General features: G+C 37.0%; 1 protein-coding gene across 2 annotated transcripts; it reads left to right on the forward strand.

The window, feature by feature from the left end:
* Positions 1 to 34,066: 34,066 nt before the first annotated feature.
* On the forward strand, positions 34,067 to 59,722 carry P4HB (prolyl 4-hydroxylase subunit beta). 2 transcript variants are annotated; one of them, XM_051995356.1, is made up of 11 exons: positions 34,067 to 34,431; positions 36,257 to 36,463; positions 36,956 to 37,089; positions 37,326 to 37,463; positions 47,188 to 47,292; positions 48,521 to 48,646; positions 52,715 to 52,915; positions 53,629 to 53,749; positions 53,888 to 54,069; positions 54,667 to 54,753; positions 55,238 to 55,618. In XM_051995356.1, exons 1-11 carry the CDS (start codon positions 34,281 to 34,283, stop codon positions 55,325 to 55,327), a joined length of 1,542 nt encoding a protein of 513 aa, XP_051851316.1. In that variant the 5' UTR covers positions 34,067 to 34,280; the 3' UTR covers positions 55,328 to 55,618. The 2 variants fall into 2 exon arrangements, with proteins under 2 accessions (XP_051851316.1, XP_051851317.1); XM_051995357.1 differs by lacking the exon at positions 55,238 to 55,618 and adding an exon at positions 58,548 to 59,722 and having other exon boundaries at positions 34,071 to 34,431.
* Positions 59,723 to 61,922: the final 2,200 nt, after the last annotated feature.

Below are 61,922 nucleotides of genomic sequence, written 5' to 3' on the forward strand. Positions count from 1 at the left end.
TTAGGGTTTCAGTCAGTGACACAAGTTTCCTCAGTATAGGGAAAAGACAATTCCACTTCCACATCAACAAGCTGGAGTGGCTCTAAGACTAAGAGAGACATCAGAAAATAAGAGCCTGGGCCTTTGTAAAGTCCAGACCAGCCCCCTGGAGGCTCAGGATCAGCCAGAGCAAGATAAGTAAAAGTCCTTGGTCTTTAGGGGGAGAAGTTAAAGAAGCAGGCAAACTGCCAGGAGTTTTGCCAAAGATCTTTTCTTGATTCTGGAATCCAGAATCTCACCTTTCTCCTCCTGCAGACAAGTGACTCTGGCCTCTGTCACCTCACCCTCTTATCCTTGCCTATGATTATCTTAACTCCAAACATTGAGCCAGCACTAATGGTGAGAAGGGCAGTTTATCCAAACATATCCTAATAGAGTCATTGTCTTATATTGAATAGGTAATAGTCTTAAGTGCTCAGTTGTCTGATTCAAGTACATCTTTCTCAGAGTTTCAGCCTTTAACAGGCCTTCCTGGGTATCCCACACTAATTATTTTCCCTTTTGCTATTCTATTCGTGTCTTGGAGCAATAAATCTCAACCCGAATTATTTTGGAGTCCTTCCTGAGCCAGGCCCATAAAGCGGGGCATGTAGCTCAATCCAACTCTGACCTTTCCAGGCCCTACCACCATGCTCCAAGTCACAGTCTGGTTGGCTACCCAGCTGTCCCAGAACAATCTGGTGGGAGATAGAGGAGTCTCCTTCAACTGCTGCTTGTTGTCAATCAAGGTTATCAGCTTTCTTTTGTTGCACAGAAAGTACAGGAATATAGCTGCTCCATGCTCCACTCTTTATCTCATTGAACAGCTGTGAGCTAAAAAGGAAAAGTGGGTCTCTAGGTTGGGGGAATTAGAAATCTCCTTTCAGCATGTGACAAAGACCACATCTTAGCCTGGGCCTCAAGGAAACTGAAACTGTCTGGGGTTGGCACAGTGCCCATCCTTCAGTCAGCTTCATGATATTGGTAGAAAGCTAATGTGTACAAAAACTGCTGATCGTAATGGGGATCAAGTGAAACAAGGTGATGGTCATTATGGGAAGACATGTAAGTAATTACTATATGAAGGAATTGAATTAGAGGATCACTAAGACTCTAGTTTTAACATCTTATATTGCTTTTTAAGACTGACATAATTAGTAATTCCTGTGCCCTGTGTGTTTCACTTCCCATTTCAATTAAAGGCAGATAATATATAGAGAGTGCACACAGAAGTGAGGTGTAGAAATATGAATTGCAGGTCAGAGAACTTGGGCCCAACACCTTTATCTGCTTTAAATGCAGATACTGGGACAGAATTATATGTTTAAAAAATCTTGGTACTTTTGTTCAAATAAACACAAGCACATAATTATATGCAAGATTTAAAGAACAAATGCAAAATAATCAAATAGGTAGTTGACTGGAAATATCAAGGAAGGGTTCATGGAGCAAAATAGTACTTGGGTTGTACTTTGAAGGAAGAGGGATTCTCCTGAGACAGGTATAACGAATGCATTTTGGCCAGTAAAAAGCTAAACTCTGAATCCTAAATCCCATGGGGTAGGTGTGGGTGGGTGGATAATGTCCAATGAAGCTAGAAAGAGTTTAGGACCCAATTGTGAAGGGCTAAAAAGGAAATGATGTAGTCAAATCTTAAGGAAAATCGAGAGCAGTGTGTTGGATAGATTAGAGTTAGGAAACTCTTGAAAGGTACTTTTGACAGAAATAGGAAGCACAATGTTTCTGGGCTCCAGTTTCTTTTAAGAGCAATGGGTCGAGGCACCATGGTGGCCCAGTGGATTAGAATTCAGCTTCTTGAATTGTTCTGAATACCATGTGGAGTTTTGTAATTGAATGTGGGGATTGTGAAGTTGATTTATCAGTAAATATTGGATTGTATATTTTATATACCTGGGATCACATAAACATTTGGGGGGGAGGGAAGGGGTCTCAAGTTGAAAGAAAAAAGGATTTGGATCAGATCTCAAAAGATCTATGATGATCCTATACTGCATATCTTTAATTTGATCACAACCACCCTGAAAAATAGTCAATAAGCATTAAGTGGCTACTATGAGCCAGGTACTGTTCTAAGCAAGCACTGGAGATAACAAAGGTAAAATTGCTTGTCTTCAGGGAGCTTCCAGACTAATGGAGATAATATGCAAGCTGTATCTATGCATGTGTATGTATACACACTGAGCATAGTTTGGAGAAAGGAGGAGCTGCCATCCCTGTTTTGTAGAGGAGATCCAGAGAAGTTGACTTGCCCATGGTCACAGCTATTAAATGTTTGAAGCAACAAGCTCAGGCCTTCTCAATGGCCAAAGCTTTCTTCTATGCGTGGCCATTTTGCCTATCTAACCACAGGTGAATGAATACCTTTCCCAGGTACCTCTCACCTGACCGAATAAAAGCAACTAGTTTTCAAGATTCAGTGCATTATAGAACACTATGCAAAAAAACCAAAATACCAATACATCATATCCTAGTGTAAAGTTTTACATGTCCCAAAAGTCTTAGTGCACCTTTTAATGCTTGAATAACTTAAAATTGTGTTTTTTAAAATAGCATCAACATAGTATGCTGGACAAAAATAATGTTTGGACATGTATACATATTTTGTATTTAACTTATACTTTAACATATTTGACATGTATTGGTCAACCTGCCATCTGTAGGAGGAAGGGGAGGGGGAAGGAGGGGAAAAATTGGAACAAAAGGTTTGTCAATAACTTCTAAATAAAAAGCTATTAAAAAAACAAACATAGTATGCTGGAAGACCCATGATAGAGGAATGATAAATTTAATTTGGGGAAGGTTTCTTAAAAGTGATGAGTTCTGAGATGTGTTTTAAAGGAAAATGAGCATTTTTTGAGGAAGATGTTTTGAGTAAAAAGGAATGATTGTAAAACCAGAGAAATGAACAAGTCAAAATTTAAGAAATGGAAAAGATCCACATTTTACAGACAGGGAAACTGATACCCAGAGAGGTCAAGTGACTTGCCAGACACAGGAAGCATATCAGTTTGTGTGGAACACGGGATCTTTGTTCAGGAGTAATAAATAACCTGGGGGAGAGGGGAAAAGGGAGGAGGAGGGAGCAGTTGGTAGAGGTTCTTGAAGTCCAGACTGCTAAAAAGTTTGGGTTTGACAAATAATAAGGGTCACACTGGAGATTCTGGATTAGACAAGTGATGGTATGAAAGTGCTACCTAAAGACAACTATTCTAAATATTCCAAGTATAAAATGACTGCATCTTGGATTAATATGATCAAAACCCCCATTTCTATAGCCCTTAAGGGTTGGAAAGTGCTTTCCTTACCACACCCCTAAGAAACTGGTAGTACAAATTTCACATTTCTACAAGGATTGCTTATGAATCTGGGTGGGGAATTGCAAACCTCATGTTCAAATCCAGTCTCCAACACTTATTAGCTGTGTGACTCTGGGCAAGTCACTTAATCCTATTACTTCAATTTTTACATTTACAAAATTCCAGTATCTTTGCCTTGAAAACCCCAAATGGGGTCATGAAGAGTTGAACTTGATTAACCAACAACAGTGGCATGAGTTGAAATGTACTGGGCCCGAGAAGGAAACCTACAGTCCCTGGTTATCCTAAAATTTTGTGACCTAAATTTTTGATCATCTACAATGGAACTGTTGTTGCCATTCACTATGAGTACTAGAGGAATTCATCCCATTTTCCAAAAGACCATTTTCCATGACCCCTCCAGCTAAAAGTAATCTCCCTAGATTTTGTTAGAACATTTTGTATGGGTCTTTTCTTTGCCCCATTCTCTTGTATTGATTTGAAAACAATTATTCATCAAAAGAGAAATTAGTTCCCTTCCCTTCCAAACTGAGGAGGCTCAGTTCTATATTCAATTAGACATATATTTATTCTGGGACTTCAAAAAGGTGGCAGAGTCAATCCATAAGTCTCTCTGTCTTGGTTTCTCTCTTTATATACACATATATAGTGCCTACTATATGTATGTCTGCTAGGTATTGGGGATACAAAAAAAGGCAAAAACATAGTCCAGGTTTTTTATCTCTTTCTCTGGCTCTGACTCCACATGAAATAAAACTACTAGAAAATCTCTAAAACAAAGCTTAGGTATAGGTCATGTCTCTGGGCTCCCCAGTATTAGCTAACAAACTAACTCCTAAAAAAGGTATGAAATGTACAAGGTAGATATCAGTAAAAAGACAACCCCAGAAAATACTTGAAAGACTTCGAGCATGCATTAACATACATAGATGCACATAGTTCAAATAGCATATTCATTATGCTGACAAGGAAGTGGGACAATAGCAGAACTATGCATTCACATTCACCTTGGACCCAAATTGCCTGAGCACATTGTAGGGCCCAGGACTCCTGCCAAACTTCTCTTTCTTGCAATGGTGCTCTTCCCCAAAAATCCTTGTGAAAATTACCTCCATGTGGATTCTCAGCACCTGCCTCATGAATTCTAGAAACTCTTCAACTTACAAACTACTTGCCAAGACTGGAAATATTCTTTACAATCAATAGTTTTGATCAGTGCTTAGGGAAAAAAAAGGCAGTAGAGACCCAGACTCGGGCAAATAAGTTCCACATTGTTATTGCGTACATTGCCACTAGGGGGTAGAATGATTAGAAAGTACCCTCTTCCTGATCTTGGAGACTAAGAGACAGCAATTGTAGCAACCCCAGGAGAGAAGAGCCTGAAAAGTGTGTTTTCAGAACTCTTTTTGTCTGCTGATGTTCACTCCTAGGGACATATACTTTATAGGAACGCCAGAGTAATGTTCAGTACTATGGAGTTGCCCCAGTCTAGCAAATTAGATACTTCCTTGATCACACCTGTTCTATGGTCTCATTGGATCTAATTGTATTTTTCTTATGTCTTCCCCCTTTTCTTCTCTAACCTGGATATGATCACCTTTTTGCTGGACTGTTGCAAAAGCCTAATAGGATTTCCTGGCCTCTAGTCAATCCACATAGTTGGGAAATGAGTAGCTTTAAAAAGCACAGATCTAATCGGGCTACTCTCTTGCTGATGCTTCAGTTACTCACTAGTATCTCAACATTAAAACGAAAACTCTTGTTAGGCATTCAAAAGCCCCTTCACAACCTAGCTCCCAATTTTTCCATATGGATAGGTGCAGGAGGCAGTGCTGTAGCATGAATAGAGTGCTGGGATGATTTCAGAAAGGCCTGGAGAGACTTACATGAACTGATGTTAAGTGAAGTAAATAGGACCAAGAAAACAGCAATGAGATTATGTGCTAATCAATTCTGATGGATGTGACTTTTCAACAATGAGGTGATTCAGGCCAATTCCAATAGATTTGTGATGGAGAGAGCCATCTGCATCCAGAAAGAGGACTATGGGACTGAATGTGGATTATAACATAGTTTTTTCACCTTTTTTTTGGTTGTTGTTATTTGCTTGCTTTTTGGGTTTTTTTTCCTCACATTTTTTCTTTTTGATCTAGTTTTTCTTGTGCAGAATGATTAATGTGGAAATTTGTATGGAATTGTATATGTTTAACAAAATGGATTACTTACAGTCTAGAGGAGAGAGTAGGAGAAAAGAGGAAGAAAACTTTGGCACAAGATTTTTTCAAGGGTGAATGTTGAAGACTATTTGCATGTATTTTGAAAATAAAAGGCTTTAATTAAAACATTAAAAGCTATTATTTAAAAAAAAAAGTGAATACAGTGCAGAATGTAGAGTCAGGAAGATCTCACATTCTAGCTGTGTGATCTTGGGTAAGTGACTTTCAGTTTCCTCATCTATAAAAATGGCCATTAAAATGATATCTACCTCAGTGAGTTGTTGTGAAGATCAAATGAGAATGTATGCAAAATGCTTTGTAAATTTTAAAGTGCTTTGTAGAAGTTAGATCTTATTTTTCTAGACTGATTTCAAAATGTCACTTGACTCAAGTTCTAGGCAAAGTGCTATTCTATGTCTATGACCTACTGAAGCAGGTTGTGGTCCCTTTAAGAAACTGTATTTCCTATTGATCTGTGATCCCCTTCAGATTCTTAGCTCCTCTTGGGGAAGGCATATGCCCCTAAATAAATTATCTTTCCAGGATGTAGAGCCTTTGATTCAATTAGAAATCCTGGTCAAAAAGCACCCCTTTGAAGCACTGTTAATTCCAATAGGAGATCCGGGCTATCCCAACACCTACTGGGTCTGACCTGCTCCAGCTGTCCCAATCACCCACTAAGATCCAATATAACAGCTTCCTTCAACGAAGGTCTTTTGCAGATGGACACAAATAGCTCACTCAGTTGCTAGGACTTTCTGTTCACTGAGAATTGCATTCTCTCAGTGCAAAACTCCATTTTCCAATAGATCTGCCACTATAGAAGTCAGTCTCTTGGTAAAATGATTTCTATCCAACTAATAATTCGGGAATGAGTGAATTTTTTCACTCTTAAAACCTGCGACCAATTTAAAGGTGATTCTTAACAATTCTCTTATAGCCACTAAGATCTAAACCACCAGGACTCTAGACCACTCAAACCATATCACTATCACCTATCTCTGTCCCTATGCCTGGATTATTCTCCTTCCTCACTACTCAGTCTAGAATCAGTAGTTAATAACTCCTTCCAATATTCAGCTCAAGTGCCATGATAATGGACTTATTAATTTTCTGATCCCTCAATTTTTAATGTCAAATGCCCCACTTAAAAGGACTTGGTATATATTTTATATTTACTTATCTGTATACACATTGTTTAGAGTGTAATCTTCTTGAGGGCAGGGACTTTGCTCTTTGTATTCTCAGCACCTAGCACAGTTCCTGGCTCACAATAGGCACTTGCTAAATAATTGTCGAATTGAATCACCTATAAGGCACTGTGCTGGAAACTGAGGGGATGTGGATGACATTGCTATAGACACAGTGTCTACCCCTAACAGCATACTTTAAGATCTAGTAAAATGTTCCTTAAGAGCAGAGACTATGTATGCATCCTTTTTGCAACCCTAATACCACCAGCCAAAGTCATTCCTTTTTATTTATTTATTTTTATTGAAACTTTTTATTTTCAAAAATATGCATGGATAATTTATCAACATTGACCCTTGATAAACCTTGTGTTCCAAATTTTCCCCTCCTCCTCCAAATCCCTTCCCCTAGATGGCAAGTAATCCAATATATGTTAAATATATTAAAATATACAAAGACATATTCCTTTTTTTTTTTTAATAGCCTTTTATTTACAGATTAAATGTATGGGTAACTTTACAGTATTGATAATTGCCAAACCTCTTGTTCCAATTTTTCCCCTCCTTCCCCTCACTCCCTCCCCCAGATGGCAGGATGACCAGTAGATGTTAAATATATTAAAATATAAATTAGATACACAATAAGTATACATGACCAAACTGTTATTTTGCTGTACAAAAAGAATGGGATTCTGAAATATTGTACAATTAGCCTGTGAAGGAACTCAAAAATGCAGGTGTGTAAAAATATAGGGATTGGAAATTCAATGTAATGGTTCTTAGTCATCTCCCAGAGTTCTTTCGCTGGCATAGCTGGTTCAGTTCATTACTGCTCCATTGGAACTGATTTGGTTCATGTCATTGCTGAGTATAGCCAGGTCCATCAGAATTGGTCGTCATATAGTATCAAAGACATATTCCTAAAGCACAGGTCTGACCCTGCTGCTTCCCAGCTTAGGACCCAATGAAAACTCTTCTGTTAAGCATCTGAAGCCTTTCATAACCCTGCTCCAATCTACTTTCCAGCTGCCTTATATATTATTCCCCTTCCCACTCTATAAGATATAGCCGGATTGATCCTCTTTCAGTTCTCCAGATATGGACTTTTTTAAAGAAGCTGTGCAAACACATATATACAAACATACACACAAAATAATTCAGGGGCAATTTGGAGACAGTAGATGCTATTATCTCTATTCTACTGAATGACCTACAGGTCAGGTACCATATCAGACACTGAGGATACAAGGACCAAAATCAAATATAATCAATCCTTATCAGTCATGGATTCTTCATTTGTGAATTTGCTTACTTGCTAAAATTTGGAACCCCCCCAAATCAATACTTGTAGCACTTTTGCAGTCATTTTTAAGCATGCTCAGAGAAGTAAAAAAATTTGAGTCACCAGACACCTGTTTCCAGCTAAGGTGAACTAGGCAATGCTCTTTTTGTTTCAGCTTTCATACTATAAACAAATGTCCTTTTTGCATTCTATTTAGTGCTATGATTTTTCATATTTTTGCCTTTTTTTTTTTTTTTTTAGTGAATCTGCTAGTTAAAATTGACCACAAAGTGAAGTGCTATCTAGTGATATACCTTCTTCCAGATATGAATAAGAATGGCTATGAGTTCAATGTTAATGAATTAATAGTATAGTACATCTAGGAAAAGGTAGTGGAAATTTGCTGACCTATATGAAATAACTCCAGGCAGGACTAAAGTAAGTGTTGTAACTAACTGGAGACTTGCAGGAATTTAATACTATATTTCTTCTAGGATAGTGCTTCAGATTTTGGCAATTCAGTGTTCACAGTGATTTTTCAGAAAATAACTATAGCAGGGACAGTGGCACGGTTGATAGAGCACCAGCCCTAAAGTCAGGAAGATCTCAGATATTTACTTACTTAACCCTTTTCACTTAACCCTGATCGCCTCCAAAAGAAAGAAAGAAGAAAAAGAAAATAATTACAGCAAATGAGAATTGATTATACACTCATGCATGTGTCTACATACATACATAAACACACATTTATATACACAGATACAAAGATAAAAATGAATCATATATTCTCAATGCTATAAATGATCAATTAACTAATTAGTGGAAATTTTCCAAAGCAGCTTTAGTAGTAACTAGGTTATTTGTTTTCATATATGGTGGGCACTGGTGCTTCTGTTCCCAACTTCATCTTTTCCATTACTAGTTAATTCACTCTCTAGTTCATTAGTAAATGTCTTGTATGTATTAGGTACATAAGCGGTAGCCTGATAATGGTAAGATAATTCTTCCCCCATTGGATTTGGAAGGTCAAGGTTCAAATCCTGACACTACTATATTGTGACTTTAGGCTATGGTCATTTTCTTTCTCTGGGTTTCATCTGTGAAATGAGAGGGTTGTTCTAGATCAGAATTAGCAATTAGGTTTCAAGTAGCTGCAAAACTCCCAAATGTAGCTCCAATAAGACTGAAACATCACTGGGAAAATAAAAATGAAATCCAATGCAGATAATATTAATTTGTGGTTTTCTTAGATTCTGTTTCTATTTGACACCAGTGTTCTAGATAATCTTTACATCTTTGATCCTAAATATTTAATGAATTAAATAGAGGTATAGAATTGTCATCTCTAAATATCCTATCACTCCCAGTGCCTAGCACAATCTAGTACGCGGTAGATGCTTAATAAATGTGTCTTCTTATACTGTATTATTTGAGGAAAACTGTCATGTGCAGGGTGTTCCATTGGCTTTAGTACAAATGCCAAGTGACCTACTGAAAAAATCCCTACTACTAGCATTGCAAACCTAAGTCAAATCAACTAAACAGGTGGGGCCTTGGCATAGTCATATATTAACTGATATCAGGATGACTAAGACTCATAATGATCTTTAACCTTTCTTTTTTTTTGTGGCAGTGTTAACTCTTTCTTCGACATATCCCAGGGACTGGCATGATTAGTAGTTGTTTATTAACTGTGAAGAGGGAAATCGAAAGGAATGTTAGGAATCTAGGGAACATCAGGACCACCCATTTTTTTGCTGTTCCTAGCTTGCAGATGCAGGCATTCCTGTGGAAATCTGGAACATTTGTTGGGTATACTTTTTTGCATCGATGATTTTGTTAAAACACATAATTTTCACTCAGTTTCCAGGGCAAGCCCTCCCCTACATACTTTTTTTTTTTTAGAAGCTGGAGTGTATTTCCTCCTCTTCTCTGTCCCTTAGGAACCCTGATTTAGAACCAGGGGACTTAGATTCAAAATGTCTCAATTTCCTAGCCATGTCACTCTGAACAAGTCACTTATTGAGCTTCAGTTTCCTCATCTGTAAAATGATGAGGCTAGATAACCTCTAAGATCCATCTCTATCCCTACATCAATGATCTTATGAATTGTAAAACATCTTTCTGGACCTCTTTCATCAGTTATAAAATGAAGGGAATTGTATTTAGGGACTAAGGTTGTTTTAATCTTTACAATCTATACACCCAAATCACCAACTGCTTCCAAATGCTAGCAACAACAGACAGATATTTTTATGTGGTGGTGGTGCTTTAAGTTCTGCAAATTGCCTTCCATAATTTATCTCATTTGATGATATGAGGTAAGTACTATATTATTACCCTTTTTTTTTTCAAATAGATAAAGAAATTGCTGCTCAGAAAGGTGAAATGAATTGTCCCCAGTCATTCAGCTAATAAACGCTGGAGGCAGCATTGGCAGCCAAGCCTCTGCTGACTCTTTTTTTTTTTTTTAATTTAAATTTTATTTTATTTAATAATAACTTTGTATTGACAGAATCCATGCCAGGATAATTTTTTTTTACAACATTATCCCTTGCATTCGCTTATGTTTCGTTTTTTCCCCTCCCTCTCTCCACCCCCCCCCCAAGATGGCAAGCAGTCCTATATATGTTAAATATGTTGCAGTATATCCTAGATACAATACATATTTCTCTGCTGACTCTTGATACTGTCTTCCCTTTGTTTGTGATAAGTTTGGCTACCCCTAACTACTCTGTGGTCCTGGGAACCCCTTCCCCAATGAGAAAATCCTCCTATAGCTAAAGTTTTCTTTTTAACTCAATAATTATTTCTTACTTAGGAAAAATTCTTTCCTAAAATCATCTCTTAATGATTGTGAAGAATACTAAATACTTTGGCTACTACTGCCAGTTGTGAAACCTTCAGTATTTTGTGTGGTTTAGATGGTTTAGAACAGTGGTTAAATTTTATGCTGACAATTTGGAACTATGCTCAAAAAGTTATCAAACTTTGATCCAGCAGTGTTACTATTGGGCTTATATCCCAAAGAGATCTTAAAGAAGGGAAAGGGACCTGTATGTGCAAGAATGTTTGTGGCAGCCCTCTTTGTAGTGGCCAGAAACTGGAAACTGAGTAGATGCCCATCAATTGGAGAATAGCTGAATAAACTGTGTTATATGAATATTATGGAATATTATTGTTCTGTAAGAAATGGCCAACAGGATGCTTTCAGAGAGGCCTGGAGAGACTTACACGAACTGATGCTGAGTGAAATGAGCAGGACCAGGAGATCAGTATATACTTCTACAACAATACTATATGATGATCAATTCTGAATGGCCATCTTCAGCAATGAGATGAACCAAATCAGTTCCAATGGAGCAGTAATGAACTGAACCAGCTACACCCAGTGAAAGAACTCTGGGAGATGACTAAGAACCATTACATTGAATTTCCAATCCCTATATTTTTACACACCTGCATGTTTGATTTCCTTCACAGGCTAATTGTACACTATTTCAGAGTCCAATTCTTTTTGTACAGCAAAATAACAGTTTGGACATGTATACTTATTTTGTATTTAATTTATACTTTAATATATTTAACATGTATTGGTCATCCTGCCATCTAGGGGAGTGGGCAGGGGGAAGGAGGAGAAAAATTGGAACAAAAGGTTTGGCAGTTGTCAATGCTGTAAAATTACCCATGCATATAACTTGTAAATAAAAAGTTATTAAAAATTTAAAAAAAAATTTTTTTTACCAAAAAAAAAAATTGTGCTGATGCAGAAGGCAGGAAAATTGCTCCATTAAAAACCAGATTTTAAAATATATATATATTTGTCATTGTCTTCTAGCTCCTTCCTCTGAACCTGATAACTACCTTCTTAGAGCCCCATAGAAATCCTGTTTCTGTTAACTAACTGCTTATTTTCTGGGTGAGTCCCTCCTAGGAATTTATCCATAGTTTGGAGAAGTACATGTGATGCCCTCATCACCTCTCAGGCCTGAGCAAACAATCACCTGCTAGAACCTGCCACTCAATTAGGTCACCCTAGAGATCTGACTTGCTAACTATATATCAATCAACAAACATTTATTAAGTTCTTACTATGTGCCAGGCACTGTGATAATAAGTGCCAAGAAACAAAGAAAGATAAAAAAGTGATTATTGTAACTCAACAATTTTCATTCTACCCAAGGACAATATGTATTATAAAGCAGCAAATAGTTAGATTTGAAGTCTGAAAGATCTTCATTCAAATTCATTCCAAATCCCAAGTATTATTAGCAGAGTGACTCCAGTAAGTCACTTAATTTCAGCCTCAGTTTCCTTCTTTGTAAAATGAGAGCTGTTGTAAGAATCAAATGGGATAATGAGTAAAATATATTGTAGGGATTGAAGCAAAATGCTAACAATTTATATAATATAGAAAAAGGTGCGAACTAGTAGGTGGGAGGTATGGTTACAGAAAGTACTAGAAACTTGGTGGAGAGGGAACTTAATCAGAAAGGCCTCCTGCAGGTAATGGCATTTGAACTGGGTCTTGAATGATCTAGCCTTTCTTCATAAACTTACCGTTCAGAGATCAGGGAAAGGGTTGGTGCCGAAATAAGGAAGTGGTGGCAGGTGACAAAGCTAAATATGTTTGGTAGCAGTTTTTTAGGATCTGAGGAAACCGGTGGGCTTGGGGGTTAGGACGGGATCTTTTATCCAGGTAATCTCAGAAGATCTGTTTGCACATGGGAATGAACATTTGCTCTGTATCGTGATCAAACAGCTTTGTCCTATCAGCTTTTGGAAAACATGAAAAGAAATTATGCAGCTCCCAATTCTGCCATCTGCTGCCTCTGTGAGCCTGGGCAAGTCATTTCACTTAAAAGCCTAGGCCTCAGTTCCCTGAGCTGTAAGATAAGAAGATGATCCTCTGGGGTCCTTTCCTATCTTTATGATCCTATATCCTTTCTCAGAGAAAGCAAGGAGCATAGACAACTTGGAGAATTCCTGAAGAGGATCAGTCAGTTAATCTGCAATCATTTATTAACCTTCTACTATGGGCCTGGAAAACAAAAAGAGTCCCTGTTCTCAAGAAGCCCACATTCCATTAGAGGAGATAGCATACATAAATAAATATATACAAAATATATACAAAATGAATACAATGTAATTTTCAAAGGGAAAGTATTAGGACCTGGGAGGAGAGAAAGCCTGATAAAGAATGGCTGTACTAGAGCATGTGAAGAAGAGTAATGTATAATAACATGATTGGAAAGACTGATTAATGCCAGGGAGGGATTTAACCAGAGCTGTTTATATTTGACAAAAAAAAAAATGAAAGAAAATGTCTTTATGAATAGATTAAAACAGAAGGAGAAATTATTTTTAAGAAGCATACTAGATAAGTGTTTGAATGAAAAGGTCTATTTCCCTCTAGCTCTAAAATTCTACTATGAAATATTCAGAATTTAAGAATGATGTACCAGAAGCAGCGAGGTGGCACAGTGATTAGAGCACCAGCCCTGAAGTCGGGAGGACCTGAGTTCAAATCTGGTCTCAGACACTTAACACTTCCTAGCAGTGTGACCCTGGGCAAGTCACTTAACCCCAGTTGCCTCAGGGAAAAAAAAAAAAAAGGATGAACCAGTCTTGAATCTTTGAAAATATAGGACAAACAACATGATGAACAGTGACAAAAGATTTGAAAAATGTTACATTACAATGAATGCTGTGTATTAGGTGTTTCAGAATTCACTGTTATATGTATATTTTAAATGGACTTAACCAGCTTTAGTGTGTAGTGGATAAATAAGCAAACTGAGTAGATGGTTACAGTTCCAGACAAGGAGAACTGATTTTTGTACAACTGTTAAACCTGTTCTGGCGTTAGTTACTATGAATTAAATAGAGGGCAAAATCATCAAAATTTGTCAGATTATTCACTTGAATAAAGAAACAAATAATGAAAATACAATCATTTTTAAGGCTACCTAAGTATTCTTACATCTTTTCTATCTACCTGTCAAATTAGAGATTCTTAATATTTCTAAATTTAAACTGTAGCTCAATAAAATCTAAAAATGTGAATCTTTTGATTTAGCATTTGGCCCGGAATTATGAACTGAACTAATACTTTGTTGTATTGTTGATACAATTTTTTATACCACCCCCTTTCCCAATTCTTTTCGAATTCATGCCTCTTCACCAAATAGAATCTAGGTTTCTTGTTTTATTAAGAAGTTCTATTAAGATTTGTGTTAGTGTAATCCCTTCAATAAGTTATAGCAGTATATCCCTTAAATATAGACAATATTACATTTTATTAGATTTAGATTTTCTCACAATAGTATATATATATGTATATATGTGTATATATACATATACATACTCTTAAGATCATAAATTACCTTTAAAATCAGAGTTGTTACATTTCAAATGTTATTTACACACAAACATTTTAAATTGGTGGTACAAAGTTTTTTTAATAGTTTTTAAAGACATATTTACATGGGAAGTTATCTAAAGAATACTCATTATTCCTGCTTTCATCAATTTCTTCTTCTGCAAAATTAGCTTTGAAGAGCCTGACTTTCAAAGGACTCAACTTTAAAGAGTTCATTAAAAAATATATAGACAGCTAGATGATGCAGCTGCAGTGGATGAAGTTCTGGGCCTGTAATCAGGAAGACTCATCTTTCTGAGTTCAAATCCAGTCCAGATATTTCCCAGCTGTGTAACATTGTGGAAGTCACTTAATCCTGTTTGCCTTAGTTTCTTCATCTGTAGAATGGGCTGGAGAAGGAAATAGCAAACTACTGCAGTATCTTTGCCAAGAAACAGGGTCAATGAGGAATTGAAATAACTGGAAAAAACAAAACAAAACTGAATAACAATACAATAGCTGTCTATATTGGATTTTAGAAGCAAATAGAAGCCACTGTAGTTTATTTACTAGGAGAGTAATGGTTAGACCTTGTAGCTGTGTGAAGGACAGAGTGAAGAAAGAGGAGGTAGGGAGACCAATTAGTATACTGTTGCAGTGGTTCTGGTGAGAAGTGATGGTCATGCAAGTAAAGAGAAATTAGATATGAGATGTTTTGTAGAGACTGAGATAGTAAGATTTAGCAACTAAATGTAGAAGGAGGCAAAATAAAGTAACAAGAGCAAAGCAGAGTACTGAAAGGATGGTGGTACCTGTGACAGCACTAGGAAGTTTAGAAAAAGGATGAGTTTGGGGAAAAGATGAGCTCATTTTTGTGCACGTTGAGTTTGCAATAATTAGAGAATTGTCCAGTTTGAAATATCTAAGAGACAGTTTTTGATGTGAGATTGGAGCTCAGAGGAAAGACTAGGTATGAACATGGAACTAACAAGTCATCTATATAGAAATGATAATTAAGTCATGGAAACTAATGAGATCACCAAGTAAGAGAGTCTATATAGAAAAGAGGGCTGAAGATGGACTCTTGGGTTATACTTTCAATTATGAGAGGTGATAGGATGAACTAGCAAAAGATTCTGAAGAATGATCAGACAAGTTGTTGTTTGTCCATTTTTAAAGAAGAATTGGTGGAGTGAATAGACCCTAGCAAAAAGCTATGTCTCTGGTAACAACCCAGTATCTATGTGGGCCCAAGGGAGAGATACCAATAGGATTATCTTGTCTCTAAATAGCTGAATTCTTGTACAATTCTTTTCTGCATTCACAGGATTTTCCTACAAATAGAGCTAATTTTGAATGATGATCAGTTATTGTATACAATCAGAAAGCCAAGTTATAGATGCCAATCCTGAAGTTATTATGCATAAACATTCCTTAATCACCAGTTGACTTTCTGAGGCAAGCAATTAGCATAGTTTTCTTGCTTTGAGTTCTTTCCTATAAAAGGTCCTCTCTTTGTTTTTCTAAGTTGTGAGTTCCACTAGCGAACTTAGACTGCTTTATGGCATCATAAAAAAGCTTTTACTTCTTAACTAGAAGATGGTCTGAGCCTGTGAATTCTTTCTGGATGATTCCCCACTTTCATTACAGAACAATGACATCACAGGTGATGTTTTGATTCATGTGTAATTTGAATTTATTTATTTATTCCAATTATTAACATTTTAATTTAAATTTTGAATTCCAAATTCTATCCCTCCCTACTTCCTTCTCCTCCTTTCTCCCTGAGACAGTAAGCAATTAGATATGAATTATACATGTGCAATTATGCAAAACATTTCCATCTTAGTCATTTTGTATAAGACTAAAATAAAAGTGAAAAACAACATGCTTCAGTCTGTATTAAATCAATACCAGTTCTTTCTCTAGAGGCAGATAGTATGCTTTATTATTAATCCTTTGTGATTGTCTTAGATCATTGTACTGCTGAGAATTGCAAAATCATTCACAGTGCTTTATCAAACAGTATTGCTATTACTGTGTACAATTTTCTCTTGGTTCTATTCACTTCACTCAGCATCACTTCATATAAGTCTTTCCAAGTTTTTCTGAAAATCATCCTGCTTATTATTTCTTGCAGCACAATAATATTCCATTACAATCATATGCCACAACTTGTTTAGCCATTCCCCAAGTGATGGGCCTCCCTTTGATTTCCACTTCTTAGCCATAACAAAATGAGATGCTAAAAATAATTTTGTATAAATAGGTCCTTTTCTCACTTTTTGTGGGGGATATTTTTGGAATATAGAACTAGAAGTGATATTGCTGAGAAAAAGGGTGCGCACAGTTTCATAGCTCTTTGAACACCGTTCTAAATTGCTCCTCAGAATATTTGAATCAGTTGTGATTTGGATTTAAGTGAGACAGAGTTGCACAAAGTCATAAGCCTCACTCTTTTTTCCAGAGTCATAAAAGTCCAATAACAAGACAAAAGTCAAAATACCTGGAGATGGTCTCAGATGCAGAGGACCACCTTGGTTGGCATCTTCAGTGTCTGACTAACCTCTAAGCTCCACAGCACTTTTGCTTCAGCCACAAGTTGTTCTCATCTGCTCATTTCACCAGGGAAAGTCTTCACATGTTTGGGGTTGACATTCCCTAACTTACATACAGGTTTGAGGCCTGTTGGTTCTCCTCAATCTGGTTTAGCCTGTTTGCTGAGATAATTTTACTGGGGTATGACTGCTGTTCATGTCACAGCTTCTTGGAGCCATAGATGAGAACTGGGTGAAGGTAGACATCAAAAGTGGATAAGCAGCCTTGAAAAGAACTTGGCAAGTCTTCACACTAGAGGTGCTTGTCCTCCCTAAACACTCCATATACAATTAGATATGTAGATATCTAATTAGATAAGTAGAAAAAATAAAAAGGATCTATGTAATAAAAACCAGAGAAGAGAAAGAAGCCAGGAGGAGAGTGTGGTCAAAGAGATAAATACTACACAGGGATCAAGAAGAATGAGGATTGAAAAAGGTCATAATATCTGGCAATTAATAAATGATTGCTAACTTTGTAGTGTCAGTTGAGAGCTGAGGTCAGAAAGCAGTTTGTAGAGAGTTGAGAAATGAATGAGAAGAGAGGAAATTGAGACAATGAGTAGAGAAAAGTTTTTCTAGGAGTTTGGCTGAGAAAGAAAGGAAGAAGAGGTGGCAAAGTCTGGTTAGGGCTCTTAAAAGATGGGAGAGAGAAACAGGAAAAAGCAAGAGGAAGAAAAGAAGGAGGGAAGGTAGAAGAAAGGAGTGAAAAGAAAGAAAGAGAGGGAAAGAGATACAAAAAGAGACTGAGATAGGGACGTATGAATCCTTAACCTTCAAACCCAGTTCTGCTTAAGGTGATTTACTTCAAGATACTGATTCATACAGAATCCATTGCTGATATCTGATATTAGGGGACTTGCCTGTGACAGTTTTTCAAAGTAGAAGATTCTGTACAATAAGAAAGGGAGTGCCTACTATATGAAAGAGATTCAAGGTTGGGTCAAAAGGTACACTATCCTTTAGTTTTTGTTAGGCTTCATTTGAACTCAGACCCTGGGGTGCCAGGTTGTACTGGCATGTGGCCATCAGTCAGGACTTTGTCCTGGTTCCTCCTCAGAGTCAAATTAATATGAGGTGGCACTGAGTGAATATCCATGACGTGTCCCATGAGTCCCAAGTTTAATCTGATTCTCTTGGTTCCACCCCCAAGTTTACGCAACTTGCTTTCTTTTATTTCGAGCCTTACAGACATGGAAATGAAAGGCTCTAGTCCTCCTCCAATTTTCTTTTCTAAGTTATCTGTCCACAGACACTCTCCTCCAACTCACTGCTTTTTCCACTTAGCTATCCTTTCCTTTTTCAACTCAGGTCACTTGATTTTCACAGGGAGAGGTAAGGTGGGGCAATTAGGAACCTAAGGCTAAGGTTTTTCTTTTAAATAATTTTAATTTTTTATTCTGAATTTAACGAATACTAAATACAATGGGCAAATGCAGTACAACAGAAAAAAGAGGCCTGTACGAAAAATTGCAAGTCTCAATTATATGCAGTTTGTTTTTCTGGCTGTCATAGGGTTCTGAGGTGATTGAGAAATCTTCAACAAGCTATGCACCTACTCTGTGTTTTGTTTAAATAGAAGCATTCCATCCAATCACAGGCTATTTTTGGCTCACTTCTGGGACAAATTCTAAGAATGGTGCCAGATTCTTGAGAGCCCCAGTCTAACCAGGTCACCATAGAATCAGTGTCAAAGAATGTCAGAGCTTGAAGATACCTTATGGATCACCTAGTCCAAAACCCTTATTTTACTGGAGCAAACTTTGGCCCAGAGAGTTCAAGGAACTTAATCAGGTTTTTTGCAGGCAACTACAGGCTCTGTAAACCAGGTTTCCTGACACCTAGGTTAGGGTTCTTTATACCATAACACAGTACCATCTTCCACATATTTTCTAGCCCTTCAATTTCTACAATGAACTGTTTCCTAGGCACCAGATATACTTTAGTTCTGACCCTGACATACATATTCTCAAATCCAAAGATCCATTTCTTCATTGGTTGTAGCAGAAGGAAGCAACTTCTTAGTTGAGAAACCAATATATAACCCCTTCCTGGCAGTAGCTAAGGGGACTACAGTATTTACCCCACCCTATCTATTGTTCTCTAGCTAAGCCCTCAAAGCTTCTTTAAACCCATTAATAATTCCCAGGTGTAGGGCTGGGCTGGGAGGATTCCATACCATTTTGTCTTAGTCAAATCACTTGATTACTATTGATGACCTGCATGTTGGTTGGGGTAAAAGTTCCCACTATATTTTCCTTTTCTCCCCCACTATGATCTCATTTTTCACAAATCCTACTCTTCACTATTAGAAACAGTGGAGAGGCTATATTTAAATTTAATGAGACAAACTGGATTTCCTACTCCACAGTCTCCTTGGAAACTGGCTTTTCTGCTTCTACATGTCACAAAGATTGGGGGGGGGGGGTAGGGAGGGGGGAATCCAAAACTCAAAGAATCTGGTTTCCAAAGGGTCACTTTATGTCAGAGAGAAGGCACATTTTAAAGATTGAAGGCAGACAGTCTGTAAATGTGAATAAACTAGTTTTTGACCACTTAACCCACTCAATTCAAGCTTACAACCACAGCTACTTGAAGCTCAATTGAGCTGCATCAAAGCCAACCACACAAAGTTTTTAGTATTATAGAAAAAGTACAAAGTTAGAGAACTTGGGCTCCAACTCCAGATCTGGTAATTATGTCCTTCTGTCTATTCAAGTCATTTCCCTCCCTTGGACTCAGTTTGCTCATTTGTAAAATAGGAAAATTGGGCTATATAACTTCTAATGTTCCTTTCAGTTCTAACTAATACTTGTCAAACTACCCCAGAAAGGAAAAAAAAAAAGAATAAATTAACTATTTAGAAATCAATTATATTATAAAATTAACTATGTAGTTGGGGAGACTGCAAAACATCTGTGAAAGTGAAGAATGGGGGCAGCTAGGTGGCACAGTGGATAGAGTACCAGCCCTGAAGTCAGAAGGATCTGAGTTCAGATCTGATCTCAAACACTTAACACTTCCTAGCTGTGTGACCCTGGGCAAGTCACAACCCCAATTGCCTCTCTAAAAAAGAAAAAAAAAGTGAAGAATGGGGTTTTTGACAGAGTAATGCCATCAACAAATGCAAAATGGTTTGGGACACTAAGTATGAATGAATGAACAAATGAAAGGGGTTAATAATGGAAGACCATCTAGAAAAAGAGCTTTGCCCTTTGATCCAGCAGTGTTTCTACTGGGCTTATACCCCAAAGAGATACTAAAGAAGGGAAAGGGACCTGTATGTGCCAAAATGTTTGTGGCAGCCCTGTTTGTAGTGGCTAGAAGCTGGAAAATGAAAGGATGCCCATCAATTGGAGAATGGTTGAGTAAATTGTGGTATATGAACATTATGGAATATTATTGTTCTGTAAGGAATGACCAGCAGGATGAATACAGAGAGGACTGGCGAGACTTACATGAACTGATGCTAAGTGAAATGAGCAGAACCAGGAGATCATTATATACCTCAATAATGATACTGTTTGAGGATGTATTCTGATGGAAGTGGATCTCTTCAATAAAGAGAGCTAAGTCAGTTTCAATTGACCAAAGATGGACAGAATCAGCTACACCCAAAGAAAGAACACTGGGAAATAAATATAAACTGCTTGCATTTTTGCTTTTCTTCCCGGGTTACTTATACCTTCTGAATTCAATTATCCCTGTGCAACAAGAAAACTGTTCGGTTCTGCACACATGTATTGTACCTAGGATATACTGTAACCTATTCAACATGTAAAGGACTGCTTGCCATCTGGGGGAGGGGGTGGAGGAAGGGAGGGGAAAAATCGGAACAGAAGTGAATGCAAGGGATAATGCTGTAAAAAATTACCCTGACATGGGTTCTATCAATAAAAAGTTATTAAAAAAAAAAAGAGCTCTGAAGTTCTGAGGAATGTAGAAGGAGAATTTTTTGGGTGCTTGGAAAGCTAAGACAAGCAATCTATTTTTAATAGTATTTTATTTTTCCAAATATATTCCCAAATAGTTTTCAACATTTACCTTTGCAAAACCTTGTGCTCCAAATTTTTCTCCCTCTCCCCTACTCTTCCCTAAAACATCAAATAATCTGATATAGATTAAACATGAGTAATTCTTCTAAATATATTTCCATATTAATCATTCTGTGCAATAAAAATCAAAACAAAAAGAAAAAAACAACCAAACAAATGTGAAGCAAACAAGGTGAAAATTCTAGGCTTTGTTCCACATTCATTTTCATAGTTCTGTCTCTGGATGTGGATGACACTTTCTATCACAAGTCTTTTGGAATTGTCTTGAATCATTACATTATTGAAAAGAGCCAAGTCCATCACAGCTGATCATCATATAATCTTGTTGTGTACAATGTTCTTTTGGTTCTGCTCACTTCACTTAGCATCAGGTCATATAAATCTTTCCAGACTTTTTGGAAATCACTCTGTTCATCATTTATTATAGAACAACAATATTCCATTACATTCATATGCCATAACTTAGTTATTCCCCAATTGTAAGACAAACAATTTAGATTTTAAGATGGGCAGACAGGAAGCTACAAGATACTAGAAGTCAATGAGTGAATTGAGAAGACATTATTATTTGGGCAGCTTGTGTCTATGGGTTAGATTGATAATTAAAATATAATAATAAATCAGATTCAAGGAATTGTGGGTGGCAGCTATGAAAGTAGTCCTTCGTTTGTCCTTCATTTCAAAGGGAACCAAGGCCTCAAATGTGAATTTGTGAATTAAATGAGGCAGAGTTACACGATGTCTTCAACCTCATTCTTTCTTTCAAAGTCATCAAAATTCAGCGGCAAGACAAAAGTTGAGATGCCTGGAGATGGTCTCAGATGTAATAGATGACCTTGGCATCCTCAGTGTCTGAATAGTTCTAAGTGCTCCACAACACCTGCTTCAGCTTCATGGCTATTGGACAATTTGTTCTCATCTGCCCATTCTATCAGGGAAAGTCTTCATATGTTTGGGGTTGACATCCCCTAACTCATTGATAAGTTTAAAGGCCTTTTAGTTACAGGTTAGCTGATTTATTCCATCTGTTAAGACAGTTTTATTGGAGTGTGCCTGCTATTCATGCTATAACTTCTCTTTATTTATTTATTTATTTATTTTTTAAAAAATATTTTATTTTATAATAACTTTTTATTGACAGAACCCATGCCAGGGTAATTTTTTTTTTCATGTTTAACTTCATTGTTTTTTTTTTTTTTTAATAACTTTTTATTGATAGAACGCATGCCAGGGTAATTTTTTACAGCATTATCCCTTGCATTCACTTCTGTTCCAATTTTTCCCCTCCCTCCCTCCACCCCTTCCCCCAGATGGCAAGCAGTCCTTTACATGTTGAATGGGTTACAGTATATACTAGATACAATATATGTGTGCAGAACCGAACAGTTTTCTTGTTGCACAGGGAGAATCGAATTCCGAAGGTATAAATAACCCGGGAAGAAAAACAAAAATGCAAGCAGTTTATATTTATTTCCCAGTGTTCTTTCTTTGGGTATAGCTGCTTCTGTCCATCTTTGGTCAATTGAAACTGACTTAGCTCTCTTTATTGAAGAGATCCACTTCCATCAGAATACATCCTCAAACAGTATCATTGTTGAGGTATATAACGATCTCCAGGTTTTGCTCATTTCACTTAGCATCAGTTCATGTAAGTCTCTCCAAGCCTCTCTGTATTCATCCTGCTGGTCATTTCTTACAGAACAATAATATTCCATAACATTCATATACCACAATTTACCCAGCCATTCTCCAGTTGATGGGCATTCATTCAATTTCCAGTTTCTAGCCACTACAAACAGGGCTGCCACAAACATTTTGGCACATACAGGTCCCTTTTTCTTCTTTAGTATTTCTTTGGGATATATGCCCAGAAGTAACACTCATGCTATAACTTCTTAGAGCCACAGGTGAAAGTTGGGTGAAAATGGACACCAAAGGTAGATGAGCAGCCCTGAAAAAGATTTGACAATCCCTCATATCAGGGATGATAATCCTTCCTGAACTCCTCATATACCCTGAGAAACATTCCAAAGAATATGTCCACTTACCAAATGACAATAGAATGGATGTTAGAGATGAAGAGGGACTATAATTGAAAAATGGTGAAGAGAGAAAAATCAAATTCTCCTAAAAAAAACTAAGGGGCAGCTAGTTAGTGTAGTGGATAGAGCACCAGCACTGAAGTCAGGAGGACCTGAGTTCAAATTTGATCTGACACTTAACAGTTCCTGCTGTGTGACACTGGGCAAGTTACTTAACCCCAATTGCCTCAGGGAAAAAAAGAACCCTCCTCCAAACAGATCTAGAAAACTCAATATACTCAATGCTGATAGAGAAATCCAGGAAAAGTCAGTGAGACATTTGTCCAGTCCAAGTCATCATAAGAAGTCTTCGGACACTTCAGAACAGGTTAAGGCCAGGAGCTAGGCCAGGCTCACAGAATATTCCAATACCAGGAACTGGTTGTGAACTAGGCAAGCAGAGATCATGGATCTCAATAGGATACCACCCCTACTCCTATTAGAGTACCACATAACAAGGACAGGTGCCAAATGTAGCTTTATGGCCCACTATTCAGTTCTAAGTCACATATCTAGGATGGACTGAGATAGGGACCTGGGCCTAGGGGTGGTATTTCCTGACAGGCAAACCCTGGGTAGAGAACTGAAAAAGGATGAAGTTCAGAAACAAGTAGCAACAAGATGGCTCAGATTCTCCAAAAGCAGATAAGAGTCTCTAGCCCAGTCTAAAGCCTACAGAGAAATAATTAGGGTAGGAATCCCAGAACAAAGTGAAGCCTACAAATTATCACTTTGAACCCACAGAGCTTTCTACTTGGCTGATAAATGTTAAATTCAGCAGTGTTCCACTGTTGCTAATTCTTAAACCTAGGTAAGGAATTGCAGAACTAAGCCAGGAAGGGGTAGCCATTGCACCCTAGATCATATTTTAAGAGCAATGAAAGTTTGCAGATCCCCAGCCTGAGCAGTCCCTGAGATCCTGGTACAACATCTATACTACCTAAGAAAGTGGCAATAGGACCAACTCAGATCGTTCTTCCAGATGTCCTATCATCAAGTCCAAAGTCAGGAAGTAGAATAGAATAACAAACAAAAAAAATTCCACTATAAAGGGCTACTGTAGCAACAGGGGTATTCAAGACACAAACCCAGTAGAAGAGATTGACTTCAAAACATCTACAAGCAAAGTCTCACAGAAAGATACAATTGAGCACAAACTCAACTTTTAGTCCTGGAAGAGATGATTTATTTTTACTTTTTTGGAGAAGGAATTGGGGTTAAGTGGCTTGCACAGAGTCACACAACTAGTGAGTGTTAAGTGTTTGAGGCCAGATTTGAACATCAGGTGCTCCTAACTTCAGGACTAGTGCTCTATCCAGTGTTCTATCTAGCTGCCTCTAAAGCAAAGATTAAAAAAAAAAAGTGAAAAATGTTTTAATGGAATTTAGACTTGAGGAAAAAAACAGGAAAAGAAATGAGAGTGAAGGAAGAAAGAATTGAAAAGAGAATGAACAGCTTAGTAACAAGAAGTTTAAAACCTTTCCCAAGGAAGAAACTCCCTGAAACTTTCAGGGGTCCTCAAACTTTTTAAATAGGGGGCCAGTTCACTGGCCCTCAGACTGTTAGAGGGCAGGACTATAGTAAAAACAAAAACTTTGTATTGTAGGCCTTTAAATAAAGAAATTCATAGTTCTGGGTGAGGGGGATAATCATCCTCAGCTGCCACATCTGGCCTGCGGCCGTAGTTTGAGGACCCCTGAGAAATAGACCAAATAAAAGCCACTAGCTCTATGAGAGAACAAGAAATTAAATTAAATCAAAGTTAAAAGACTGAAAAACTAAAAGAAAACGCAAGATATCTCATAGGAAAACAACTAACCTGGAAAACAGATTGAGGAGGAAAAAAATTAACAATTATTGGGATTACAGCCATTTTAGAGAGCAATATGGAACTATGTCCAAAGGGCTGTCAAACTGTCCATTCCCTTTAATCCAGCAGCATTTCTACTAGGCCTATATCTCAAAAGATCATAAAAAAGAGAAAAAACCCATATGTGCAAAAATGTTTGTAGGACACTTTTTGTAGTGGCAAGGAACAGGAAATTGAGTTGGGGAATGACTGAAAAAGTTGTAGAATATGAATATTATGGAATATTTTTGTTCTATAAGAAACAATCAGCTGGATGATTTCAAAGAGGTCTGGAGAGACTTACATGAACTGATACTAAGTGAAGTGAGTAGAACTGGGAGAACATTAAACACAGCAACAACACAATAAGATTATACGATTATACATCTGATGGATGTGGCTCTTTTCAGCAGAGGTGATTCAAGCCAATTCCAATGGTCTTGTGATGAAGAGAGCCATCTGCAACCAGAGAAAGAACTGTGGGGACTGAGTGTGGATCACAACATAGTATTTTCACTTTTTTTGTTGTTTGCTTGCATTGTTTTCTTTCTCATTTTTTCCCCCTTATTGATCTAATTTTTCTTGTGCAACATGATAATTGTGGAAATATGTATAGAAAAATTGTATATGTTTAACATATTAGATTGCTTGCTAATTAGGGGAGAGAATGGAAGGAAGGAAGAGAGAAAAAATTGGTACACAAGGTTTTGCAAGGGAGATGTTAAAAATTATCTATGCATATATTTTGAAAATAAAAAACTTTAAAAAATAAGAAAAAAACAATTATTGGACTATCTGAACATCATGATCAAAAAAATATTCTTGATGTCATATTTTTTAAAATCTTTGGTAAAAAAAATTTTTATGCTTAAATACAAAGTGAGAAAAGAAAAAAACAACAACACTGCCATATACACAGACCATATGGGAGGATTCAATAGAAAACAATTTCCATTTCAAGAAAATCTACACAATAAATATTATACATTGTTTTCAAAGCTTCCCAGATTTTCTTTGCTTCCTTGTTGGTATTCTTTTGTTCTCTCCTGTGCATTTTTTAATTTATTTTTTCTATTTGCTTCCTTTTACCTCACTCCTCACTAAAGATGACTACACTTAAACATGGATATAGATATATGTATATATATACACACATATATATAGATATGTAGACACATAGACACTCATACACGTATATCTAAGACCATACTATGCTTATTTGGGTATTTATAATAATCAGAATGACTTGGTTGCTCAACGTTGTTCTTTAAAACAATATTGCTATATGCAATGCTCTCTTAGCTCTGCTCATTTTACTCATTATTTCATGGAGGTTTCTCCATGCTTTGCTAAAATCATTGAGCTCATCATTTCTTATATCAGAATAATATCCCATTAGGAACATAGGCCACAATTGTTTAACCATTCCCCAAATGATGGGCATCACCACAATTTCCAGTTGTTTGTCACCATAAAAAGAACTATTATATTTTAGAACATGTAGGTCTTTTTCATTTTCCCTAATCCTCTTGAGAAATAGACCTAAAAATGGTATGGCTGAATCAAAGGGTATAGGCAGTTTAAAAACTCTTTGGGCATAATTTCAATTCTCTCTTCAAAATGGTTGGATCAGCTCATAGATGCACCAATAATGAGTTGTGATCCCAATTTTTCCACAACCCTTCTATCATTTGTCACTTACCTTTTTATCATTTTAGCCAACTGGATAAGTGTAATAGAAAGAATATCTCAAGGTTGTTTTCATTTGTATTTTTCTAATTAATAATGGTTTAGAGCATTTTCTCTTATGACTATGAATTGTTTTGATTTCTTAGCATTTTCTCATATGACTATGAATTGTTTTGATTTCTTCATTGAAAAAACTACCCGTTCATATTCTTTGACCATTTATCAATTGGGAATTGACTTACATTCTTATATTTTAAGAAATCTTAAAGGAAAACTACTGAGATCTTTTCAAACCAGAGGGCTAAGGGTCACCACCTGAAGCCTCTAAATGAAAACTTCCAGAACTTTAGCTAAAATTCAGAGCTTCCATGTAAAAGAAGCTATGTAGGAAGGAAGAAATTGGAATATAATATTCCAAAAGTCAAATGATATAGGCTTAGAGACAATAATAACTTACCCAGCAAAACTGAGTATAATGCTACATGGGGGGAAATATATTTTTAATGAAGTAGAGGACATCCAAGCATTCCTGATAAAAAGACCAGGGCTATGTAGGAACAAATACAGGAATTTAAGGGGAAAATAAAATGGTAAACATGAATGAATAATAAGGGGGTAAGGGAAGACAAATTGCTTACACTCAAATATGGAGAATTTATACATGTATCCCCTATGAATATTATCACCATTAGAGATCATAGAGGCAATCTAATTAAACAAACTATCCAACGTCTACTGTGTTGGCACTATGTTAGAGACTGATGGGAAGACAGATCAATAGAGTCACTAAATCCCACATAAGAATCCCTGCATATTGACTTAGAAAACTGCATATTAACATTATCTAACTGATATTTTTATTTTCTTAGATATTTGCCGATTACAGTTTATTTGCCGATTACAGTTTAATCTGACTCTACTACTACGTGTTACATCTTTGACCTGTCTGCTTTAGATTACAAGGTCCCTGTCCTCACATACTTAAAAGAGGTAAAGAATTATAGATTTAGACCTGTGTTGGAATCCTTACAAAGTATTAAGTCATTAGAATTGATAGACAATAATTATCTAATTTAGCATGGTTTGGTATGATTGATCTGATCTTAGAAGGAGATGTTATAGGCCAGAACTTGAAACAGGTACTAAGCAGAACTGATAGAAACAATGCTTGTGTTCACACCTTTAGAGAGCTCATATAAGCAAGAAGCTCTCAGAGCCAGAGAGTACTCTGGAACAGACATGGATCACTCTGGGAGATACAAAAGTCCACAAGCCCTCTCTCGGAGGCAAGACAGATTCGTTCACTTCATCTCACACCACTGTAGTGGCTGGGCTCCTGCACTTCCCCCACTGAGACCAAGACTGGTCTGAAAGGCTCTCCAGAAAGCTGCCCAGCCTCAGGCAAGGAGACAAGAGATTCATTCCAACTTTCACCTTGGTGCTGGCTAGAGGCTGAAGGACAAACCTTTGGATTTGGAGACATTTGGAGGGAGCTCTTGGAACCAAGCAGAGAGATAGGACACCAAGAAAACTAACCAGGTTATTTTGGAGGAAGCAATAAAAGATCTGAACTTTTATCACCTGGCTGCGTTTTGAGGTGATTATTACTTTTAACTGATACTAGGGCCTCTTCCAGAAAACCTCCCCAAGAAACCTGCTCCCAGAGAGAACCTTCATATTATTTTAAAGAAGACACCACCACAGACCTGGAAGAAATTTTAGAGATTATCTAGTTCAGGTATTCTTAATTTTGGACTCCAGAGCTCCCAAAATTTCTGGATAGATTTGAAAAGGCCTTTAAATTTGGATGGGGAAAAATATGTATTTTCGTTAACTTTTGGTTTCCTTTACAATTCTATATATTTTATTTTATGCAGTTAAAATTGTTATTATAATAGGTCCATAGTTTTCATCAGACTATCAAAGCAATTCATGACACAAAAAAAGTTTAAGAATCTCCGATCTAGTCCAATCTCATTTTACAAATGAGGGAAATGAAGTCCAGAAAGGTTGAGGGATTTGCCCAGGGATATATGGTCAGGATTTTTTTTTTTTTAATAGCTTTTTATTTACAATTCATATGCATGGATAATTTTTCAGCACTGACCCTTGCAAAACCTTCTGTTCCAACTTTTCCCCTCTTTCCCCTCACCTTCTCCCCAAGATGGCTGGTAGACCAATACAAGTTAAATATGTTAAAATATATATTAAATACAATATATGTATACATATCCATACAGTTATTTTGCTGCACAAGAAGAATCGGACTTTGAAATAAGTTAGAATTAACCTAAGAAGGAAATAAAAAATGCAAGCAGACAAAAACAGAGGGATTGAAAATGCTACGTAGTGGTTCACACTCATTTCCCAGAGTTCTTTCGCTGGGTGTAGCTGGTTCTATTCATTATTGAACAAATAGAACTAATTTGGTTCATCTCATTGTTGAAGAGATGCAAGTCCATCAGAATTGATCATCATATAGTATTGTTGTTGAAGTATATAATTATCTCCTGGTCCTGCTCATTTCACTCAACATCAATTCATGTAAGTCTCTCCAGGCCTTTCTGAAATTTTCCTGCTGGTCATTTCTTACAGAACAACAACATTCCATAACATTCATATAACACAATTTATTCAGCCATTCTCCAATTGATGAGCATCCATCCACTCAGTTTCCAGTTTCTGGCCACTACAAAGAGGGCTTCTATAAACATTCTTGTACATATGGGTTCCTTTCCCTTCTTTAAGACATCTTTGCTATAAGCCCAGTAGTAACCCTTTGCTGGATCAAAGGGTACGCACAATTTGATAACTTTTTGAGCATAGTTTATGGTCAGGCTTTTAAACTCAGATCCTCTAACTACAAATCCAGAATTCTTTCCATTGTACCTCTCTCTTGACCTAGTAGGGGAAATTCAACTTTTTCTATTAACTCAAGAATTTGTGATTTTGTTTTAATAATTATTCCTCTGCAAAGCAGATGGTCTTCAAGGGTTACCATGTTCTAAAAAATTAATCATCACCTTGTGACCAACTTGGTTTGGGTTTGGCTACACAAACTAGTCTTGGAAAAAAGATATGGCTCTAATCACCAAGCCTTTCCAGTCTAGTAGGACCAGCTAGAGTTTGCACTTGGCTGGCACAATTTCCAGAAACCCAGTCACCAATAAAGCTCAAGTATAGATTGGGGAAGGGTCCAACAGATAAAATAACCATAATGCAAAATGATACATGATACATGAGAAATATAAACCAAATGCTACAGAAGTCTGGGGAGAAAAGGTTCATTACTGATATGATTGAATAGGAATGTCATCATGAAGGGGATAGATGAGGCAAGTAGTCTAGTTGGCCTGGGGTGAAAAGTACAAAAAAGAGATAAGGTTGGAAAAGTAGACTTTTTTTAAAAGTTATTTTTTATTCTGAACAAATAAAATGAGATTTTGTATGTATAAAGTAGAACATAAAAAAGAATTATGCACAAAATTGCAGATCTCTATTGTGTATAATGTTTTTTTTTTACATATATTATAAATTCAACATGTAACTTTCTTTTTCTTTTCTTTTTTTTTTTTAAATAAGTTTTTACTGATAGAACCCATGCCAGCGTAATTTTTACAGCATTATCCCTTGCACTCACTTCTGTTCCCATTTTTCCCCTCCCTCTTTCCACTCCCTCCCCCAGATGGCAAGTAGTCCTTACATGTTGAATAGGTTAACATGTAACTTTCAAAGTTGTTCCACTTGTTTTTATTTCCTTCTGACAAGGAATTCTGACAAAACAATTTTTGTAATCAATATATGCAGCCAAGCAAAAGAAATCCCCACAGTGGTTTCATCTAAAAATTTGTTTTTCTGTACCTTGAATCCATTATCTTTGACAGGAGATGGGTAGCATATGTCACCACCCAACCTGTGGAATCATGGTCAGTCATTGCAAAATTTTTAAATCTTTCAAAGCTGTTGGAATAGTAGCTTTATGGAAGACCTTACTGGCAATAGGGATTAAAAGGGAGAAAGTGAGGGCAGCAAGACTAATTAGGAAACTACTTTAATAGTGTAGGTGAATGGTAGAGTGATGACCATGGTAATAGAGAGAAGGAGTTGTTGAGATTTTGCAAAAGTATAACACATAAGATCTGGTAACAATGGTTTTAACCAAAGATCAGAAGGTAAATGGTTTTACTCCTTAAAGTCCTTAAAGAAACAGTAAAATCATAAAAAAGGAAAGCAGTATAGGAATAGTAGAACTCTAATTAATGCAGTGACTGTTCAGGATTCCAGAAGACTGAAAATGAAATTTGTTTCCCTTTCCTTTCAACAGAGAGGCAGAAGGGTATAGGTGTAGAATGAGACATACTAAGTCAGAAAGGGCCGGTGTCTGTTGTTCCTGTTCCTGTTCACCGTACTGGGGTGAGGGTACAAAAGGAATGGATTCTAGGATTGCCATAATGTAGTGGATATAGTCCTGGACTTGAAGTCAGGAAGACCTGTTCAATTCCCACCTCAGACAGTAGACAAATCATGTTAACTTTGACGGGCTTCAGTTTTGAGTCACTGAGAATTGTCAAGTGATGTTTAAAAAGAATCAATACAACTTTTTTTTTTGCTGAGGCAATTGGGATTAAGTGATTTGCCCAGGGTCACACAGCTAGGAAGTGTTAAGTGTCTGAGATCAGATATGAACTCAGTTCCTCCTGGCTTCAGGGCTGCTGTTCTATCCATGCACTACCTAGCTGTCCCTACAACATGTTTTTAATAAGAAAAAATAAGGAAAATATTTAGGAGGATTAAGTCTTGGACATGCTGAGTTTGAGTTGATGGTTAAGTGTAGAGGACCAGAACTCTGGAGAAGTATACTTGAAACAAGACATTAACTCAATGAAATTGATGAGAATGGTTCTCTAGTTCACACATATTCAGTATGCTGTAATGATGTAATTGTACTAAGATTTATAAGGGCTTGAAAAGGATTGGAAATGATACATTCTATCTTTGACCACCATCCTCATGGCTCTCCTGCCTCCTTCATGCCTCCACTAAGATCAAGGACTTGAGCTGATCTCGAGGTCCTCCAGAGAGCTAGTCCAGACATTACAGTTATTAATAGATCAGGGCTTCTTAATCCTTTTCTAGTCATGATCCCTTTTTGCCTGAGAAATTTTTATTGACTCCATGTATATAGGTATCAAAAATGGATATTTAAATTAAACTTGGGAGAACCATCTTACTATCTGAATAATCTTTCCAATCCATTACCATGATTACATCACTTCACTCTTCAAAAATCTTCATTTGCACTCCATCACTTTCCAGAGTTAAATATTCCTGATCCTGAGCCTAAAGGCCTTCCACAATCTTGCTATAATCTATCTATCTATCCTTACCTTACCTTTAAAAATTGCCCTTATCCACCATAGGGGAATACAATCTCTACTCAGTCTTTTACCAAGTTTCATTTGTCCTGTAGTGTCTCTGTAAGTCAGCATATTGTGTTCCATGAAATAAAATTATCCTTTTTATCTAAATCCACAAGCCACTGTAACCCCTCATTTCCTACAAACCTAACTTGGAATTCACTTCCTTCAACTTTGTATGACCTTTCACCAACTCAGATTTCTTCCTCTTCAAGTAATCCAAAGTACTTTGCCTACATCTCCCCTTTGAACTTATCCTATTCTTTTTTAATGAGCTATCCCTAAACTCTTAAGAGAGTAGATTCTGGATCATATATGAGATATGATAGTATAGTGAAGAGGGCTGAAAATTGAAGTTTGAAGACTTGTGCTCCAAAGTTGGCTTCCTTACTGTGATCTTGGGCAAGTTACATAAGCTCCAAAGATTTCAATTTTCTCAACTAAAAAATGAGGGAGATCTTCTTTAGAGCTCTTAGTCTATGATCCCCATTATCTCTTAAAGGGTAAGCAGTTAAGATGTATTTGTTCAAAATGTGATAAAATACCGAATATTGTCAAGGGGGAAAATGTATAAAGGAGGCAAAGCCAGGAGTCTGGGGAAGACAAGAGTAGATGCTGGATAGCTATTTGTTGCAACTGAAGTAAAAGGAATCAAAGCACTAAAAAGGTTTCGTAAGGAAGAAAACTGTTTATCTGTCTAGTTTTTACAGATATAAATTAAATTGTGTTTTTCTAGGAGAGAAAGGACTCTACAAAGAGTCAAAAGACTTGGATTTTTCAAGAGTCAACAAAAGAAAGAGGATAAAAAACTCTGGTTTTGAATCTTAACTACTTTGAAACTTAAGCTAGTCACTTACTAGTTGTGTGACCCTGAGCAAGACATTTCTTCTCTCTTGAGGAAATTGTGTTACCCATAAAAATTAAGGGGCTGATCTACATCAGGATTTTTTTTTTTTTTTTTTTGCATTACGGGAGCCTTTAGCTGTCTGGTAAAGCCCTTTCAATTCGGGGAGAAGTAAAAATAAAAATGTCAATTCTCCAGACCGAGTTCGTGGACCCTCTAGCTGGCTAACTTTTGGGGCTGTGGACTCCAATCATGCCCTTTACAGTTCTAATTCCTCTAACTCTAAACAGAGAAGCTGACAGGAGCAGAACCAGAACGAAATTTATGATTCCCACCGAGGCCTCCTCCCACGGGAAGGTCCTCTTCAAGGGCCTAGGATCCCGGCCCCCGGCCCACATTCCTTGGCACGGTTTGGGGACTAGTGGCAACAAGCTCGAAGAGAAAAGAGTCCCGAGAGACGGAGCACACCAGCCATCTTGAAGCCTAATGAGAATGGACCAGCACTGCGGGCACCATGGGGGCGCAGGTACAGGTTACTCGGCTTCTGAATTCATTTCTTCTCTACTCCTCCCAATCTTCCCAAGGCAGGAATCTCACGGACCACACGCTCACCGGAAGTTGCCTCACGGACACTTTCTTCAGTCCCGGGTGGGGGTGGAGAGGAGGCGGTGACGATTACAGAGACGAGGTCCAGTCAGAATCCAACACGAGGGGTATCCTGAGCGCACGCGCCACTCAATACTTCAACTGAGTCTCTCCCTTACCTCACCCTCCCTATTGCCACGTTCTATAAGGAAACGGTAAAGGGCGCGTGCGCCTCCTAGCCAATCAAACTCTTCAATATCCGGGTTTCCCCGAACCTGACAGCCAATCAAAAAAGGGAAGGTGCCGGTGAGAGCTACCAGTCAGAAGTAGGCAAAGAGAAAGTTCTCTCTTTAAGCCAATAAGAAATGTGGGCAGGGCATGAGCATGATTGTCTTTAACCAATTATAAGCGGAAAAGGGCGAGTTCCACTTTGCAGCCATTCAGAGATCGACCATAGGAGTAATAGCAACCAATCTGAGAGGGAAAATGGCAGGTGCCTGAATCAGCTTGCCAATCAGTGCAGGCTGAGGGGTGGAGCAAGCGCGCGCGCGGAAGCCAGTGAGAAGTGGGAGGTAGCCGGGCGCGCACTCTCGGGGACAGGATCTATAAAGGCAAGGCCCCACGACCCAACGCGCGCTTCTGCCCTTTTCTCTGTCCCAGAGAGGTAACCGTAGCACCTCCAACACCACGCTCCGCTTCGTGCCCGCCCCTTCCGCGTGCCTACGGCCTACCGCCACTTGCCGGGCCCGAAGAGAGACATGCTGAGCCGTGCCCTGCTCTGTCTAGCCCTGGCCGTCACGGCTGGGGTCCGTGCTGATTCCCCTGAGGAGGAGGATGATGTTCTGGTCTTGAAGAAGAGCAACTTCGAGAAGGCGCTGGCGACCTACGAGTACCTCTTGGTGGAGTTCTGTGAGTGCCGACACCCCGCTCCCACCCTGCCCTGCTCGGCCGACCTCGGCAGCCCCGGAAAATGAGTGTCCGCCTTCCCTGAGGCTGTCCGGGAGCTTGCAGGCCGAGGGCGCGTGTGTGACCCCCCCTGGGGACCTCGGCGGCCGCCGCAGCTGAGCCGGGTTTTCTCACCTCGGGATGGGCGAGGGTGGGTGGGTAGGTATCGGCGGCCGCTTTCACATCCATTGGAATCAGCAGGAGTGGGTTGCCTTGGTCGTGGTGTGCATCCTATTCTGTTCTATTTCTCTTCTTAAGCTTGAGGGGTCTGAATGGAGGCTTCCTCCCGGCCAGGTTTCGGGAATGACACCGTCCTTCCAAAGTCCTTTTGTTTCTGAGGTGGAGGGAGAAGAGTAATCTCCGAACTTTAAAACTTATTTGAGATCTTGGGACTTAACAAGTCTTCTATCTCTGGAGGAATAGGAAAAGTCTCAAAAAAAACTTTTTTTTTTTTTTTTTGGACGAGAAGCAGCATTTATACTCTTCTCTTTAAAAATGCTTAAACTTAAGCCTTCTTTTCTGCCCGTTACAGTTTATCTTTAAGACCTGAGTTGTTACATTCAGTAACTTTAAAGATTGGTTGATAGGCCAGGTTGGGTGACTTTCTGCATGAAGTCCACATGGCAAATTTCCTCTGTAAGCAGGAAAAGAAGAGGATCAGCTTGTTTGGGCAAAAGCAAATACAAAAGAACTGTTTATGGTTTGATGTTGCAGTGTCACTTAGATGGTTCTGCTCCAATTAATTTAGTGTCTGTCTTAATAGTAATCTGAAACTTAGTTTGTATTGTCAATTGAGCATTTAGCATTCTTTTTAGTGGCAATCAAACAGTAATAGTTGCTAACTTGTGATACAAAACAGTGAAACAAAGTGTGAAAGTAATAAACTTGAATAGTGTGCTACATTTACAGTTTCAAGATAATTGCTCACAATCTTTGGGTGCAACATAGAATCAACGAACTTTGAAAAAAATAGGTATAAAAGATGTTATCAAAGAAATATGATGGGGAAAAAAAGATGAACTAGTGATATGGCCAGGGAATATTAGATGTACAAAGACATTTACTGGTGTCTCCATAATGTCGCGTCCTCTGGCATGTTGAATAGACCCCCTGTGGTGAATTTATGAGAAAACAATATGCAAGAGTTTCACAGAATATAAGAAGCATGGATGAGTTGGGATTACAGAGGAAGCTCACATCGTGAATCATATGAGCACTACTGGGTAGATTTGATGGCTCTGCGTTTTTAAAGGAATGACAGTGATTCTAAGTATAAATTTTCTCTAATCACCTGTTGGTGATTAAGGTTCAAGTCTTGACATACTGGCTCAGATCTGGGCAAAACACTTAACATCTCAAGTCTCAAACACAGCAAGTTGCAGAGCTGATAGAGAATTGCCTTGGTAGAAGTTTCTCCCCAAATTATGGGGAGGTGAGGAAGTATTCCAATCACACTGATGAAACCACAAGTTTGGAAATACAATAAAAACCAACTAAACAAAAAACACCTGGTCTAAGGCTGTTACTGGTTATTAATTAGGCTTTAAAAAGCCACCAGGAGCCTTTGGTAACAAAGCAGATTAAGTATGTAATTTTGTTTATGGTTTTCATTTGATATGAACAGTTTATGTTCTAATACTGCTGAAGAGCTACAAGAAGTAATTTGCCAGTATGTTAAATGTTTTGTTTTGTTTTGTTTTGTTTTTTTTCTGTGAAAGGCTAGGGGGGTTGTCAAAAGAAATAGAATTAGATCAGGTTCTCCTGCTTAATCCTTTATTTTTCTTTTCAGATGCTCCTTGGTGTGGCCACTGTAAAGCCCTAGCACCTGAGTATGCCAAAGCAGCTGGAAAACTTAAGGCTGAGGGTTCTAAAATCAGATTGGCCAAAGTAGATGCCACTGAAGAGTCTGATCTAGCACAGCAGTATGGTGTTCGGGGTTACCCTACCATCAAATTCTTTAAGAATGGAGATACAGCTTCTCCTAAAGAGTATACAGGTAGGTCTTCTTCCTAGGAAGTGATCAGATTCTTTCAGGTGCTGTTAGATCTGCAAAAGAAAAAAATAACTAAGGATATAATACCTTAAATTTGTTTGTTATTAAAATAACTTTTCAAAGCATTTTGTGTTTAATTTTGTCTTTCCCTTCCCAATGACTTATGAAGTAAGTAGGGCAGAAATAATACCTTATCTATATGTGCTAACTATTGCTGAGTTGTTCAAAGTACTTCAGACTTTTGATCTTAACCTTATCCACATAGGGATATAGTAAAGGTTAGATATTATCCTCACTTTATAGCTGAGAAGAGTCTTAAGTCAAGAGGTTGACTTGCCCAAGATTCCAAGGTGATTTGGTGATAGAAACTTTTGGACTAGGCCTAGACTTTGTTGATCTTTGTATACTTTCTCTTGCTCTCCTACTTAAGGAAATGAATGAATGTTTCCGTATACCAAAATAAATCTGAACTTTCTTGGGGGATTGGGGATACAGCTGGCAGAGAAGCTGAAGACATCGTGAATTGGCTGAAGAAACGCACTAGTCCAGCGGTCACTGTCCTGACAGATGTTGCTGCTGCTGAATCCTTGGTGGATTCCAATGAAGTTGCTGTTATTGGCTTATTCAAGGTAGATCTATTAGAATTTAATTTTGGATTCTTTTGCTTTTCTTGTGTCCTCCCTTGCACAACTGGAGCAAGTGATTACATCTCATCCTGTTGTCTAGGGCACTGGCATATGCTAAGTAAGGATCCTTCAATGAAGATGGACTATGGGGTCTAATGTTTGTCTTGTTTAAAGGTACATACTGGCTATGTTGAATCAGTAAGTCAGTAACTTTTCTCTTTTTAATCTTCCTCATCTAGGACTTGGAGTCAGAACTTGTCAAACAGTTCACATTGGCTGCAGAGTCCATTGATGATATCCCATTTGGAATCTCTTCCAACAGTGATGTGTACTCCAAATACCAATTTGATAAAGATGGCATTATCCTCTTGAAGAAGGTATGTTGTTTGGTTTGTTGAACTCTAAAGTAAAATGTAGTTCACCTTTGGTCTGCAGAGAGTAATGTTTTTTAGTACCTTGCCCTATGAGGCTCTGGAACAGTGGATCAGAGGTTCTACATCTTGATCAAAACAAGAGAAGATTCAAAATAAAGGTTTTGTGTCATGAAGTTAATTTGAGTAGAATCATTTTTTAAAGACCACTTTAATAAGCAGTCTTGTCTAACAAAATAGCTGATGTTTCTCTTAGCTTTGTGCTGTTTTCTAGTTGAAAATTGGAATATTCAGAAGTTGGCTTCTTTCAAAAAGTTCCTTAGGAGAAAAGATTCTATTTGTGTGCCATAATCTACTGTAGGAAAAGCTAATTGTTTTCTTTCCTTTAAAAAAATCTGATAAAGAATGATAGTTGTTAGGATAAGCAGCTGATAAATCATTTGAGAAAGCTTAAACCTGGGTGCTGAAGGGAAAAATAGTTCTCACTATTAAGTAAATTTGCAATATGCAAAGTTGACATTACTAAAGAAATCTGCATTCCCAAAAAACCTTCTCTGCCCATCTCTTCCCCTCTTCTCCCTCCCTCCAAATCAAATCAAAACCTTCCTAATGAAAGCAGAAAAAGGGATGATACCCTGAGACCTCAGTGATAGGAGACTTTTATTCTGATCAGATCCCTGTCTGCCCCCACCCAGAACTCCAATACCACTAAGTATCCCCATGACAGGACCTATCCTCCTTTGTTTGTGTGTCTGCCCCCTCCATGTGTTCTTTTTTTCTGGCAGGGACATACCTGACCTTGTGTTCCTTATGCTCTTCTGTCCTTCTAGGCCCCCATATGACCTTGAACCATGTACTTAGGCCCTCTTCCTTCATAGGTGTGGTCCCCTTTTGGCTCCTCTCCCTTTCTCCCTTCCCCATATCGTGAGCAAATTCAGAATGATCCACTTAGGTAAATCAGAAACTGGAGTACTAAATTAGAAGTGGGAAGATTTATTCAGGTCAGTTTCAAAAAGAAGCTTAAGTTCTTTTGAGTTTTTGAAGTACCTGGTTTGGTGAGCTTTCTCCACTGAGCAAATTGGACGAAAAAGTACTGAAGTTAGATCATAAGTTGAATGAAAAGGATAAGCAATTTGAAAATAGATATGTTCTTTAAGGAAAAGGGGAAGGTGCTTGTATGGTTTGAGAAGAAAAACTTGGTTTTGGCTAGAATATAGATCTAGGGTTTTTTTTTTTTTATTTTTTATTTTTTAAGTAGCATTATAGGCACTCAATAGAATTTTGTACTTCAACAGAGTATAAGTGAGGCATGGCCCTTCCTAAAAGAGTACCATAGAAACTATTTTTCTGTTTCTCTTAGATCTCTTCTTAAGGAATTTTGATATTTAAGGGAAAAATGAACAAGACTCATGGACTTCCTAGGGGATACTGTTTGAGCTATTAATTGCTGGGAGAAAAGTTTAGAATTAAATGGAATTAAGATACTTATATTTAAGAGGTATACTAAATAAATATTAAAGAATTTGGATTGCAGTGTTATTTAGTCTCCCTTTATGGATGGAATGAAGAATGTATTGCAGGGAGACTCCAGTGTGATTTAAGGATGTTTTTAAATTTAGCAGGACAAAATACTTTAAAGGTTAAAAGATTTTTCTAAAGTCAAGAATGATTCTACTGGTCTGAACACTTGGAAAAATGTGTCCTATCATTATATATAGCATAATATAAAGAGAATATCAGGAATTATAATTTCATCAGAAAAGTCTAGAGCAAATCTATTCTGTTACTTAACTGACTTTTTTTTGGGGGGAGGAGGCATCTAATCATTGGCTTAGACTTTCTGTTTCATGTTTGTAAATCTTCCTAAGGAGATTGCAAGCTCTTTTTTTTTTTTTTTTTTTTTTTTTTGCGCCGAGGCAATTAGGGTTAAGTGACATGCCCAGGGTCACATACTTAGGAAGTGTTAAGTGTCTTGAGACCATATTTGAACTCAGGTATTCCTGACTTCAGGACTGGTGCTCTATCCACTGCCACATCTAGCTAACTCCTGCAAGCTTTTTTAAGGCAGGGATCATTTCTTGATATTCTTTTTCATCTGGGCTTAATAGTGTTAAAAACACAATAGATTCTTGATAAAAATTACTGAATTTAATTTTGAGACTGATTACTTTTCTGGTTTTGATTTGAAGTTAATTAGAAAAAACTGTATTCGATTCATATTACCTGAATTACAGATAACTGCCTTTGTTCATGAACTATGAAACAGTCAGCATTGCTTTTTGCAGAAGGATCTGGGCCATAAATTAGTTTCAGTGAACTTTGTCTGCTTAATTAGTTAAGATAACTTAGAGCAATAGAAATATAGACCTAAGGTCAAATTTACTTCATTTGGGAAAGAAGTTTAAAATTGTGAGGGACATATAGCTTAAATTAGTTTCCTCCCACAGCAGGAGGAACCTATCAGTGTGATCAAATTTTAGATCCCGCTTTGTAGGGGGTACTAAGAAAGCTAAAATGAAATGGTAGCTAGCATCTATAGAGTGCTTTAAGGTTCTCAAGCATTTCTTTTGTACCCACATTATACCCAAAATGTACTCTATTGGAACTCTTATTCTGTTTTAGTCTATTCTGGCTCTCCCTATTTTTTTCCCCAATTTTAGTCTGATTTGCTTACCTGTTTGTTTAGCCAAGGGATCGTGTGGGTAAGGACTTCAGCTGACACATTTCAATCTTACTAGGCCCCAAGTATGTATGATTAGCCATTTTCATCATGAAATAAAACTAAAAGTTTTTTTTTCCCCTGAGGCATCTGGGGTTAAGTGACTTACCCAGGATCACACAGCTAGGCCATGTTAAGTGTATGAGGTCAGATTTGAACCCAAGTCCTCCTGATTTCAGGGCTGGTGAAAACTAACATTTTTACAAGGATTATTATCATACAACTCTTTCTCAGTACAATAATCTCTCCTATTAGAACCATCTCTTAATAAAAAAAATTATAGTTACGCAAAGTACCAACACAACTCAACTGCATAAGGTTTTGTTCTGTACCTGTAGTTGACTGCTTTTCATTTAGCAAATGAAGCTGTTTCATCATTTCCTTTGAAGTCAGGGATTGGTCATTGTATTGATGGGGGTGTCATTTTGCTATTTGGTAATTTCCTTCTCCCTCTCTCCTCCCCCCAATATGATTGCGTTATTTCCTTTATGTTACTGTAATTATTATATATTGCTCTGCATCAAGCTTTCCAAAGTTTTCTGAATTCCTTCATTTTCATCACTTGTTAGTTTAATAATATTGCATTCATATTCTTTCAGCCATCTCCCACTCTGAGCATATTATTCCATCAATCCAACTCTCTTTTTGTCAATTCTCTCTCTACTAGCTTTTTTTCCCTTCTGTTTTCAAAAATATTCAAATAAGTCTTTTAGAGTAAGGTATATCTTGATGCTTTAACACTTTCAATTTTTTGCTACCACAAAAAATACTTCTAAGGATGTTTTGGTAATAATATCACTGGGCCAAAGGGTATGAAGTTTAGTTACTTTTTTAGCCTAGTACTAAATTAGTTTTCCAGAATGAGTAGTCAAATTCCTGGCTCTCTCAGCACAATATTTGTCAATGTTGGATACACTGTAAGAAAACAAATGTGATAGTTTCATCTTTTATTGTATTTGCCACGTTGATGGGTCTACACTAACAATTCATAATAACTTTTTTAGAGGGCCTTCAAAGCTGGTTGGAATAAATTTTTGTTTTTTTAATTATAGTCCATGAAGTGACTCTCAATTCACTCTTTCCACTTTCAGCAGTTAACTAATTCCCTTTATGCTGAAAGATGGGGAGGGGAAGAGAGGAAGGGAAGTGGAAAGGAAGAAGCATTTATGAAGCCCCAGTGTACCAGGCATTGTGCTAAGTACTTTACAAATATGGTCATGTTTTGTTTTCACAACAGCCCTGCAAAGTAGGTACTACTGTTATTCTCATTTTAGAATTGAGGAAACTATGGCAGAGAAGTTGTCATACAGCTAGGAAGTGTTTAAAGTTAGATTTGAAATCTAACCTGATTCCAGCTTTCTACTTATTGTGTCAGCAGTTTCCCTATAGAAATTCTCTTAGCTTCTTTTTGTAATTTAGAATCTCTTTTCTTCCCATCTCAGAGGAAGAAGTAGCCACTACCTGCTGGATCAATCTTATCATTTTATTTTCTCGTATCATGTTTTCTCTTGCCTTTGGGTTTTTGTTCCATCAATCCAACTCTTTGTTTTCATTCTATCTCTACCAGCTTTTTCCCTTTCTGTATTCAAAAATATTCAAATATATCTTAATCTGAAAGACATTTATCTTGATCCTTTAACTTCAAGCTAGGTAATTGGTTTCCTTATCAATTGCCTTGTTACCTATTTTATCTAGCTATTTATGTCACTCTACATATATGTGCATATTATGCATATATTTGTACATATTATGTACGTACCTGTATTTTGTTTCCTTAGCTAGAATATTACTCTTTTGTAGGCCAGAGTCTTTTTGTATCTCTAGTGCTAAGAAGGTACTTAAATCGGTGATTGCTGATTATTCATATATTCTCTGAAGTGTAGTCTACTCACTCATTTATTTCAATATTTTCCAGTTTGGTGTCAGCCCTCATAATTTTATAGAAATTGATCTCATTGAGCTAATTCCCAACTGACAAATACATCTTAGTTCTTTCTTGGTTCCCTCTTCAATATATGATACTAAGTATATAATTACTCCTTGGATTACCCCTACCTCCATCGTTTTCATTGCCTGACACTAGGTAGGTTTTTCCTGGGTAAAAAAAGAGCAGTAATTCTTGCCATTCTTGTTAATATTGCCAGAGACCTGACAAAAATGAGACTTCCCTGGCCTGTTTTGTAGAGGTAGTCCAATTCTATCTTCATCTAAATATCTATTTGCCAAGATTCTGCCTTCTACATTTTCTCTTTGCTTTATACTTATTTTCATGGCAATAAAGATACCTTCATAGTTTGTTTTTCTAGACATAACTTCTTACCTGAGCTCCTGTTCCATATTGCCAACTTGCCTTTTGGATGTAATCACTGAAGTAACTTTAAATGAAATTAACATTCCTTTCCACTGGTTCTCAAGACTTATTTTCTCTTTTCTGTTAATGGCATTACCGGGCCACTTTGATTTTCTAGCCTCAGTACCCTTTTGTGTATTCCTTTAACCTGGGTGATCTTTTTTTTTTTTTTTCTTTTTTCTATTGAAATCCTGGCACATATCCAATGGTGCCAAGTCTTATTTCTACTTTCATATCTTATCTGATCCCTTCTATTCACACAGTCACCACATTAGTTCAGGTCTTCATCACCTCTTGTGTGTATTATTGCAGCAACCTCCTAATTTGTCTCTCTGTTTCAGTCATTCCTACATATTGCTGCCAAAGTTATTTTTCCTTAAAGATTTCCTGTTGCCTCTCAGATACAATAGAAAATCCTTTGTTTGACTTTTAAAGCCCTTTACTACCCGATCCCAACCTGTCTTTCCAGCTTCACTATCCATTCAAATTGATCCCTCTGTTCCTCCATCTCTTTTACCTCAGCTGCTTATATCCTCACTAACTACGTTTTATTGTGTATTGTACTTTGTATTTATTTTTATTTTTTAACTTTATATTTATGCTGTAAATATTTTTATGTATAGTTGTTATTTCCCCTGATAGAATTAAGTAGCTTGAGTACAGGAATTATTACTCTTTTCATTATATCTTCTTTGGCACATAGTAGTTTATTGAGAAGTTCTTTGAGGCCTGTTCCAACCACCACTTCTTTTCCTTTTCCACTTGAACTTGATTTTTTTGAGGGAATAGAGGGGGGGAAAGTCTTGTAGCATTTTTTATTTCTTAACTGAACTTTGTTTTGGACTGAACTTAGTAAGCTACTTAAGAGAGCCCTGGGCCTTCTGGAAATGAATATAAACCTAAACAAATATATGATAAATGTTTGTTAAATTGAATTACTGCTAGACTTTCTTTCACCAAACAAGTTTTCTATCCTTGCTGCAGCTTCCAGTTCTGATAATTCTTTGCATGAGCTCTAGGTGCCTATGAAGTCTTTCAGGATGCCACTGAGAGCAATAGGGGGCAGAGTTGGATTGCCTTTACAATGCAGGCCTGACATCATCACATGATTTCAAGTCTTCAGACAGTATTAGAAAGAAATACTAGTAACAATAGGAATGGCCAACTTTTGTAAACTCTTATTGACCCATGGGCTGATTATCAAGTGATGGTTAGAGTTGTCCTATGTGATGAAGGAGTATGATTAATTCTAGTGACTAAAGTTGTCCAGCATTTAATATATTTACATTGTTGATAAAGAAAACTTGGTTTTCCTTGGTTTGACTTTATTTTAGTTAACAAGTTATCGTTTGCTTCTTTGCTTAACATACATAATAGTTTGTTCCTAATATGCCTTCTCCATGGGAAATTGTAGCAAATGGTCTAACTCTGCAAAAGATTATATTTTTGAGGAATTAAAGGGAATAATTTGCCTATGTTGCAATTATTCCCTTATTGTTAAATCTGCAAAGAGGTAGGGTCCAAAAGACTATTTTGCCTCAATGTAAGCAGGAAGGTGTCTCTGGAGCCATACTGGTCTTGTAAATATGAATCTCAAAAATTGGTCAACAAGTCAACATTTAAAAAAATTATATTTTGCTTTTTATGCCTTTTCATTATTCTTACAAATCAAAAATTTGAAAAGAATATTTTTGAATTTATAAGATTTTGAATTTAAAAGGTTTTCTGGCATTTGATTTTTTTGCTTCATTTGATACTGATGACTTTTTTTTTTTTTTTTTTGAAAAAAAAAAGAGAGACTTTAACTCAGATTTTTATTACATCCAATTTTAATGCTGTCGTTACATGGTAATGACAGTGGGTTCTTGACCCAGTTAAAAGAATTTATATATGTATATGGCTTCATTCATTTCTTTTGTCTTTGCATTATGTATTCTGTGTGTGTGTATTATATATATGTATAATATCTCCAGTTGGACATCTCCTTTATTATAAAGAAATATAAGCAAAAATATCTGCTACATAGACAATGACTAACAGTAAGTATCATTTGTCTCTGGGGGGAGTAGTCCTTCCAGTCCCCCCAGTTGTCTGCCAACAGATTGCATTCTTCATCAACTTTTCCCAAATTATTAGTTTCTTCTCTTTTGCTTTCAGGCTGACTCATATCTTTTCCAATACTTAAAAAAACCTTCACTAAATCTTATCCTTCCTTCAAACTATCCTGCTATTGCATTCTTCCTTTCTCAGTCAAACTCTGAAGGGGAAAAAAAAGCTGTCTGTACTGTTTCCTTCATTTCACTTTCTCTCCAACCATTTGGAGTTTGGCTTCCAACCTTCTCAATCCTTACCCAGCAGCTTACAAGTGGTCTCTCACTTGTCAAGTTATTCTTTGTTAGTTCTCAACCCTTGGTCTTTTTATTGCATTTGACACTGTTGATTACTTTTGGGACTCTGGGTTTTTTGATATTCTCTCCTAGATTTCCTCCTTTGTTGACTACTCTTTTAATGAGGCATCCAAGCTTTTTTTTTTCTTTTTTTCTTTTTTTGTTCCCCAAGTTTTTCTCCTAGGACCTTTTATCTTCTGTATGCTCTTTATACTCATCTTTAATAGTACTTAAACTTACAAGTATTTGTACAAATATGTAATGTCTGAGCTAGCTTTCTGGAGGTCTTCCAGAAGGGCCTTGGTCTCAGCAGGATAGACTCCACAGAATGGACAAGAATAGAATCCAAAGTCTTTATTGTCTCTTACACAGTCTGTGTCTGTCATAGTCTGACGCAGTCTGCTCTAGCGGTCGGACAGTCTGCCAGTCTCAACTAGTAGTCTCCCTCCGAGTCTGACTTTGTCCCCAGTTTAGATGCCCTATTACAATTACATCATTACAGTATACTTGAACTAGAGAACAATTATATCACCATGCTAAGTACTAAGTCTATGTATGCTAGAGAACCATTATTTCATCAATTCCACTGAGTTAACATCTTGTTTCAAGTATTCTCCAGAGTTCCAGCTCTCTACACATATATATTCCTAAGTATATATGTATATATGCATCTGTGAACACCAGTCTGACAACTTATAGCCTTTCCTTCTAAACTAACTTATATTTAACTACTTTGTATTTATTGGCTTTTAATTCTATATATATTGTTTATATCCTTGTCTCTCTTATAGAATGTAAGCTATTGGTGAATAGGAATCATTTCATGCTTTTACTTATACTCTCAATGCCTGGCACATAGTAAGCACATAAATATTGTTAGTTGAATAATTACATACTTCAGAGTGTCTCTTCTCACACGGCCCTTCTAGCATTTACTTTTCTTGTCCAAATTCGATGAAATAAAGTTGAATCCTGAGCTGTTTTCATGTAGTCATTTATAATTTGCAAATCTACTCCTGAGAAGTATTTAAATCCTAGTCACTTATTAGGAATGAATTTTTTAAAAAATGTTTTTGTTGCTTCTAGCAGGTATGTAAGGAATAACAGGTACGTCTGCATCTGTAATTATTTTTGCCAAGTTTTGCCAAAACTGGAAATTAAAATGTATGGTGTATCCCTGAAGCAATTGTAAATCCAGAAATTAAGAGAAATAGTTGGCTTTAGCATTTCGCTGTTGTCAATAATAAAGGTATAAATGTCTTAAGCTGTTAGACCTACTTTTAAAGAACTTTTTTTTTTTTTAAAGCACCAGGTAATTTTTTTTTTTTAAGTAAAATAAAAAGGAAAGAACTCAGATTTTTAACTCTTTTCCTAGACGGAGAAGCTAGCAATTGGAATATGTTGCTGAACTCCTTATGTTTTAGAAATAACTCTGCCCTGTGTCCTAAATAAAACCTTTTGGATAAATGGTTGGTGTTCATTTGAACCCTAATGTACCAATATCCTTTCTTCCTGGCATCATAGAAAATGAGGGTTCCCAGAATTGAGGGCAAAATAGGTGTTGCTTTATTATGAAATGGGCTTTGGCATTAGATTGAAGCTTATCTTCAGTGAACATCTGTGCTTTTATCCCTGATGCCACCTTATACCCTGTGGGGACAAAATGCTCTCATAAGTAAACTACTGTTCATCAGCAAATGAAGTATAGCTGTGTTTCAGCATACCTCTTCCTTTGGATGCCTTCCTAGTATGTGGGAAGCACTTTATTCATCACTGCTTATTGGCTCTTATTATCTGGAATGACACTCTTCTTCTCCAGACTCCCACTGACTTGGGTTTGGGAAGACTATTCATTGACTGGCTTGAGACTTACAATCATGTGGGTCAGTATTATTAGGTCAGTGGACTGACTGTTAGTCAGTGGACTAATTTTTCAGTTCATTAGGGTGATATCAAAGATTGGGGTCTGCAACCTTTTCTGTTACAGCTCTGATTATTAGGTTAGATCCTTATGAGTACTTGGATTTGAGTTTATAGTGGTTTATAAAAATTCCTTGTTAACTTGCTGTAAGGAATCCTGGATTCACGCTGAGGTATTATTGGGAAAATTTGGCTGTTAACTGTACAATCTTATTTTCTTTGTTGCTAGGGTCTCATAAGATACATAAGGTCATTAGGTACAGAGATGTTGCTAACTTGTCCTACTGGAGAGAGCCCAGAATGGCTCAAATATATGTGTAGATGACTTAACTTATAACCCTTCTCTTTTCTCAGTTTGATGAAGGTCGAAACAATTTTGAAGGCGAGATTACCAAGGAGAACCTATTGACTTTTGTTAATTATCACCGGCTGCCCTTGGTCATTGAGTTCACTGAGCAGGTATGAGGCTTTTTGCTATGTAACATATGCTGCTAACTCAAAGGAGAATTCGAGAATTGGAAAGAAAGATTGGAGGTTCTGTTACAGCAAATCATTTATTGCTTTGGAATCCATTCATCTGCTAAAACCTCCAGTTACCAGGAGTGCCCTGTATCCTCTGCTCAGATTCCTCATATGTCTTTCAGATTATTTCCTTTCATCCTAATCCCTGTGATAATGAATTGCTGGCTGTTTAAGAGCAAGGCACTCCACTCCAAGCTCCCACTGCTATACTCTAATCCTTGAAACCTGAAACCTGAAACCTACCCTTCCAATATCCTACTTTACTCCTACTTTTTTTCCCCTTCTGTTATCTCATCCCTTAACTGAAGACTTCTTGTGTTTTAGACTTCCTCTACCTTTTGCCACTTAGTAATCTTCTGTCTTTTCAATTCTCATGACCTAGTTTTCTCTCCCACTTCAGCTACACATAGAGAAATGGATAATCACACTCTTAATTTTTACTATTATTTACAAGTCTTCCATTTTTGTGTTCAAAACATCCAGAATTTTTATCAAATAATAACCTCTTATTTCATGCTATCTATACCTTTGCCTTTCCAAAGCATATACATACATACATACATATATATATATACACATATGCATATATATTTTGTATCTATGGGACCTTCAATCCCTCGATTCCTCAGTACAATTCCAGGCCATCATTCCTATTCTGACTTTCTCTCTCCCAAATCTCCCCTTCCTGTACTTTTGAGTCAACCCAAACTGATCTCTTTTTTTTTTATACTTGGCATTCCATCTTTGTCTCCATGCCTTATATAATTGGCTAATCCTCATATAGAGAGAGTACTTCCTCCTCATTTCTGCTTCTTAAAATTCCTTGTTTCTGTCAAAACCTCACTTCATGAAACTTTTCCTGCCTATCTGCCCCCAAATTATTTTGTATATGCCAATTCATATGCGTGTTGGCTCCTACTTCAGTAAAATAGAAGATCATTGAGGTCAGGAACTGTTTTTATTCTTTGTATCCCGGGAACCTGTCATATAATAGGTGTATAATGAATTCTTGATTGATTCTATATTGTTAAATCAGAACTGATTGCCAGGTAACTTGTGGTTTTTTAAATGTGTTAATGACAAAAGAAGGCCCTGAAGGGGAAATGCATGTGAGAAAGTCATTGCATTTCTCTTTTTCTTTAACATATATTTCTGTGTTACCTAGACGGCCCCCAAAATTTTTGGAGGTGAAATCAAGACTCATATCCTGCTGTTCCTGCCAAAGAGCGTTTCTGACTATGATGACAAACTGAATAACTTCAAAAAAGCAGCAGAAAGCTTCAAGGGGAAGGTATGTGACTTTAAACCATACTATTGTAAAGTTAAAAGTAAATTCTTAGGATCAAATGACAAACCAAAGAAGTCTGGATTTAGAAAAATGGCTTCTTATAATGATCCTTCCATGTCTGACTCAGTGCTAAATGCTTGTATCTGCCTGCCTACTGGTGTCAAAAGGGAGGGAACCAAGATGTGAGAAAGGAGAAGCCCAAAAGGAAGGCTTCAAGACTGTCAATTAAACCAATTCCTGTTTAAAAATAGAGTCCCAAAAGATATTGGGGAGGAATAATTTGGGGAAGCTTACACAAAAAATAAGCAGAAGTGACTAACCGCAGAGAGATTCCAGTTGACTACTTACTATGATTCAGCGGAAGAAAAGGAAACCAGATCTGAATAACATCTTAACATCAAATCTCTTGATATAACCTCCCTTGTAGAATTCAGAGGAATATTTTTATAGACTTGTCTTATAAATATGAAGTTTTTAATAGCTTTGGATACAATTTTAGCAAGGAAGGAATCCTACCTTGCCTGAGGTAAGATCATGTTAAGGTTGTTTATTTTTCTGTTCAATCAGAAATAAATAAAATGGTGATTAAGGGAGGCATTGACAGTCTTGTGCATAGACTTTTAACATTTCCATTGGTAGTTTTTGTATCAAATTAAAGAAACTGTAACAAGGTGATCAGACTTTGGAGTACCAACTGAATTTTTTTAAAGATCTTAACTTTTTAGTTGCTATCTTCTGTATCCATCTGGTCAGTGGAATTGTTTCCTAAATAATATTGCTCTGTAGTGTTATATATCTTTCTAAACCTGCCCCACTACTACTCTCTTTCCTCAAAAAAAAAAATATTTAATAGTTTTCAAGAAACACTAATTGTGAGTAACTTAATGCCTTTGCTAGGCTACCTTGCTAGGAAATCTTAGTTGGAAATCATTTAAAAATTTCCCTTAAAAGGGTTGTGTAAGTATTTATTGTCTATTGTATATTAAGAATGGAGGAATAAAAGGGAATGTGGCATTCTTTTTTTTTTTTTTTTTTTTTAATAACTTTTTATTGATAGAACACATGCCAGGGTAATTTTTTACAGCATTATCCCTTGCATTCACTTCTGTTCCGATTTTTCCCCTCCCTCCCTCCACCCCTCCCCCTAGATGGAAAGCAGTCCTTTACATGTTGAATGGGTTGCAGTATATCCTAGATACAATATATGTGTGCAGAACCGAACAGTTTTCTTGTTGCACAGGGAGAATTTAATTCAGAAGGTATAAATAACCCGGGAAGAAAAACAAAAATGCAAGCAGTTTATATTCATTTCCCAGTGTTCTTTCTCTGGGTGTAGCTGCTTCTGTCCATCTTTGATCAATTAAGGCTCTTTTTATCGAAGAGATCCACTTCCATCAGAATACCATCCTCAAACAGTATCGTTGTTGAGGTGTATATAATGATCTCCTGGTTCTGCTCATTTCACTCAGCATCAGTTCATGTAAGTCTCGCCAGTCCTCTCTGTATTCATCCTGCTGGTCATTCCTTACAGAACAATAATATTCCATAACATTCATATACCACAATTTACTCAACCATTCTCCAACTGATGGACATCCTTTCATTTTCTAGCTTCTAGCCACTACAAACAGGGCTGCCACAAACATTTTGGCACATACAGCTCCCTTTCCTTTCTTTAGTATCTCTTTGGGGTATAAGCCCAATAGAAACACTGCTGGATCAAAGGGTATGCACAGTTTGATAACTTTTTTATTTTTTTAATAATTTTTTTATTGATAGAACGCATGCCAGGGTAATTTTTACAGCATTATCCCTTGCATTCATTTCTGTTCCGATTTTACCCATCCCTCCCTCCACCCCTTCCCCGAGATGGCAAGAGTCCTTTACATGTTGAATGGGTTGCAGTATATCCTAGATACAATATATGTGTGCAGAACCAAACAGTTTTCTTGTTGCACAGGGAGAATTGGATTCAAAAGGTATAAATAACCCGGGAGGAAAAACATAAATGCAAGCAGTTTATATTCATTTCCAGTGTTCTTTCTCTGGGTGTAGCTGCTTCTGTCCATCTTTGATCAATTAAGGCTCTCTTTATCGAAGAGGTCCATTTCCATCAGAATACATACTCAAACAGTATCATTGTTGAGGTATATAATGATCTCCTGGTTCTGCTCATTTCACTCAGCATCAGTTCATGTAAGTCTCGCCAGTCCTCTCTGTATTCATCCTGCTGGTTGTTCCTTACAGAACAATAATATTCCATAATGTTCATATACCACAATTTACTCAACCATTCTCCAACTGATGGGCATCCTTTGATTTTCCAGCGTCTAGCCACTACAAACAGGGCTGCCACAAACATTTTGGCACATACAGGTCCCTTTCCTTTCTTTAGTATCTCTTTGGGGTATAAGCCCAGTAGAAACACTGCTGGATCAAAGGGTATATGCACAGCTTGATAACTTTTTGAGCATAGTTCCAAATTGCTCTCCAGAATGGCTGGATGTGTTCACAATTCCACCAACAATGTATCAGTGTCCCTGTTATATCCCCTCCAACATTCCCCATTATCTTTCCCTGTCATTCTAGCCAATCTGACAGGTGTGTAGTGGTATCTCAGAGTTGTCTTAATTTGCATTTCTCTGATTAATAATGATTTGGAGCATATTTTCATATGTCTATAAATAGTTTCAATTTCTTCGTCTGAGAATTGTCTGTTCATATCCTTTGACCATTTATCAATTGGAGAATGGTTTGATTTCTTATAGATTAGAGTCAATTCTCTATATATTTTGGAAATGAGGCCTTTATCAGAACCTTTGATTGTAAAAATGTTTTCCCAGTTTATTGTTTCCCTTCTAATCTTGTTTGCATTTGTTTTGTTTGTACAAAAACTTTTCAATTTGATATAATCAAAATTTTCTATGTTGTGGTCAGTAGTGATCTCTAGTCCTTCTTTGGTCATAAATTCCTCCCTCTTCCACAGGTCTGCGAGGTAAACTATCCTATGCTCTTCCAATTTATTTATCATCTCATTCTTTATGCCTAGGTCATGAACCCATTTTGACCTTATCTTGGTGTAGTGTTAAGTGCGGGTCAATGCCTAGTTTCTGCCATACTGATTTCCAATTTTCCCAGCAATTTTTGTCAAATAATGCGTTCTTATCCCAGAAACTGGTGTCTTTGGGTTTGTCAAACACTATATTATTAAAGTTATTGGCTGTTTTGTCCTTTGAACCTAACCTATTCCATTGATCAACTAGTCTATTTCTTAGCCAATACCAGATGGTTTTAGTAACTGCTGCTTTATAATATAATTTTAGATCTGGTACAGCTAGGCCACCTTCATTTGATTTTTTTTTTTCATTAATTCCCTTGAAATTCTTGACCTTTTGTTTTTCCATATGAACTTTGTTATTTTTTCTAATTCATCAAAGTAGTTTTTTGGGAGTCTGATTGGTATAGTGCTAAATAAGTAGATTAATTTAGGTAGTATTGTCATCTTTATTATATTTGCTCGCCCAATCCAAAAGCATTTAATATTTTTCCAGTTGGTTAGATCAGACTTAATTTGTGTGGAAAGTGTTTTGTAGTTTTGCTCATAAAGTTTCTGATTTTCCCTTGGCAGATAGATTCCTAAATATTTTATACAATCAGCAGTTATTTTAAATGGAATTTCTTTTTGTAACTCTAACTGTTGGGTTTTGTTAGTGATATATAAGAATGCTGATGACTTATGTGGGTTTATTTTATATCCTGCAACTTTGCTGAAGGTGTAGATTGTTTCTAATAACTTTTTGGTAGAATCTCTGGGGTTCTCTATGTATACCATCATATCATCAGCAAAGAGTGATAATTTGGTTTCCTCATTGCCTATTCTTATTCCTTTAATCTCTTTCTCAACTCTTTGTGGCATTCTTTAATACCTTTTTATTTGTTATTTGGTGTAATCTGGGAATATGAGATCCAAAACTTAACCTTGGGGAACATAATTTCTTTAGCTTGGCTTTAACAGGGGAAGACAAAAAATAGCTCAGATCTTTCTAACGTCAAAAATCTTTTGTTCCCAAGATCCTGTTTATCTTCATTGATAGTGATCACACTGACAACCAGAGGATCCTTGAATTCTTTGGCTTAAAGAAAGAGGAATGTCCAGCTGTCCGCCTTATCACTTTAGAAGAAGAGATGACCAAGTACAAGCCTGAATCAGATGAATTAACTGCAGAAAAGATAAAGGAGTTCTGTGACCGATTTTTGGAGGGCAAAGTTAAGGTATTAGTGCTGAAACGAATTTTACCACAATTTTTACAGATGAGAAAACTGCAACCTAGATTTCTTGATGTGTTGGCTTAAAGAGTGTAAGCATAAAACATGTACAACTTCTCAGACTGACTCAGACCATATCCTTTTGAGCTCTCTTTTGGATCCCCTGCAGCTTTTTCTAGAGTAGTTAGCAAAAACCACAGAGTAACTACAGAACATAGATCACAAAACTAGCTGCAGTAATACCAGCACAAAAATAACTCCTTTTTTAATATGCAGTAACCAAAATGAGTTTTTCTTGCTATGGGGTTGCTCAGGCATACACTGTTGTAGTTTAACCAATGTTCTCATATCTCAGAAAAGAAGAGAGTTTGTTATTTTGGGGTTTTTTGGCAAAATCATGGCTCCACTTGTTTTCTTTTGTAATTTGTAGTGATTGTTAGGGCTGTCACCTCAATTTTCAGGTTTACTTTTTACCCAGGAGGTATGAAGCAAAGTCAGCTGGGCTGTAGTATCATCATGGTATAATCAATTCCCCAATTAAACTTCAGTCCCTTCTTTCTTAGACTGTTTCTTTGTGAAAGAGGAATAAATTAAGGTAGTGAGAAAAGTCTTATTTGACCCACTGAGCAGTATCCCTGCTAGGATTGGCCCACTAGTGATCCTTTGGAACACTTGTTTATTGTTGGTTACCTATCTTGTGTTTGATATTTTTTTTTTAGCCTCATTTAATGAGCCAGGACCTACCTGATGACTGGGACAAGCAACCTGTTAAAGTACTAGTTGGGAAGAACTTTGAGGAAATTGCTTTTGATGAAAAAAAGAATGTCTTTGTAGAATTCTGTAAGTAGATATCTAATTTTTTCCTTTTGCAACATAGTATGGAATGCCTAATTGGAATAGCAAAGTACTTTGTTCATAGGAGAAGGGTTGAGGAGCACTGTCCTCCTTGTGCTGACTGTGGACTTGTCATCTTTACAGATGCTCCCTGGTGTGGTCACTGCAAACAGTTGGCTCCCATTTGGGACAAATTGGGAGAGACTTATAAGGATCATGAAAGTATAGTCATCGCCAAGATGGACTCAACAGCTAATGAAGTAGAAGCAGTTAAGGTCCACAGTTTCCCCACATTAAAGTTCTTCCCTGCAAGTGCTGACAGAACGGTAAGGATTTTACAGCAGAGAGAAGTGGGAAAGGAAAAGGACCAATTGTTGCGATGGCTTGTCCACAACCTTGATGTTAATATTGGGTGGGGGGTGGGGGTGGGAAAGGAAAGAGTTGGAGCTGCTTTTTTATCTTTGAAGCTAAGGTGTAATTCTGAGATTGGGGAGAGGGTGGGATTGATCATGGGCTGGTTAAGACTTGCTTCCATGCAAATGATGCTAGCATGTACTCTTCTCATAACCTGCCTTCCCAATGCTACTGCCTTCCCTCAAGTCTACTTGAGAGCCTCTCTATGGGATCTGTCATCCAGGGAGCCAAGAGCTAGGAAGGATCAGGTTGGGTCTGCTTTAGCGCAGAGGTAAGGGAGCTGGGAAGGGGCTGTTTTTTTGGTGGGGAAGGAGTGGAAGAGCTCTTAAGTGGAGGTGTGGCTTTTGGTTTTGGTACCCCCCAGCAGAAGCTCTTTCCCTTGTGGGTTAATGGAAAAGCACATTCCTGAGCTCCTTGACTTTGTGTAGGAAGGGAGAGTTTTGGGAGTAAAAATTGTCATAGGTGGGCTGCAGGTTTCACCTTTCTCCTTTTTCTCTTCCCTCCTAAAGGTAATTGACTACAATGGAGAGAGAACACTAGAAGGTTTCAAGAAGTTCCTAGAGAGTGGTGGATTAGATGGGGCAGGGGATGATGATGTAAGTATAATTTTTCTTTTGAGCATCAGTATAGATCCATATACTTGTTTTATGAAAGAAATCTTTTGATTTTTGATGAATGTGTAGAATCCATTCTCTGATTCTATCTTTGCACATTTCACTCTCTTCCACCCATGAATAGTTCTGACCTACATTGCTCCTTACAGAGTTTATCCTATTAGGAGAAAATTATGTCCTTTGCTCCTCTGGCTAGCCTGTAAAAGAGATTAAAGATGACTGGGTAGGACACAAATGGCTTGACAGGTTTGAGTAGAGGGCCCTGAATGGTAGCACATTCTTTGGAGTTCAAAAGGCTTAAAACATATTTAGTTCTAGATGATTGAATAACATGTTTACTTAACTCTTAATGAGCTGGATACTAAGTTTGACTGAAATTTTGACACATGGGGCACTACAATCCTAGCACCTTGTTAAGGGACTTCTTTTTATTATGAACTCTTATTTATTTTTATTTCAATTCCAGATTTTCTCCCTCCCTCTTCCTCCTCCTCCTCTTCCTCCTCCTCCTCCCCCATGTGTTGAAAAAACAACAATCAAAGAGAAGAATTCTTAACCACAAAGTAAGATATAATCATAATAGATGGATAAAACAGAAAATTTCAGTTACAGAAATCATAAAAACCAGAAAGATAAATTTCAACATTCATTTTTGCAAGATTTCCTATTCCGGATTTTTTTCTCCTTATCTCCCCATTTGCCAAGAGAGCAAACAATGTAATATAAATTGTACATATACAATATTTTAAAACATTTTCATATTTGTCATGTTGTACAAGAAAAATTTGACCAAAGAGGGAAAAAAACTATGAGAGAGAAAAACCAATTAAACAAATGTGAAAATGCACATTGAGTCTCCATAGTTCTCTCTTTGGACGTGAATGGCATTTTCCATCCCAAATCTATAGGAATTGGATCACTGCATTGCTGAGAAGTGTTCATCATTTCTTATAGTTCAATAATATTCCATCATAATCACATATGACAGTTTGTTCAACCATTCCCCAGTGGATGGGCATCTTCTTAATTTCCAATTCTTTGCCACCAGAAAACTATTGGTATTAAATGTGCATGTGTGTACGTGTGCGTGCGTGTGCGCGTGCGTGTGTGCGTGCGTGCGTGTGCGTGCGTGCGCGTGCGTATGTATTTGTGTGCGTGCGTGTGTATTTGTGTGCGTGCGTGTGTATTTGCGTGTGTGTGCGTGCGTGTGCACGTGTGTGTGCGTGTGTATGTGCGTGTGTGTGCGTGTGTATGTGCGTGCGTGTGCGTGTGTATGTGTGTGTATGTGTGTGTGCGTGTGTGTTTGTGTGTGTGCGTTTGTGTGTGCGTGTGTGTTTGTGTGTGTGTGTATAAATATGTAAAAAGATAGATATTTTGTTGTTTTTTTTTTTCCTTTTTAAATCTTTTGGAATACAGACCTAATAGTGATATTGCTAGGTCAAAGGGTGTATGTGGTTTTATAGCCCTTTGGGTATAGTTTCAAATTGCTCTACAGAATGATTGAATCAGATCACAATTCTGTCAACATTGGCTTAATGTCTTATTTTTCCCACATCGCCTCCAACATTTGTCATTTTCCTTTTCTATCGTATTAGCCAATGAAATAGATGTGAAGTACCTCAGGTTGTGCATTTCTCCAATCAGTATTAGAACATCTTTTTCATATTATCTATAGATATATTTGATTACTTCATCTGAAAACTTCATGAGTTTTCATCATTTATTAGTTGAGCAATGGCGCTTTTTTTTTTTTAATAGCTTTTTATTTACAAGTTTATATGCATGGGTAATTTTATAGCATTGACAATTGCCAAACCTTTTGTTCCCATTTTTCCCCTTCTTAATGGCTCTTATTTTTATAAATTTGACTCAGTTCTATGTTTGAGAATTCTTTCTGGCTTTCTGCTTATTTTCTCCTTCACCTGACAATTCTAGTATTTGGCTATAATATTCCTGGGAGTTTTTATTTTGGGTTCTCTTTCAGAAGGTGATTAGTGAATTTTTAATTTCTTTCAATTTATTTTATATTCTGGTTCTAGAATGTCAGGACAGTTTTCCTTCATCATTTCTTGAAAGATGGGGTTTAGGTTCCTTTTTGATCATGGCTTTCAGTAGACCAATAATTTTAAAATATATCTCCTGGATTTATTTTCCAAGTCAATTATTTTTTCCAATTCCAAACTGCAATCTCAGTCTGAGTAAAAACAGAGCCCTGCCTCAGTGTCAGCAAAGAGACCCTTGTAATCTCCTGACTAGTTTAACCTTGCCTTAATGAGAGTTTTGGATGCAGTTGCTGCTCATCTAGTGGCTCCCAAGGCCTGCTCCTGCTTTGGTGGAACTGGACTATGTTCCATTCTCATTTCCAATGAGATATTTCATATTTTCTGTTTTTTCATTTTTAAAATTTTTTTTATTTATTGATTTCTTAAAGTCATTAACTTCCATTTGCTCAATTCTGATTTTTAAGAAATTTGTTTCTTTAGTGAATTTTTGTATGTCTTCCATTTGATCAATACTGCTAATTTTTAAGGCATTCTTTTCCTCATTGGCTTTTTTTTTAAAACCTCTTACCATTTGGCCTACTCTATTTTTTAAGGTGTTATTTTCTTCAAAAAAATTTTTTTTTTATGAATCCCTTATCAAACTGTTGACTTGCTTACATGCTTTTCTTGCATCACTTTCATCTTTCTTCTCAATTTTTCCTCTATCTCCTATCTTCTTTGATATCCAAAAACTTTTTTGAGCTCTTCCATGACCTTAGACCAATTAATACTTTTCTTGGAGGCTTAGGATGTTGGAATTTTAAAATTATCTTCTTTTAAGTGTGTGTTTTGATTTATCACCACAGTAACTTCCTATGGTCAGAATTTTTTTTCTGTTATTTATTTTTCCAGCCTTTTACTATTACTATGACTTTTAACCCTTCCTTAAAGGTAGGACTTTGCTTCCAGAGTGGAGGGCTTACTACCCCAAACTTCAAAGGGTTTGTAAAGTTGTTTTCAGAAATTCTTCTAGGAACTTAAAAGTTTTTAGTTCTCCTCCCAAGATGATGTGATATAAGGAAAGATTTCTTTACCAGCCCCTTGGCCTCTGCTCTGCTCTGTGAGTGAGTATGTATTCTTTTCTGCCTTGGAACCATGAGGTGGATCCCTGCTCTACTGTGGCCACAAGTTCTCATGTATTAATGCTGTTCTTCTCCCTGGTACTGCCACTCAGAACTGCAATCTCAGTCTGAGTAAAAACAGAGCCCTGCCTCAGTGTCAATAAAGAGACCCTTGTAATCTCCTGACTAGTTTAACCTTGCCTTAATGAGAGTTCTGGATGCAGTTGCTGCTCATCTAGTGGCTCCCAAGGCCTGCTCCTGCTTTGGTGGAACTGGACTATGTTCCATTCTCATCCAAGTGTGACAGACCTTTCTTTTTGATCTTCTAAACTGTCTTTGGCTGGAAAATTATTTTACCCCATCCTTTTGTGGGTTCTCTTACTCCAGAAATTGTTTTATATCATTATTTAAAAGAGTTCGGAGGAAAGCAAAGTTGGTGCCTTTTTCTCTGGCTTTTTCCACTGTATCTTTCTGGCTTTGTTATATATTCATTCCATTTCTTTCCCTTTAAGGTCGGTGTTCTGTTTCCCACATAGAGCCCTTTACTTCTTTTTTCTTTAACTTTGCATTAGCCCTCTCTCTTCATCTTCACCATATTTGAAGATTCCGTCCAAACACCACCTTTTACAAAACCTTGGTTTTTTTTTTTTTTTTTTAAATATATAAATTGTAGGATCTAGAAGACTTAGAAGAAGCTGAAGAGCCAGATATGGAAGAAGATGATGATCAAGTAGCTCCAAAAGATGAACTGTAAAGAGAACTAAGCTGACATATCCCCAAAACAAGACACTACATTATGGGCTGCTTCAACCAAGCAGCAAATGCATCTGGAAACTTGTAAGATTCACAACTGAAGGAGAGTGTTCATTGAAAATCCAGGGAGGTTTTTTTTTTGTTTTGTTTTGTTTTTGTTTTGTTTTTTAGTAATACTTCATTCTAACATGTATGTAAATTCAAATGTCCTTTCCTTTTTGCTTTTCAATTTTTGAAAAGTGAGTTACCTTTAACAGCCCAGATCATTTGGTGAGCCTCCTATTCTTTCAGGGGAAGGGGTGGGGGAAGTGATGTTTTTTTTGAGGTTTTTTTTTTTTTTGTACAATTTTTTTGTCACACGTTTTTTTTTTTTTTTTTTTTTTTTGGTTTGAAGCGGGTTGTAAAAAGTTAAAAGCATGAGTGTCGTCATTAATAACCATTTTAGTGTCTGCCACACTCATATCTCCCATGAAAATTGTCATCCCTTTTTTAAAAAAATCCTGCCTGTAGGGTTTTTAAACATATTTGATAATTCCACATGTCAGAGTGTCAGATGGCAGTGTCACTCACCTTTTAGCTAGTTCTCCCTGGAATTGACCATTCCTCAATCTGGGGAGGAGCAACCACTAAGCTAAATGCAAGGACTCTTCCCTTCACACCAGTGTTATTATGGCTGAATGTCCTTGTATTTTGCTTTAAAAACACTTTTTTAATGCTCTGGAGTTAGATAGGACTATGCCATCGTTTTTTTTTTTTTGTGACAACAATCATTGGTGAAGGGGAAGATAGTTTCTAGCTTCCCTACTTAGACAGAAGTAGTATCACCTTCCCTGTTATGATACAGGGTTTTGTTCCACAACTTTCTGGTGCATTGCTCTGTGAATGTTGGATTCTTTTCCAAGTGTATAAGATGAGTTCCAAGGCCTACTTGATGCAGTAAACCAGGACACTTATGATCATTGGGAATTGGGAAGGGCAGTTGTGTGGGCATGGGTCAAGGATGTTTGAGCTCAATCAGACTTGATAACACTTTAAACATTTCCACTATAATGTTGGAACTGAACACATTGGCCAAATAAAGTTGAAATTTTAATATTTGGTGTTGCCTTTATCTTACTAACTTTATTTTTTTTAACTCGTGTAACTGAGCCTAGAATTTAGTATCTTAATTAAGAGAGAGTGTGTGTGTGTATATATGTATGTTACCTTAAAAACTAATATGCAAAAAGTTACTTTGTGGAGAATGGATTTTAATAATTTCCTAAAGGGGGGAGATTGTCCTCAGGACAGTTAATTTTGTCATTTCCCTTAACACTAGTTTTCTTAAGCTTTTGAAGTAGGCTGGATATGTTAACACTCATTTACTCCTCAGTTCTTTTCAGTTTGACTTCTTTTTTTTTCTTTGAACTCTATCAAAACTGCTCTTGTTAAAGTTACTGATATTTTTTTAGTTTGTTAAATATTTCTGGTCTTGATCTCTCTGCTTTATGATAGTCATTTTCCTGAATACTCTCCCCTCTTTGGAGTTTCATGACACTATTTTCTCTTTATTTACCTGACTGCTGCTTCTGAGTCCTTTGCATTCATTGTCTATATTGTGCCCTTCAACTGGGGGTGGAGTCTGTCTAAGGTCCTCTTTTCTACTGTCTTAGTGACCTATCGGTTCCCTTGGGCTACTAATAGTTCTACGCTAGTATCCTTTAAGTGCCAGCTCATGGGTATTAACATCTCAGACTTCATATGTCCAAAACAGACCTCAACTTTACCTCTTTGTTCATCCCCACCATTAAACTTCCCTGTTGAGGGCACCATTGCCCTTTAAATCTCTCATGTTATCTTTAACACTTACTGTACATATCTGGTAAGTTTCTAGCTGTACAAAATTCTTGAATCTTTTCATACAACCACCACACTAGTTCAGTCCCTTATTTTTCACTTATATTAGTGCAACAGCTTCTTGATTTGTATTCCTGCCTTTTAAATTTTACTCTACTCCATCCATCCTCCACATCAGTGATGTTAAACTCAAAAGAAAATGACCATTTATCCATATATAAGGATCGTTGCAGACTGCATATTAATTTAGTTTTTACATATATATTTTATTTTTATTTATTTTGTTAAATATTTCCCAATTACATTTTAATCTGGTTTGGAAGAGTATGCTGGAGAGTGCCGGGAGTCGCTTGTGGCTTTTGGGCTATATGTTTGACACTTCTGGTCAATCTCCATTGCTGCCAGTAGATCTGGTCATGTCACTTTCCTACTCAATATGCTACAGTGGCTTCCTACTGCCTGTTGGATAATATGTAAACTCCTTTGGCTTTTAAAATTGCTCATAATCTGGTCAGCCTATCTTTCCAGCCTTATTACATATTACCTTCTCACACTATGATTTAGCCAAATTGGTGTGTCTGTCAGTTTTGCTCATGGTATTCCACCTCTTGTGTCTGTGTTTTTGTACTGGGGGTCCCCATCCTGAATGCATTTTACTGCCACCTTATAGTATCTCTTCCTTCAAGATAACACCCAAGTACCAATTATGTGAAGCTTTTCCTAAATCTTGCTTCCCACTAACTTCTAGTGCCCTCACTAACTTTATATTTATTCAATATGTACTTATACATGAACATGTTTCTTCTGTTAGAATGGAAGCTCCTTGAGAGCAGAGATTTTTTTTTTGTCTTTGTATCCACAGCACCTGGCACATAGGAGTTTAATAAATACTTACTGATTTCAAACTTGACTGGTAATAACAATGTTGAATAGTCACAGTTGTTAAGTATCCAATAGTTTCCCATAATACTTGTTAATAATAGAAATGCCAGAGGTCATGCCTTTGGGGCTGACTGCCAGAGCTCAGCAGAGAGTTCCTTTATGAGAAGCTAGTGCTGCTACAATAAATGAATTTTGAAGCCCAAGTGCTGAAAAAAGATGCCAGGAAAGATAAGTAAACAAAAGACCATAATAAATTATAGATTCAAAGAAAAACAGGAAGTTATTCTGATGAAAAAGTAACTCCATAAGTAAAGAATTGTGTAAGAGAAATGATCATAGGGATACAAGAATGGTTGGAAGAAATGAAACTATAATGAAATTCGAAATGGAAAAAATGAAAAGGGAAATATGAATGGAACAATGGTATTCAATTACTTAGACAATGAAAACTATTTCCACAAAATCATAAGATTTAAAAAATAACTGCAGTATCCTCATGACCTGGAAAACAAGTCGAAACAAAGAGTTGTCAGACTCCCCGAAAACTAAACTCAAAAGAAGAAAATTGGATACAATA

The sequence above is a fragment of the Antechinus flavipes genome, chromosome 4 (assembly GCF_016432865.1).
Source record: "Antechinus flavipes isolate AdamAnt ecotype Samford, QLD, Australia chromosome 4, AdamAnt_v2, whole genome shotgun sequence".
NCBI lineage: Eukaryota > Metazoa > Chordata > Mammalia > Dasyuromorphia > Dasyuridae > Antechinus > Antechinus flavipes.

Coding starts and splice junctions, on each gene's coding strand:
- P4HB (XM_051995356.1), top strand. CDS start 34,281: ATGCTGAGCCGTGCCCTGCTCTGTCTAGCCCTGGCCGTCACGGCTGGG. Junction 37,464..47,187: donor GCATTATCCTCTTGAAGAAG/GTATGTTGTTTG, acceptor CTCTTTTCTCAG/TTTGATGAAGGTCGAAACAA. Junction 54,070..54,666: donor CTGCAAGTGCTGACAGAACG/GTAAGGATTTTA, acceptor TCCCTCCTAAAG/GTAATTGACTACAATGGAGA.